Raw genomic sequence first — 72,089 nt, 5'->3', positions numbered from 1 at the left:
GATTGGTGTTGGGAAGAAAGGAGGGGAATACAGAATAGTGGAAGTAATCTAGGGAGCGGGTCCCAACCAGTGTGTCCTGGTTGACGTGCAGGTGGGCCGTGGGCTGCGGATTCATCTTCTATTGCCCTCCTGACCTGCTGGATGTGCTGCCACCAGCAGGGGGTGTGGGAGAGCAGCACTTGAAGGTGATAATGATGCAAGGGGGGGGGGGGGGAAGAGATGGTGGGAGAGGGTCATGAGGTCATGGTTACTGCAGTCAGCTTTACTGTTCCATACCTGGACCCAGCTTCCAACATATTTAAAACCTTCTTCTTTTCATCAGGTACTGAGACAAGTATGGAGGTTGTTTTTATTGTGTAACCTTTTCTCTCTTTTTCCATAAACAGATACAACTTCTGAAAAGCTCAAGCTGCTTCCCCAGAATATGGAAATCTCTCTGCACTGCTAAAATCCTCTTTCTACTGGGCTTGTTGGTTCTCAAATGGATTATAATACAAATGTTATAGCACTTACTTTTTTCTTTAACTATATTAACAATCGGATCTGCACTTATATAGAAACATAGAAACATAGAAGTTACGGCAGAAGAAGACCAAACGGCCCATCCAGTCTGCCTAGCAAGCTTTCACACCTATTTGTTTTCATAATCTGTTACTCTGACCGCTGAGGTCAGGGCCCTTATTGGTAACTTTTTGGTTCCAATTCCCTTCCACCCCCACCATCGATGCAGACAGCAGTGCTGGAGCTGCATCTAAGTGAAGTATCTAGCTAATTGATTTGGGGTAGTAACCGCCGTAATAAGCAAGCTACTCCCGTTTGTTTACCTTGCATGTGCAATTCAACCATTGTTGGTTGTCTGAATAAAAATCCTCTTTACTTAATTCCCTCTGTTGCTGAAGCAGTGAGCTGCGCTGGATACTTATTCCAAGTCAAGTATCATGCTTAATTGATTCGGGGTAGTAGCTACCATAACAAGCAAGCTACACCCATGCTTATTTATTTACCCAGACTATGTAATTCATTCCTTGTTGGTTGATGCTGATATAAATCATCTTTTCTTCATTCTCTCTGCCGTTGAAGCAGAGAGCTATGTTGGATGTGCATTGCAAATGAAGTATCAGGCTTAATTGATTCGGGGGTAGTAAGTGCCGTAACAAGCCAGCTACTCCTATGCTTATCTGTTTACCCAGACTATGTAATTCAGTCCTTGTTGGTTGTTGTCTGAATATAAATCATCTTTTCTTCATTTTCCCTGCTGTTGAAGGAGAGAGCTATGCTGGATATGCATTGAAAGTGAAGTATCAGGCTTATTTGATTTGGGGTAGTAACCGCCGTAACAAGCCAGCTACCTTGCTTATTTGTTTACCCAGATTATGTAATTCATTCCTTGTTGGTTGATGCTGAATATAAATCTTTTCTTCATTTTCCCTGCCGTTGAAGGAGAGAGCACTTCTACTAATTGAGGATCCTGGAAGGCATTTATCCATTCTGCACCCCTCAAAATGTGTCCCCAAGCCAGATTCTTTCATTACATTGCCTCCCAGCAGAAACAGGTTTCTATTTTGCTGTTTTTGATAGTATTTGGGGGTTTGTGTCTATTTTGGATGTCATTTTTTATATTTCTGTTACGACTGCAGGTCCCATTTCTGGAGCATCATCATTTTCCAATGAAGTAAAGGGACCACACCCTCAATTTTGAACCCCCCCAAGTCTAAAAGTATTTATTTGCTCTCGCCCTGAATGCCCATCCCCCATCCCATCCTACCCTCCCCCACTGATGAAAATTCACCCCTGCCAGGAGCGAGGGTCCCACTCACCTGCTCCTGGCAGTGTTAGGAAAACAGTGAAGAGGCCAGCATGTTGGGGTGACGTCACATAAAAGACCAGTGGGGTGGGGGGCATTGAATTTAGAGATTGTATATGGGAATGGATGGACTAATTTGGTATTTATTTGTGGTGGGAAATTGGTGTGAGAGAGATAAGAAATGGTATAAAGCTGTGCTCCACAGGAAACATTTGACTGGCATCTTTTTCTGCTACTTTGCAGGCAGCAGGTGGAGACTCGATCCCAGTGCACTTCAGAACTCCTTTTGTACTTTGATTGCTTTTTAACAAAGCTTCTGTAGTTTTTCCTTCTCTCCATCATAAAAAGTTATTTACTTGTAAGAAGACTGCCTGAGTTGTTATTTAAGAAAAACCAGAATAACAAGGAAAGGCAATCCTATAATCTGCTTTACACTGAATGTTTACTCATGCATATATACAGATTTATGCACAATGGGGCGGATTTTAAAAGCCCTGCTCGCGTAAATCCGCCCGGATTTACGCGAGCAGGGCCTTGCGCGCCTGCGCGCGTGGATTTACTTCTCCCTCCGGGAGGCGTAAATCCGTGGCAAAGGTAGGGGGGGGTTTAGATAGGGCCGGAGGTGGGTGGGTTAGGTAGAGGAAGGGAGGGGAAGGTGAGGGGAGGGCGAAAGAGAGTTCCTTCCGAGGCCGCTCCAATTTCGGAGCGGCCTCGGAGGGAATGGAGGCAGGCTGTGCGGCTCGGCACGTGCTGGCTGCCCAAAATCGGCAGCCTTGCGCGCGCCGATCCTGGATTTTAGAATATACGCGCGGCTACGCGCGTATCTACTAAAATCCAGCGTACTTTTGTTTGCGACTGGTGCGCCAACAAAAGTACACGAACGCGCATTTTTTAAAAATCTACCCCAATATGTGAGAAGAATATAACCAGAGGAAGACACAACATTCTGAGGGATGGTATGGGGATATTTTTTATGTTGTTGTTTTTCTTAATGATAATTTTGCTGCTATCATGTATAGACCTATATGTCATTGCATGTTTTTGTTAGATACTTCTTGTTTCTATCAGGTCTCAGTGAAATAATGTAGCATTTGGGGATTAAGATACAGCCCAGCAGTCCCGCACTGGAGACCAGAATACAAATATCTCCACCGCCACCATGTACTTGCCCTTGTGCTCAGGTACGTTGGGATGAAGCTCACCCAAACACTGCAGAACACCAGCATGCTGAAGGTGATGTACTTGGCCTCATTGAAGCTGTCAGGCAGATTTCTTGCTAGGAAAGCTATGAAGAAGCTGAGACCAGCCAGAAATCCAAGGTAACCCAGTAAGATCACATTGTTGACCCTTCATTACATTCAGTTAGTATTGTTCCAGCTTCTGACTGCATGTTCAGATATAGAAATGGGGGAGTAGGAGTCAAACACACAAGGCATATCAGGGCTTGAGGAAGGGAACAGGAAAGCACTATAGAGTTCCAGAAATAGAACCCATCCAGTTCTGGAGCTTGCTTCCAAGTTTGGTAGCATAGAAGGCCATGACTACAATGATGGCTTTTGCAAGTATGGAGAAAAGAGAGATGGAGAAAGTTATTTATTTATTTTATTTTTATTTAGTGTTTTTTTATACCGGCATTCACGATAGGCATCACGTCATGCCGGTTTACATTTAACAAGGGGTGAAAAAATGAGAAAATACAATAAAACTTTAACAAGTGCGGAGCTAAAAAATGTTGCAGTTACAATAAAACAGGAATGTACACAACTGGGAGCAGAAAAAGAAAAAGGCGATAGGAATTTAATAGAAAGAGCAATTATTTACAATGTTATGGAATTTATGATGTACTTGTAATTGTTTACAGTGTAATGGTAAAGTCTGATAGTAAATTGATGGTGAGTTAAGGTTCAGTTGGGGTCTGGAAAGGTTTTCTTAAATAACCATGTTTTGAGCCTTTTCCTGAAAGTTAGTAGGCAGGGTTCCTGTCGCAGGTTCGATGGGATGGAGTTCCATAGTGGTGGTCCTGCTGTGGAGAAGGCTCGGTCTCTAAGGGATTTATGTTGATAGGTTTTGGAGTGTGGTACATGAAGTGATTCTCTATAAGACTCTCTGATGGGTCTGGAGGAGGTATGTTTTCTGAAAGGGATTTGTAGGTTAAGCGGAGCATGGTGATGGATGGCTTTGTAAATGGTAGTAATGGACTTGTAAATGATTCTGTAGTGAATTGGCAACCAATGTAGGTCTTTGAGGATTGGAGAAATGTGGTCTCTTCTCTTTGAGTTAGTCAGAATTCTGGCTGCCGTGTTCTGCACCATCTGCAGAGGTTTGGTATGAGATGCGGGGAGACCTAATAAGATAGAGTTACAATAATCTATCTTAGAGAAGATTTTTGCTTGCAGAACTGTTCTGTAGTCATGAAAGTGGAAGAGTGGTTTTATTCTTTTTAGGACATGTAATCTGTGAAAGCAATCCTTAATGGTTTGGTTGATAAATTATTTTAGGTTTAGACGATTATCAATGATTGCTCCTAAGTCTCTTACTTGAGAAATTTGCAGGTTGGCTGGTGGATTCGTGGTGATGTTATTGTTTTCCGGGGATATGAGAAGGAGTTCGCTTTTTGAAGAATTAAGTATTAAGTTTAGACTGGTGAGGAGGCAGTTGATTTCTAGCAGGCAATTTTCCAAAAATTCTAAGGTTTTTGTAATGGATTCTTTAATGGGGATCATGATCTGTACATCTTCGGCGTATAAGAAGTGTTTCAGGTTCAGTTTGGTTAACAGCTGGCAGAGTGGGAGAAGGTAGATGTTGAAGAGCGTGGGTGAGAGGGAGGAGCCCTGAGGAACCCCTAGTGAGGAAGAATAACAGTGAGATTCTTTATTGTGTATTTTGACCTTGTAGCCTCTGTTACAAAGGAATGTTTTGAACCAGGCCAGTGCTGTACCTGTTATGCCGATGTTCGCCAGCTGATTTAGGAGGGTGGAATGGTTAACAGTATCGAATGCTGCTGAGAGGTCCAGGAGGATCAATAAGTAGGCATGACCTTTATCAAGGCCAGTGAGGAGGTTGTCTGTTAGGGATATGAGTAGTGATTCGGTACTTAATGCTTTACGGAATCATATCGATTAGGGAACAGAATTTGGTGATCTTCAATGTAGTTCGATAATTGTGTGTTAACTAATTTTTCCATGACTTTGGCTATGAATGGGAGGTTGGAGATTGGACGGAAACTGTTGGGATCTTTAGGATTCAAGTTCAGTTTCTTTAGGAGAGGTTTGATGGAGGCCATTTTAGGGTCATCTGGATAGATTCCCTGGGATAAGGAACAATTTATAATGTCAGCCAGAGCTTTGGAGATTGTATCAGGGATTTGCAGAAGCAGTTTGGTTGGGATTTGGTCAAATGGATGTGAGGATGGTTTCATTTTCTTCAGAACTGTTTGGATCTCTGAAGTTGTAATGGGTTCGAAGAATTGGAGAGAAATGTCTTTGTTGGGGTGGAGATATGTGCTGGAAGGTGAGAAGGTATTAGGCGTCAGCTGTGTAAGAAGGTTGGTGACTTTTTTGTTGAAGAAGAGGGCCAACTCATCTGCTTTTGGTTGAGCTTGGTCGAGTGGAATATCGGGAGCATTGATTTGTGTTAGATTAGAAACGTAGGCAAAAAGAGCTTTAGAATCAAAGATGAGGTCATGGATCTTATGAGCATAGAAGTCCCTTTTTGTTTTGTTATCCCAAAGGCAGTCTGTCAGAGAACGCAAGTCACTTTCTCATGATGGCTGATGAATATCAATGAGCAGAGGAAACAGTGCCTGAGGGAAACAAAGAGAATGTAGCTGAGGTCCCGGTTGTTGGCTCTCACTATTGGAGTATCTCGGTAATAAATAAATATCAGCACTATGGCAACATTGATAAGAAATAAGAAAATGCTGAAGAAAGTCAAAGCTATCCCCAGTGGTTCTTCATAGGACAAGAAGATTCTCACTTTTGGGACACAGGCATCTCTTCTGATTGGGCCACTGGTCCTCTGGACACTTCAAACAGTTGTCCATATCTGAGAAGAAAGAATATTGTCTCAGTATCTCATACATGGTATCAGACTAAGGACAAGGGCTAAACATATTTCTTTTCAATTTATGGTTATTTTTTTCTGTATCTTAGATTTCAATAGAATGTGTGCAGTGTTTTGTTATCATAAGAACATAAGAAATTGCCATGCTGGGTCAGACCAAGGGTCCATCAAGCCCAGCATCCTGTTTCCAAAAGAGGCCAAACCAGGCCACAAGAACTTGGCAATTATCCAAACACTAAGAAGATCCCATGCTACTGATGCAATTAATAGCAGTGCTATTCCCTGAGTAAACTTGATTAATAGCCGTTAATGGACTTCTCCTCCAAGAACTTATCCAAACCTTTTTTGAACCCAGCTACACTAACTGCACTAACCACATCCTCTGGCAACAAATTCCAGAGCTTTATTGTGCGTTGAGTGAAAAATAATTTTCTCCGATTAGTCTTAAATGTGCTACTTGCTAACTTCATGGAATGCCCCCTAGTCCTTCTATTATTCGTAACTGTAAATAACCGATTCACATCTACTCGTTCAAGACCTCTCATGATCTTAGAGACCTCTATCATATCCTCCCTCAGCCATCTCTTCTCCAAGCTGAACAGCCCTAACCTCTTCAGCTGTTCCTCATAGGGGAGCTGTTCCATACCCTTTATCATTTTGGTTGCCCTTCTCTGTACCTTCTCCATCGCAACTATATCTTTTTTGAGATGCGGCGAACAGAATTGTACTCAGTATTCCAGCTGTGGTCTCACCATGGAGCGATCTAGAGGCATTATGACATTTTCAATTTTATTAACCATTCCCTTCCTAATAATTCCTAACATTCTGTTTGCTTTTTTGACTGCTGCAGCACACTGAGCTGACGATTTTAAAGTATTATCCTCTATGATGCCTAGACCTTTTTCCTGGGTGGTGGCTCCTAATATGGAACCTAACATTGTGTAACTACAGCAAGGGTTATGTTTCCCTATATGCAACACCTTGCACTTGTCCACATTAAATTTCATCTGCCATTTAGATGCCCAATCTTACAATCTTGCAAGGTCCTCCTGTAATGTATCACAATCCGCTTGTGATTTAACTACTCTGAATAATTTTGTGTCATCCGCAAATTTGATAACCTCACTCATCTTATTCCTTTCCAGATCATTTGTATATATATTGAAAAGCACCGGTCCAGGTACAGATCCCTGAGGCACTCCACTGTTTACCCTTTTCCACTGAGAAAATTGACCATTTAATCCTACTCTCTGTTTCCTGTCTTTTAACCAGCTTGAAATCCACGAAAGGACATCGCCTCCTATCCCATGACTTTTTAGTTTTCGTAGAAGCCTCTCATGAGGGAATTTGTCAAACGCCTTCTGAAAATCCAAATACACTACATCTACCGGTTCACCTTTATCCACATGTTTATTAACCCCTTCAAAAAAATGAAGCAGATTTGTTAGGCAAGACTTCCCTTGGGTAAATCCATGTTGACTGTGTCCCATTAAATCATGTCTTTCTATATGCTCTACGATTTTGATCTTGAGAATAGTTTCCACTATTTTTCCCGGCACTGAAATTAGGCTCACTAGTCTATAGTTACCCGGATCGCCCCTTTTTACTTAGGTATACACTGCTCCTAGCTTATTTCTAGCTTCTGGCTACTTTTTTTTTTTTTTTTTTAAATACAGACACTCAGTTCTGTGTACTAGCTGCCTTACAGACTTTTAAAAATAAGCACACTAACTACTGCTTACTAGCTGCCTTACTGACTGATTATTTAACAATACAAACAGCCTACTATGTTTAATCGCTGCCTTACTGACTATTAAAAGCACAAACACACAAACACACTAAATAATATTCCCAAATAGTTAACTTTGCCCCAATACGTTTAAAAAAGACAATGTTCCAAGCAAAACCTTACTGATTCTTTTCAGCCACCAGCCACTCCATATCTCGCTACTCAAGCCACTAGTACTTTCTGATTTCTCTATGAAACCACCGGAGCCCCAACCTCTGTCGTCGGAAGCGGACATTACTTATCAGGTGCAAGATGTCTTGGACGTCAGGAAGGGTGGAAAGAGATGGGAATATATCCTCTCATGGGAGGGCTTTGGGCCTGAAGAAAACAGCTGGGAGCCTGCAGCCAATATCCTTGACAAGTATTTAATTAGGCAGTTTCACGCCCCACACCCCAGAAAACCCAAACCCCTGGGAGGGAGCCTTAAGAGAGGGGATACTGTTATGACCGGTCGCAGATGGCTGCGACCGCTATTACTCACTTCGTGTGCCACTGCCCTCTCTCCTCTGGGAAGACTCACGGCAGTAGCTAGCCATTTCCGATCCTCATGGCTCTGTTGCAGGACTCTCCAGGGTGTCTCTGGCTATCCGCTCCTCAGAGGGCCCTACGCCTCTTCGCTGTCTGCCTAGTACTCCCGATCCTCGGGGGTTAGTCCAGGGACTTCTCCAGTGACTCTCTACCTTGGTGTACCCCGTGCTGCAGACCATAACCATTCTACCCTTCAGTGAGTCTCTACCTCAGTGCAGCATGCGCTGCGGACCATTGCCATTCCACTCTGCCTGTGGAGACCAACGTGGGTGGACCCCACCCCGGGGCCCACTGCCTCAATGCTCTGCTTCCTGCAACCTTATGCTGGCGTACCCCACTCCGCAGACCATTGCCTGTGCCAGTGAATTAAGACTGTGCCACGCTTCTCCCGCTCCTCGGGACAGCGCCTTATACCCTGCTACTCATCCACTCCCTGCTCCTTGGGGTAGCGCTTGCCTCTCTTCAATACGGTACAGCACCACCCTGCTCCTCGAAATAGCGTGCTCTCGCATTACCAGAGACTCTAAGGCTTCCCCATGTCTCGGGTAGCCTTCGTCTTCCACTTGTGCTGACTCTCCCGGTGGCTCCTCCCCTGGGGTTTGCTCTGACATGCATTCTCCTTACACTGCATGCGTTCCCCCTCCTCGGGGTCTGTCCAGTCCTCCACCACTAGGGGGACCTACTCTGGCTGGCTAATCTTCACGCACACCTTGGTCTCCACTCTTCCTGTGCTATTGGGCTGTGCCACTCCTAGCTAAGATCTCACCTCCCGACGGTGAGGCTCAGTGGGGCTCCTCCCCGTGGGTGGTACCACCTCTCACCTCGGGCCAAGGGCCCATGAACCTACAAATCCTAACACCCACAGCCAATCATAATTAACACAATCAATTCTGTTTAAAATAAAAACATACACAGAAAATGTCTAATATAGTCAACATACAATTAAAAAACCTATGGCCTAGATTTATCAAACTGCACTAAATATCATATGCGATAAGAAAAGGGGCATCTTTTATGGTAATAGCCTACTTATCACAATGTACTTTGTGGTAATACCTGCATAATTGCATTTCCCTACCTGTAAACTGTTTATTTCACCACCATGGGGGAGGGGGGAGAGAGAGCCTACCTACAAGAAGATTTTAGAAGCTAACTATTTATACTACTCTAGAAGGCCTACCTAGTAACTCGAAGTGAAGTATAGGTAGTACTGTAGGGCTTAGGGGCCACTTTTACATGCAGAGTGAGACGTATGAACAGAAAAGTGCACTCTTGTTAAGATTTGATGTCCTTCGGAATGAGGAAACTCACACAAAGTTGACATTTGTACAATATTTATTTATTTATTTAAAATTTTTGTATACTGACATTCGTTAGGAAAACATCACATCGGTTTCCATGTAACATAAAGTGGCCAACGGGGCTTTACAATGAAACTGATAGGAGAACTGGGTAGAGGGGAAGAGGGGGGAAAACAAAGGTAATACTGTACAAATTGATAAGCATAATAAAATGGTTAGATATACGCAATGAAACGTTATATACAAGTGAATTATTTACAATAAAAAATTAGGGGAAGGGAGTTAGGAAAGGAGGGAGATCGGTAGTATGCTTGGGGGGCAGTGGGAAGGGAGGGGGGTGAGGGGGAAAGAAGTGACAAGCTGGGGGTTCATGTGTAGGCTCGAGTAAAGAGCCTGGTCTTGAGATTTTGTCTGAATTTTTTGGCGCAGGTCTCAAGGCGTAGGTGGGTGGGGATAGAGTTCCATAGGGAAGGTCCAGCTAGGGATAGCGAACGTTGTTTGGTGGTAGTAAGGTGGAAAAGTTTGGGAGATGGAGTGTGAATATTTGCTGTGTAGGGTGTTCTGGTAGGTCTGGAAGAGAAATGGATGTGTAAACTGTCTGAGAACCAGAGCATGTCAGGATTGTGGATGGCTTTATGTATGAGGGTGAGAGTTTTAAACTGAATTCTGGCAGTGATGGGAAGCCAATGAAGTTGTTTAAGAACTGGTGTAATGTGTTCTTTTCTACGGGAGCCAGTTAATATACGTGCAGCTGCGTTTTGAAGTAGCTGAAGGGGGGCAAGGCTGTTCTTCGGGAGACCTAGGAGTAAAGCGTTTGAGTAATCTATTTTGGATAGTATAAGGGCTTGTAGGGCGGTTCTAAAGTCGTTGAAATGCAGGATGGGTTTAAGTTTTTTGAGAGTGTGTAGTTTGTAGTAACAGTCTTTGATGGTGGAGGAGATAAATTTCTGAAGGTTGAATTGGGGGTCAAGTGTGACACTTAGGTCTCTTATGGTTTGGGAAAAGGTAGGGAGGGGGGGTGAATTGGCTGAAAGAGTAGGTAAAGAATTGATAGATTGAGGTGAGATGATCATGAGTTCAGTTTTATTAGGGTTTAGGGCTAGGTTGAGTTGAGTAAGGAGATGGTTGATGGATGTGAGGGCATTATCCCATCTTTTTAGGGCATTAGAGATGGAATCTGTTATAGGTATAAGAACCTGTACGTCGTCTGCGTAGACAAAGTGTGGGAGACTGAGATTTGAGAGAAGCTGGCAAAGGGGGAGGAGGTATCTGTTAAAGAGGGTGGATGATAGTGAGGAGCCTTGAGGTACGCCCCTTGTGATGTCGATTGGTTCGGATTCATGGTTTTCAATTTTTACCTTGAAGTGTCTATCACTTATGTAAGATTTGAACCAGTGGAGTGGAGTCCCAGAAATGCCTATGTCAGCTAGCCTGTCGAGTAGAATAGAGTGGTTGATAGTATCGAAGGCTGCTGAGATGTCTAACAAGGCTAGGATGAATGTGTGACCTTTGTCAAAGCCTTTGATGACGTCGGTGAGGGAGAGAAGAAGAATTTCAGTGCCGAAACGCTTTCTAAAGCCGTGTTGTGATGGGTATAGTATTTGGTGTTGGTCTAAGTAGTTTGAGAGTTGGGTGTTGACAGTTTTTTCAAGGATTTTAGCGACAAATGGAAGGTTGGAGATCGGGCGGTAGTTGGACAAGTCGGAAGGATCCAGTTTCGGTTTCTTAAGAATGGGTTTGACTATGGCTAGTTTGAGCTGTGTAGGAACATCTCCAGTGGAAATGGAGGTGTTGATAATATCTGCTAGCGGTTGGGAAATGCTGTCAGGAATGGTCAAGAGCAATGTTCTCTCAACCTAGCTTGATGGACTCTCTACCTGGGTAACCACTCAAGAGCTCTGCGGCTCTTGGAGGACCAGTTGCGGGACTGGTCTCACACCCCTTCAGGGGTTGTCCTCGCTGCTGAGGATATGTCCTGCCTCCTTACATAGCTAGCACCGGTCCTCCAGGGTGGTGTAATATATTTTATAAGAGCGGTCCCCATCCCACACAGGGAACCATCCCACGACGCCATCTTTCCCCCTGGGAAGCACTATCCAGGCCTGACTCCTATGAGACTCCACATTCCTCACTGCCCTTGACTTAAAACCTAGGGGAAGGACTGAGGTAGAGAATCTCGCTTCCCCTAGGGAACTGAGCTGCTGCCTCAGTATAGCCTCTGTCAGGAATGGTGGCACGTTCGATAGTACGATTCGTACCCCTTGTGCATCCAGGGGCTCCGGAGAATGGAAAATATCTCCTACAGTTAGCCCAGTGATCAAGGCTTTATGGACAGCAGCTAGGGAGCGTAAAAAAATCACCGCTCTGCCGCTTTCCCTGCTTGCAGAGTGGACATTCTCTGTCCCTACGATTTGTGCTGCCGCCAGCGTGTATTCATGGATATCATCCATGCCAGCATTTCACACCGGATCGCATGCTTGTGGCTCAGGCCACAATGCCCCCCTGTGATGACATGTGAGGGGGGGGGGGGGGGGGGGAATTGGCCTGCTCCTGTCATTTCCGGTGGGAGGGGTGGGGAGGATTCTAGCCACAATGTCTGCATAAGACTGTACAGCCTTAGGTGGTGGGTTTGGGCTCAGTTCCTCCTGTCTCGACTTTTTCCTTTTCTTTTTCCCTCCCTGGGCTTCTCCTCCGGGACCCCTGATGTCCTAGCTGTCTGCACACTGAGTGGTGGGATGGATAGACCTGCCTTCAGACTTGATGCTGCGTGCTAGAGTTCTGACCTCCAGTGTAGTAACAAGATCAGGAACTCATGCAGTGGACGCTCCATGGGGGTTACTCATGGGGTCTTTGCTGGTGCTGGCTGGGGGGGGGGTGTCCATCCATTAAACCACTCTTGAGGTTCTTACCGATGTCAGTCTTGGTTTGCTGCTCACCCTGGGGGTCACCCATGGGTTTTACAGGTGCAGCCTTGAGTCTTCCCCGGGGTTTATCCACCTTTTTGAAGACTTCCTTCAAGGGAAGAGGGTTCCTCCACAATAGGTGCCTCACTTAGGTGAGGCACGGAGAGGATTCCCTCCACCCCGGTTTGTCCATGGTAATGGGCCCACTGCACCCGCTGGACCAGCTGGGCAATGCAGATCTCTGAAGGTCTCTGGAAATTTCCAGAGGTTCCCTCTCCTGGAATCTCTGGCCCCAGCTCTTGACAGGGCACCTGGGGCAGTTTCCCTGGCTCCTACTTCTTCCTGAGCTTAGGTTGTGCACCGGAGTGCTTTCGCCTCCACTTGGCCGGGCCCTTCTGGGGCATGGCGACCTTAAGTGTGGTCCCAAGGTATCTGTGGCGCTGCCGCTGATGACCAGGGGAGGGGCCTCTCCGCAATACAGGGGCCATAATTATGTCACAATTGGTGAAACCTCTTCTGGAACACTCAGCCCTCCTGGTCCTCAATGTGCTAGGGTGAGGCAGTAATAGCAGCAGTAAATCCAACTTCTCTGAAAGACAAAAAAACAGAAGAAAAAAAAGAAAAAAGAAGATTCTCCCCTTCTCAGAGGGGAGAAAGAACCAGGGGGAAAAAAAATAAATTTCGTCTGAAAAGAAACAGAAAAACAGCTCCTCTCTGCTCAGAGAGAGAGAGAGCTCAATCCAGCAGCCCCCAGAGAGCAGAAGCTGCCTGCAAGCCAAAAAAGACCACCCTTCCCAGGTTCTTTGAGCAGCAGCTGAACCAATGGGTCAGGAGGAGCTTGATTATGCAGCTGAGCAGGGCACCAGGGAAAGGCACACACCTGTCCCAGTGATTACGGACGAGGAGGAGCTGGAAGAGAAGCTCAGCTCTTCAGACGAGGAGGAGGCCATGGAGTTGGAGGTCTCTGCAGAGGAAGCTCAGGACACAGACATGGAGACAGAGTAAGTGAAGGATTACTCTGGAGTTTCTGACTGTTTTTTGTTTAAGCTGTGCTCAGGTGGTGGTTTTGTGTTTAAGGACTGGGAAGACCATGACCTGCAGCACAGCAGAGGGGAGTTGGGGAGAGTTGTGTTACTGCAGGGCAGGGCGGTGTTTTGCTGGGTGAGGAAGCCAGGCAGAGGTGTTTTCCCAGTTGGAGTTATAAAAAGGACGGTTTGGTGATACAAACTGTGCTTTGCGTTTTTCTTTGCTGAGAGCTGGTATGGACCTGCTGCAGGGGACTTTGGAGCACTCGTGCAAGCCCTGTAAAGGTACCGGTGGCCCATGTCGGGGTCCGAGGAGCTAATTGCTTCTGAGTTTACAGAAGGGATCCACCGGGAAAAGAAGCATTGGTGTCCGGAGCAGCTGTGGATCTTTCTGGGAGTAGAGAAACTTCACAACATGTACAAGATATAAAATTGATGCTTATTTATTTATTTATTTATTTATTTAAAGAGTCTTTTATACCGAAGTTAGTTGAAACATCACATCGGTTTTCATCAAACAATAGGACGGAAATTACAAAAAACAGGAGAAGGGTGGGGGGTACAAAGAACCAAAAGGACAGCAAGGAAGCATAGGAACAAGTAATCAAGTGAACTATCAAGTCTTAAGAATAAAATCAGAGTCAAGTTCAGATCGGTATAACATCACAAATCAATAGTCGCCAAGGATTTTGGGGAAAGGCTTGTTTGAATAGCCAAGTCTTGAGTTGATGAATACACCCCAAAGAGAGCCCCATGTCATTTTGAAAGTTACCTTATTATTGAGAAACACAGGTCCAAATCACCTAATGATTTCAATAAATGATATAAAAGACAAGACCTAACATTCTTCCTGCCTTCTAAATAATCTAACTCAAGATTAAAGTCAAATGTAAGTGAGTTATACTACAGTGATGCTTGATGACTAAAAGTGGTTTGTTGAGTGGTCTCTAAAGAAATCTTAATAAGTGAAAATTGATTTAAACCCTGTTTGGAAGAAGAATAATGCATTTTCAGATCAGAAAGATATGTTGGCTAACCTGTGTACAATACTCACAGGGGTAGATTTTTAAAAACTGCGCGATTGCGTACTTTTGTTGGCGCAGCAGGTGCCAACAAAAGTACGCTGGATTTTATAAGATACGCGCGTAGCCGCACGTATCTTCTAAAATCCTGGATCGGCGCGCGCAAGGCTGCCGATTTTGGGCAACCGGCGCTCGCCGAGCCGCGCAGCCTGCCTCCGTTCCCTCCGAGGCCGCTCCGAAATCGGAGCGGCCTTGGAGGGAACTCTCTTTCGCCCTCCCCTCACCTTCCCCTCCCTTCCTCTACCTAACCCACCCCCCCCAGCCCTATCTACCCCCCCCCCCCTTCATCCATGGATTTACGCCTCCCGGAGGGAGACGTAAATCCACGCGCGCCGAGACCCGACCCGGGGGCGGTTCCGGAGGGCACAGCCACGCCCCCGGAATGCCCCCGGGCCGGCGCCACGCCCCAGACTCACCCCCAAATGCCGGGCCATGCCCCCCAAACGCGGTGTCACTTGGTGACGCCCCTGACACGCCCCGACACGCCCCTTTTCAGAAACCCCGGGACTTACGCAAGTCCCAGGTTCTGCGCGTGCCGGCGGCCTATGGAAAATAGGCGCGCTGGTGCGCAAGGCCCTGCTCGCGTAAATCCGGGCGGATTTACGCGAGCAGGGCTTTTAAAATCCGCCCGACAATGAATGTAAATTTACATACTTTGCAGACCCAGCATATATAAATTTGTCTCATGCATATTCATTGTGGATATCTTGAAACGCCAATGGGCTGTATGGTCACCATGTCAGGTTTGGTAAACTCTGGTTTTCAGGATCAGGGAGTGAACTGGCTGTGAAGATGGATGAAATGAACATCAGGATGTAATCCACTCACACAGAGTTTGGATAAGATTTATCTTTCAGAGATGCCACCAAGCTTTGTACATTTTTAGTGAAGAGTTTCCAATCTCTGGCAGCACTAGATTGGAAGAGATATTAATTGTAAGTTCTAATGTTCAACTTTACGAGGGGTGATTTTTTTAGATCTGCTGTCAACCAAGTTCTTTTCTTATTTTCTAGGGCTACTGCTTCAAGCAAAAGTATTTTCAGAAAGGATTACATCATGTAAACTCAGATATTTATTAACCGATATGTTACAAGGCAATTACATTATTTTCTTGAGGCTCCCTGTGGCTTTCCCCATTAGGAATTCCTTGGTGTTCATGTCTGGTCTGATTAGGATGATATAACATTTGGGGAAGAATATACAACCCAGCAACCCAGCACTGGAGGACAAAATTGCAAATATTTCCACAGCCACTGTGTATTTCCCTGTTGTGCTAAGATAAGCAGGAATGAAAGAGATCCAGACAGCAATAAATATAAGCATGCTGAAGGTGATGAACTTAGCCTCATTAAAGCTGTCAGGCAACTTTCTAGCTAAAAAGGCTACAATGAAGCTGATAGTAGACAACAAGCCCATGTATCCCAGCATGAGGCAGAATGCAACCAATGACCCTTCATTGCATTCAAGGATTATCTTTCCCATCTGGGATTTCATGTTCATTTGGTAAAATGGGGGAGCTATGACCTGCCAAGAAACACAGATGAGGACCTGGACCAGACTGCAGGCTAATACTAGGATGTTGGGCAGTCGTGGTCCCACCCATAACTTTAGGTTGCTGGTTGGCTTGGTGGCATTGAAGGCTATGACAACCATGATGGTCTTCGCCAGCAGGCAAGAGATGCAGATGGCGAATGCAATGCCAAATGTCATGTGTCGAACTATGCAGGTCAGTGTTGTGGGGCGGCCTATGAACACTAATGAGCACCCAAAGGACAGAATGAGGGCTAATAACAGGAGGTAGCTGAGTTCACGGTTGTTTGCTTTCACAACTGGGGTGTGGCGGTTTTGGATGAAAACAACAAGGATAGCAGATGGCATCAGGGCACCAAGCCCAGAGGTAACAGCCAGAACCATACCCAAGGGTTCTTGATAGGACAGAAATTCGATGGACTTCTTCTGGCATCCATCTTGTCTCTTAGTGGGCCATTGGTCATCGGGGCACTTCATGCACTCTGTGGCATCTGCAGGAAGAAGAAATTCCAGATGTGGCTTTGATGAGGGAAATCAGAAAGGGATTATCATTCACCTTTAGAGATTCTTTATCTTCTCCCATTCTCTTTGTATCTAACATCTTGTTGAAATACAAGACATGTCTATGTACCCTGATTGTGGAGGCATTAATGGTTTCTGTATAATTTCTTATGATTGTACTGATGTTGTATTGTAATGTTTTCAATGTAACTTGCTTGTGGAGGCTTTGCTGTTTTGAATCCTGCCTTCAGTAGTCATTTACAAATTGAAAAAGAGTTTGTAAATCAATAAATTAAATAAACCTTTGGCAAGTTAATAAAGGCTTATTGTCCAGCCTGGTGACATCCATACGATAAAGTCTAAATGAACACATTATCCCTTGATCATGAGACTTTTACCATAGCATTTCACATAAATATGGCTTGCAATATTTCTTCCCTCACCAGTCTTATGAAAGGCAGAATACTTTCAAAATTGTGTTATGTTCTATTCAACCATCTAAAGAAACTGTTATAGTTACCTGCTGACACCCTTTGAAAATTCAACAGGTAATAATTATGATTGAACCCAGCACTCTTGTCCACCCCCCTATCTGACCCTGAGCAGGCTCTGAGCCTCAGACTCATTCTCTATCTCTCCACATTATTGCAAGTCTGGTGACGTACTCTCTCATGTACCCTTCCAGGCAAGTTAAATGTAAAACATTGATAAGACAGGCTAAGAGAGAATTTGAAAAGAAGTTGGCAGTAGAGGCAAAAACTCACAGTAAAAACTTTTTAAAATATATCCGAAGCAGAAAGCCTGTGAGGGAGTCAGTTGGACCGTTAGATGAGCGAGGGGTTAAAGGGGCACTTAGAGAAGATAAGGCCATCGCGGAAAGATTAAATGATTTCTTTGCTTCGGTGTTTACTGAAGAGGATGTTGGGGAGGTACCTGTAATGGAGAAGGTTTTCATGGGTAAAGATTCAGATGGACTGAATCAAATCACGGTGAACCTAGAAGATGTGGTAGGCCTGATTGACAAACTGAAGAGTAGTAAATCACCTGGACCGGATGGTATACACCCCAGTGTTCTGAAGGAACTAAAAAATGAAATTTCAGACCTATTAGTAAAAATTTGTAACTTATCATTAAAATCATCCATTGTACCTGAAGCCTGGAGGATAGCAAATGTAACCCCAATATTTAAAAAGGGCTCCAGGGGTGATCCGGGAAACTACAGACCGGTTAGCCTCACTTCAGTGCCAGGAAAAATAGTGGAAAGTGTTCTAAACATCAAAATCATAGAACATATAGAAAGACATGGTTTAATGGAACAAAGTCAGCATGGCTTTACCCAAGGCAAGTCTTGCCTCACAAATTTGCTTCACTTTTTTGAAGGAGTTAATAAACATGTGGATAAAGGTGAACCGGTAGATATAGTATACTTGGATTTTCAGAAGGCGTTTGACAAAGTTCCTCATGAGAGGCTTCTTAGAAAAGTAAAAAGTCATGGGATAGGTGGCGATGTCCTTTCGTGGATTGCAAACTGGCTAAAAGACAGGAAACAGAGAGTAGGATTAAATGGACAATTTTCTCAGTGGAAGGGAGTGGACAGTGGAGTGCCTCAGGGATCTGTATTGGGACCCTTACTTTTCAATATATTTATAAATGATCTGGAAAGAAATACGACGAGTGAGATAATCAAATTTGCAGATGACACAAAATTGTTCAGAGTAGTTAAAGCACAAGCAGATTGTGATAAATTGCAGGAAGACCTTGTGAGGCTGGAAAATTGGGCATCCAAATGGCAGATGAAATTTAATGTGGATAAGTGCAAGGTAATGCATATAGGGAAAAATAACCCATGCTACAATTACACAATGTTAGGTTCCATATTAGGTGCTACAACCCAAGAAAGAGATCTAGGTGTCATAGTGGATACCACATTGAAATCGTCAGTTCAGTGTGCTGCGGCAGTCAAAAAAGCAAACAGAATGTTGGGAATTATTAGAAAGGGAATGGTGAATAAAACGGAAAATGTCATAATGCCTCTGTATCGCTCCATGGTGAGACCGCACCTTGAATACTGTGTACAGTTCTGGTCGCCACATCTCAAAAAAGATATAATTGCGATGGAGAAGGTACAGAGAAGGGCTACCAAAATGATAAGGGAAATGGAACAGCTTCCCTACGAGGAAAGACTAAAGAGGTTAGGACTTTTCAGCTTGGAGAAGAGACGACTGAGGGGGGATATGATAGAGGTGTTTAAAATCATGAGAGGTCTAGAACGGGTAGATGTGAATCGGTTATTTACTCTTTCGGATAGTAGAAAGACTAGGGGGCACTCCATGAAGTTAGCATGGGGCACATTTAAAACTAATCGGAGAAAGTTCTTTTTTACTCAACACACAATTAAACTCTGGAATTTGTTACCAGGGGATGTGGTCAGTACAGTTAGTATAGCTGTGTTTAAAAAAGGATTGGATAAGTTCTTGGAGGAGAAGTCCATTACCTGCTATTAAGTTCACTTAGAGAATAGCCACTGCCATTAGCAATGGTTACATGGAATAGACTTAGTTTTTGGGTACTTGCCAGGTTCCTATGACCTGGATTGGCCACTGTTGGAAACAGGATGCTGGGCTTGATGGACCCTTGGTCTGACCCAGTATGGCATTTTCTTATGTTCTTATGTTCTTATGGTCATTGCCACTGTGTTTCCTAGGGATGTTCTGTCTTGCATAGTTTGTGTGTCTGATGATGGACATTGCTCCCTGGTGGCTACTTGTATATCCATGCACACCAGTCAACACTCCCTACCAACAGACAGATAACCCCATGCATATGATAGATATAGATTGTTAGCTTCCAGGTCATCATAGGTCTCTTCTTGAAAATTTCACATCATAAATTACTTAAGATCTACGAACCATTGAGGGACTTGAACTCAGGAAAACATCATCAGGGATATAAGTATGATTTAATGCTTTCAAACTCACAGAAAGATGGTATAAACTTTATTTTTCAGGCAAGCTTTAGGCGATGAAGAGGGATAATTTCCGGTTAGTAATAAAGGAATAACACCTTCCTTCAGTCTTCCTTTTACCATCAGGGTTTGTTGGCATGGATTCTTTTGATAATGTTGTCAGTGCTTCTCCTAAATTAGTGTTGCGGTCACCAGCCGCAAACCTCCGCAGCTGGCTTTCCTCACCCTTTGCAGCAAGACACTTGCTCCCATGCTGGCCAGGCATGCTCCATCCCGCCAACAGCTCCACGCTCCAGTCACGTGGCAGGGAGCAGCCACCTCCTCCTCTGATGCTGCCACTGCTGTCTCCCTCCCTCGCTGGCCTAACTATGCACGCACGCGTGCCTCTCTCCCCAATTTAAAGGGCCAGCAGTGGGAAAGCTCCCCATGGCCCCAACTGATGACGTCTGGCTGGGGGACTATTTAAGCCCAGTTGTGCCACTCATTCCTTGCCTCAGCAACAGGTCTCACTCTTAGAGAGTAGCTGGTTGCTTCCTGACTTTGTGCTCCTTATTCCAGGATCCTGATTCCATGCTCCTGCTTCCATGTTCCAGGTTCCTGTTCCAGTGCTCCAGCTCCTGGTCCCGTGTTCCCGCAGCTATGCATCAGATTCCTCAGATTGCTTTTCTGGCTCTGACGTAGGTACGTTTTCCGGATCCTGTGTTGTCTGATTCCTGCCTTGGCCATCTGTCTGTTCATTGGATCTCGTCTTGATGCCTGCCTTGACCTGTGGCCTCCAACCGGCCTTGACCTCTGGTACGTCTGACCACACCTTGCCTTCTGACTCTGATGGACTCTTCACTGACCGGAGACCCACGCCTAAGTCCAGCCAGCCCTGGTGCACAAGGGCTCAACCTGCAGGGAATGAGGGCTGGTATTGGTGAAAGTCCTGTTGGTGAAAGTCCTGTTGGCACCAATAATTTCCGCCTCCCAATTATGAGGACCTGCAGGGGGGTTCCTGCCTGCAGGTAGCATCAACCTTATCTCGGCACAGGGGTTCATCGACCAACAGTTTTCTGAGGCCATGGACCAGCGGATCTTTCCTGATTGCAGGCTATCCCGGGCCTAGCCCAAAAGATACAGCAGCAGCAACAGTGCCTGGAGATGCCAGCCCATACAATATGCTCCATTGTACGGGCTATCACAAATCACTACCCGCAATGAGTAGGGAGTGGGACAACTGTATAAGTTACCACAAATATCTAGTCCCCACTCTTCAAACATTCAATATTTTATGTTGTTTTATATTTTTTATTTTTTTATTTATATATTCTCATTTGAAAAAATGTTGAAAGTAGGGAAAGGAAGGTTTCATACGTAAACTGCAACCTGCTGTCACCAGCCTTGTATGCAGAGAATTTGTCAATTGTAATCATAAACCAACCTTCCTCCTACCTCTATTTTATTTTTACAGTAATTTAATCAAACAAGAATCTTTGTTTTGATTATTAAAAAGTCTTTGTGGTGAATCGTGTGAAATTTCACGGAAAAATGTTTAAAAGTCCATTATTTAGCACTCAATAAACATGTTTTATCACTGCTTACCCGCATACTATAAGATTTGAAAAATGACTTGTTGACAAATCACTTGCTGATGGACTAGCCCAGATTGTTCACAATTTGTATACATTTGTAAATTTCGGTATAATGGTTTTTGACATACAAATGGACCATCATTTGAAATTTGAATTAATTTATTAGGTTTCCCAATCAAATGGTTCCCCTGTGTCTTCCAATTTTATTCCACCTGATGTACCATAAGCAAGATGGAGGAAGTTCTCTTCTCTGCCCTGAAACTAAAGAAAACTGTTTTATTTAAGGATCCATGCTATGAAGGATTATTAGTTTTAATTGCCAGAGACTGAGGTTTCCCTTTGCAACAAGGGTTCAGCCGTTAGGACTGGACATAAGGCCTGGACGAACAGACACAGCAATCGAGGACAGAGGTCAAACACTTGTAGGGACATAAGGCCTGGACAAACAGGCACAGCAGTCAAGGACACAGGTCAATCCCGCGTAGGGACATAAGGCCTGGACGGACAGGCACAGCAACTGAGGATAGAGGTCAAGCCCATGTAGAGACATAAGGCCTGGTTGGACAGGCAAAGCAGTCGAGGACAGAGGTCAAGCCCATCTAGGGAAATAAGGTCTGGACAGACAGGCACAGCATACAAGGTCAAACACTTGTAGGGACATAAGGCCTGGATGGACAGGCACAGCAACTGAGGTCAAACACTTATAGGAACATAAGGCCGGGATAGACAGGCACAGCAATTGAGGTCAAACTCTTGTAGGGACATAAGGCCTGGATGGAGAGGCACACAGTCGAGGACAGAGGTCAAGCCCACCTGGGGACATAAGGCCTTGACGAACAGGCACAGCAATACAAGACAGAGGTCAAGCCCACCTAGGGACATAAGGCCTGGACGGACAGGTACAGCACTCAAGGTCAAACATTTCTAGGAACAAAAGGCCTGGACAGATAGGCAAAGCAATGGAGGTCAAACCCTGGTAGGAACATAAGGCCTGAATGGACAGGCACAGCATTCTAGGACAGAGGTCAAACCCACCTAAGGACATAAGGCCTGGATGGACAGGCACAGCAATATAGGACAGAAGTCAAGCCCACCTAGGGACATAAGGCACAGACGAACAGGCAAAGCAGTCAAGGACAGAGGTCAATCCCACCTACGGACATAAGGCCTGGATGGACAGGCACAGCAACTGAGGTCAAACACTTATAGGAACATAAGGCCGGGACAGACAGGCACAGCAGTCGAGGACAAAGGTCAATCCCACGAAGGGACATGAGGCCTGGACGAACTGGCACAGCATTCGAGGTCAAACACTTGTAGGAACATAAGGCCTGGACAGACAGGAAGAGCATTCTAGGACAGAGGTCAATCCCACCTAGGGACAGAAGGCTTGGATGGACAGGCAAAGCAGTTGAGGACAGAGGTCACTCCCACGTAGGGACATAAGGCCTGAACGGACAGGCAAAGCAGTCAAGGACAGAGTCAATCCAACCTAGGGACATAATGCCTTGACGAACAGGCACAGCAATACAAGACAGAAGTCAAGCCCACCTAGGAACATAAGGCCTGGACGGACAGGCAAAGCAGTAGAGGACAGAGGTCAAGCCCACCTAGGGACATAAGGTCTGGACGGACAGGTACAGCACTCAAGGTCAAACATTTCTAGGAACAAAAGGCCTGGACAGATAGGCAAAGCAATGGAGGTCAAACCCTGGTAGGAACATAAGGCCTGAATGGACAGCCACAGCATTCTAGGACAGAGGTCAAACCCACCTAAGGACATAAGGCCTGGATGGACAGGCACAGCAATATAGGACAGAAGTCAAGCCCACCTAGGGACATAAGGCACAGACAAACAGGCAAAGCAGTCAAGGACAGAGGTCAATCCCACCTACGGACATAAGGCCTGGATGGACAGGCACAGCAACTGAGGTCAAACACTTATAGGAACATAAGGCCGGGACAGACAGGCACAGCAGTCGAGGACAAAGGTCAATCCCATGTAGGGACATGAGGCCTGGACGAACTGGCACAGCATTCGAGGTCAAACACTTGTAGGAACATAAGGCCTGGACAGACAGGAAGAGCATTCTAGGACAGAGGTCAATCCCACCTAGGGACAGAAGGCTTGGATGGACAGGCAAAGCAGTTGAGGACAGAGGTCACTCCCACGTAGGGACATAAGGCCTGAACGGACAGGCAAAGCAGTCGAGGACAGAGTCAATCCAACCTAGGGACATAATGCCTTGACGAACAGGCACAGCAATAGAAGACAGAAGTCAAGCCCACCTAGGAACATAAGGCCTGGACGGACAGGCAAAGCAGTAGATGACAGAGGTCAAGCCCACCTAGGGACATAAGGCCTGGACAGACAGGTACAGCACTCAAGGTCAAACATTTCTAGGAACAAAAGGCCTGGACAGATAGGCAAAGCAATGGAGGTCAAACCCTGGTAGGAACATAAGGCCTGAATGGACAGGCACAGCATTCTAGGACAGAGGTCAAACCCACCTAAGGACATAAGGCCTGGATGGACAGGCACAGCAATATAGGACAGAAGTCAAGCCCACCTAGGGACATAAGGCACAGACGAACAGGCAAAGCAGTCAAGGACAGAGGTCAATCCCACCTACGGACATAAGGCCTGGATGGACAGGCACAGCAACTGAGGTCAAACACTTATAGGAACATAAGGCCAGGACAGACAGGCACAGCAATTGAGGTCAAACACTTGTAAGGACATAAGGCCTGGATGGAGAGGCACACAGTCGCGGACAGAGGTCAAGCCCACCTGGGGACATAATACCTAGACGGACAGGCACAGCAATCGAGGTCAAACACTTGTAGGAACATAAGGCCTGGACAGACTGGCACAGCAATCGAGGAGAGAGGTCAAACCATAGTAGGGCATAAGGCCTGGACGAACAGGCACAGCAGTTGAGGACACAGGTCAATCCAACACAAGGACATAAGGCCTGGAAGGACATTCAGAGCAATCGAAGTCAAACCTTTGTAGGGACATAAGGTCTGGACGAACAGGCACAGCAATACAAGACAGAGGTCAATCCAACCCAGTGACATAAGGCGAGGATGAAAAGGCACAGCATTCGAGGTCAAAACCTTGTAGTAACATAAGGCCTGGACATACAGGTACAGCACTCTAGGACAGAGGTCAATCCCACCTAGGCACATAAGACATGGATGGACAGGCACAGCAATCGCGGTCAAACACTTGTAGGAATATAAGGCATGGATGGAGAGGCACAGCATTCTAGGACAGAGGTCAATCCCACCTAGGGACATAGGGCCTGGATGGACAGGCACAGCAATCAAGGTCAAACCCTTATTGGGACATAAGGCCTGGACGAACAGGCACAGCAATACAGGACAGTGGTCAATCCCACCGAGGGACACAAGACCTGGACGAACAGGCACAGCATATGAGTTCAAACACTTGTAGGAACATAAGGCCTGGATGGACAGGCACAGCATTCTAGGAAAGAGATCAATCCCACCTAGGGACAGAAGGCCTGGACGGACAGGCAAAGCAGTCGAGGACAGAGGTCAAGCCCACCTAGGGACATAAGGCCTGGATGGAGAGGCACAGCAATCAAGGTCAAACACTTTCAGGAACATAAGGCCTGGATAGTCAGGCACAGCAATTGAGGTCACACCCTGATAGGGACAGAAGGCCTGGACGGACAGGCAAAGCAGTCGAGGACAAAGGTCAAGCCCACCTAGGGACATAGACCTGGACAGAAAGGCAATCGATGTCAAACACTTGTAGGAACACAAGGCCTGGACAAACAGGCACAGCAGTTGAGGACACAGGTCAATCCCACGTAGGGACATAAGGCCTGGACAAACAGGCACAGCATTCAAGGTCAAAGCCTTGTAGGGACATATGGCCTGGATGAACAGGCACAGCATTTGAGGTCAAACACTTGTAGGAGCATAAGGCCTGGACGGACAGGCACGGCATTCTAGGACAGAGGTCAATCCCACCTAGGGATATAAGGCCTGGATGGACAGGCACAGCAATCGAGGTCAAACCCTTATAAGGACATAAGGCCTGGACGAACATGCACAGCAATACAGGACAGAGGTCAATCCCACCTACGAACATAAGGCCTGGACGGACAGGCAAAGCAGTCGAGGTCAAACACTTGTAGGAACATAAGGCCTGGACAGACAGACACAGCAATCGATGTCAAACCCTGGTAGGGACATAAGGCCTAGACGGACAGGTACAGCAATCGAGGACAGAGGTCAAGCCCACGTAGGGACATAAGGCCTGGACAGACAGGCAAAGCAGTCGAGGAAGGAGTCAATCCTACCTAGGGATATAAGGCTGGACGAACAGGCACAGCAATACAGGACAAAGGTCAAGCCCACCTAAGGACATAAGGCCTGGACGGACAGGCAAAGCAATCGAGGACAGAGGTCAATACCACATAGGGACATAAGGCCTTGATGGACATGCAAAGCAGTCGAGGACAGAGTCAATCCCACCTAGGGACATATGTCCTGGATGAACAGGCATAGTATTTGAGGACACAGGTCAATCCCACGTAGGGACATAAGGCCTGGGCGGTCAGGCACAGCAATTGAGGACCTAGGTCAAGCCCATGTAGGGACATATGGCCTGGACGGACAGGGAAAGCAGTCGAGGACAGAGGTCAAGCCCACCTAGGGACATAAGACCAGGATGGACAGGCACAGCATTCGAGGTCAAGCACTTGTAGGAACATAAGGCCTGGACGAACAGGCACAGCATTCTAGGACAGAGGTCAATCCCTTGTAGGGATATAAGGCCTGGACAAACAGGCACAGCAGTCGAGGACAGAGTCAATCCCACCTAGGGACATAAATACAGAACGGACAGGCACAGCAAACGAGGTCAAACAGTTGTAGGAACATAAGGCCTGGAGAGACAGGCACAGCAATCGAGGACATAGGTCAAACCCTTGTAGGGATATAAGGCCTGGACGAACAGGCACAGCAGTCGAGGACAGAGTCAATACCACCTAGGGACATAAGGCCTGGTCGAGCAGGCACAGCAATACAGGACAGAGGTCAATCCCACCTAGGGACATAAGGCCTGGTCGAACAGGCACAGCAATACAGGACAGAGGTCAAGCACACCTAGGGACATAAGGCCTGGATGGACAGGCAAAGCAGTCAAGGTCAAACACTTGTAGGAACATAAGGCCAGGACAGACAGACACAGCAATCGAAGTCAAACCCTGGTAGGGACATAAGGCCTAGATGGACAGGTACAGCAATTGAGGACGGAGGTCAAGCCCACGTAGGGACATAAGGCCTGGACAGACAGGCAAAGCAGTCAAGGAAGGAGTCAATCCCACCTAGGGACATATGTCCTGGATGAATAGGCATAGTATTTGAGGACACAGGTCAATCCCACATAGGGACATAAGGCCTGGGCGGTCAGGCACAGCAATTGAGGACAAAGGTCAAGCCCACCTAGGGACATAAGGCCTGGATGGACAGGCAAAGCAATTGAGGACAGAGGTCAATACCACGTAGGGACATAAGGCCTTGATGGACATGCAAAGCAGTCGAGGACAGAGTCAATCCCACCTAGGGACATATGTCCTGGATAAACAAGCATAGTATTTGAGGACACAGGTCAATCCCACGTAGGGACATAAGGCCTGGGCGGTCAGGCACAGCAATTGAGGACCGAGGTCAAGCATTTGTAGGAACATAAGGCCTGGACGAACAGGCACAGCATTCTAGGACAGAGGTCAATCCCACCTAGGGACAGAAGGCCTGGACAGACAGTCAAAGCAGTCGAGGACAGAGTCAATCCCACCTACGGATATAAATACAGGACGGACAGGCACAGCAAACGAGGTCAAACAGTTGTAGGAACATAAGGCTTGGAGAGACAGGCACAGCAATCGAGGACATAGGTCAAACCCTTGTAGGGACATAAGGCCTGGACGGAGAGGCACAGCATTCTAGGACAGAGGTCAGTCCCACCTAGGGACATAGAGCCTGGATGACAGGCACAGCAATCAAGGTTAAACCCTGCTAGGGACATAAGGCCTGGATGAACAGGCACAGCAATCAAAGTCAAAACCTTGTAGCGACATAAGGCCTGGTCGAACAGGGACAGCAATACAGGACAGAGGTCAATCCTACCTAGGGACATAAGACCTGGATGAACAGGCTCAGCATTCAAGTTCAAACACTGGTAGGAACATAAGGCCTGGACAGACAGGCACAGCAATCGAGGTCATACCCTGGTAGGGACATAAGCCATGGATGGAGAGACACAGCAGTTAAGGACAGAGGTCAAGCCCACCTAGAGACATAATACCTGGACGTACTGGCACAGCAATCGAGGTCAAACACTTGTAGGAACATAGGGCCCGGACAGACAGGCACAGCAATCGAGGACAGAGGTCAAACCCTTCTAGGGACATAAGGCCTGGACAAACAGGCACAACAGTCGAGGACAAAGGTCAATCCCACGTAGGGACATGAGGTCTGGACGAACAGGCACAGCATTCGAGGTCAAAGACTTGTAGGAACAGACCTATGCCCTAGAATGCTGTGCCTGTCCTGGACGGACAGGCACAGCATTCTAGGGCATAGGTCAATCCCACCTAGGGACATAAGGCCTGGATGGACAGGCACAGCAATAGAGGATTCCCTTTGTGCAGGTATGTTGTGGTTTGACCTGTCTCTTCTTCCTGAACTGGTTCACTGCCAGAAGAAAATGGCATCTTTTTCATTTCTGAAAGATAATTCAACAGAGGATGCTTTTAGAGCAATAGAGGCTGCCATTTGTGGAGCAAGAACTGAGCTGGAGATTATTTTTGAATACCCAGAAGCTATTAACTGTACTTATACACTTCAGCTGATGACAAAGGAACATGAAGAGCTCTCAGAAATAAGTAAACCGCTACTCAATTCAAAATCTACAATATCAACCTATGTTGACTTTGTGGTTTACACAGTGCCTCTGTAAACAATGGGAACACAGAGGATGAACTAGTGTGCAACTACCACCCGTTTTCAATAGTACTTGAAACATTACTGTTGGCAAGGTCATGAAAAATATTGAGCTTATGAAATATGTAAGGTCCAAATATCTTAAGTCAGCTTTTTATGTGCTTATATTCCAAATGTGGACGGACAGGCACATCATTAGAGATCAGGGCCTTGTAGGGATATACGGCCTGGACAGTGGACAGTCAGGCACAGCATTTGAGGTCAGGCCCTTGTACGGACATACGGCCTGGACAGTGGATGGACAGGCACAGCATTTCAGGTCAGGTACATGCGCTGCACTGCTTATATTATCTGGAGCAGGAGCATAGGAGCCAGTTGGAGCTACTGCAAGGCTTTCAATCGCTTTAATTCATCTTGCCATTCACAGGGAAAATTTGGAAACCCAAGCAAAGGCAGGTTTACTTTCAAAAGCACTAGCATTTCCATCAACTCTGGTGCCAGCCTTGAGCGGTGAGGACTCATGGTATCCCCTGTCATTGAAAAGACACATTCACTGAGCACACTGGTTGGTGGACATAACAGATATCGCTGAGCCACTTTAGCTAGGTGTGGTCAGATAGTGGACCTGTGTGCCCAATATGCCAGCGGATCTGTCTGCATGTTCTCTGTCGGCTCTGAGAGATACCATGCCACTGACAACTGTGCTGGTGTCTCCTTTGCTTGGGTGGGCTGAGAGGCACTCATGCCAGCTGCCTTCTCTCTCGCCCGTCGCACAACAGATGAATCTTTATGGGCAACATGCCTTTGGAGTTCTGAAGTGGAGGAGGAGGAGGAAGTACTATCTGTCGCTGACAGAGTGCTGCTCCTGCTTAGGTTAGCAGCACAACTCTCTTGCGTGCCCACTGTTTCCACCTCTGCTTCACACCTAATCTGTCTCTGCCTATGGCGTTCCCCTTCACGGACTTTTGCTAACAGCAGGTTCTTCACCAATAAGAGACAATCGTACTGTAGGGCGAGTTTTCCTTTCACATGGGGATCACGGACTGTGACGAGCATGTATGTGTTCTATTCTGTTAAAGGCCTTAATCTCTCTTCCACCTGCTGCTGCAAAACGTCCAGACAATGCAGCACCTCAACTGTCATTCCCTTTTCCTGTTTAAAAGCCTCCAAATGTTCATCCAGGAAATTAACTATAGGGATGATGTCAGCCAAAGTGGCACTTCTGGAACTCATCTCTTCTGTGACATCCTTGAAGGGCTGCAGGATTTTTACCAGCTGACTCATGACTAACCAATCATGATGCTCTAGGGGATTCTGCATACCTATGTCCATTGTACCAGAAAGTTCATGAAGGGTTGTCTGCAGCTCCACTAACCTCTTGAGCATCATAAAGGTGGAATTCCACTGGTGGCAATGTCTTGAATGAGACGCTTGTGAGGTATCCCCAAATCAGTCTGCTTTTGTCAGAGAACCTGCCCCACCTTCACACTTCTGTGGAAGTGCACTGCTATGTTCCTGCACTTCTGTATTAACCTTAACTTCTGTATTAACCTTCTGTATTAACACTTCTGTATTAATCTATGACCGGCTCCCAGGGAACAGCCAATCACAGCCGCAGCCCCAGCAACCAATCAGAAAGGGCCCAGAGGCTCTTTAAATTTTCTGATGCACCCGGCGATCCTCCTCTTCTCTGCAGCATCCGTCTCGAGGGAAGGCCTGCGCAATCGGCGCCACAGACCCATCAGGGTAAGGCCATTAAATTTCTCTCTTACTCTCGGTGGGTCCGCATCTGACCGCGTGGCTTCCAGTGCCGCCCGCCGTCTGGGAGTCCCTCCTTCTGACCGGCTCCCAGGGAACAGCCAATCACAGCCGCAGCCCCAGCAACCAATCAGAAAGGGCCCAGAGGCTCTTTAAATTTTCTGACGCACCCGGCGCCGCGCGCCAAAGGCTGCGACAAAGGGGCAGGCCCCTTTGTGCGCACCACAAGCACCAGACCATAGAAGTTGCAGCCACTCCTTACATTCCATTTAGAGAGTCCTGCACACACCTAGCTCAATTTATCCCCAGTATTTCTTCCAGCCACCTCAAAATCCTTCGAGGCCTCTTAGCATTCATCCAGTTATCTCAGCATTCAACCATCTACCTCAGCATTCATCCAGTTATCTCAGCATTCAACCAGCTACCTCAGCATTCATCCAGCCACTTCAGCATTCAACCAGGCTCCTCGGCATCCTACCAGGATCCTCAATATTCAACCAGCTACCTCAGCATTCATCCAGCCACTCCAGCATCCATCCAGCCACTCTAGCATCCATCCAACTACTCAAGCTCTCAATCAGCCACCTCAAGCTTTCAATCAGCCAACTCAGCATTCATCCAGCCTCTCCACCACTCATTCAGCTAAGGATTGGCACAGCCAAGCACATTAATCATATCCCCTCAAAGAATACTTCCACAATCCTCCACTTCCATTACCCCATAGGACACCATCTGCTGACAAATCCTGTCAAAACGATCTCTCTAGTCCTATCATGATGCTAGGATACCCAATACACATATTACATCACAACACCTGCCTCAAGATTAAGCCAACGTTACGATACCAACCCATAACTCGTAGAAATCTAACTCCGGTGACGATCTCCCCCTTTATGACACTACTTGGGCTGGCACTATTCACTTTAACACTATTCAATGCCCAGTCAATTACCAAAAAAACCCACATCCTTCACGATTATCTGCTTGATGCCAGGCCAGACATCTGTGCCATCACGGAGACCTGGCCAAATCCCTCAGACACAGTTTTAATAAATCAACTGCCTACACAGATATATGATGTCTTCTCCTTACCCAGAAAAAAGAAAAAAGGGGGAGGTCTCCTCATAGCTGCCAAAACATTTCTTAACCTCACTCTACAACCTATCAATACAATACCTAAACTGGAGGTAGGCTTATTCAAATCTAAGTCGCTCCAAATTCTCCTCACTTACGCTCCCCCTGGACTTTTAGATCAAGATGATTCTCCTATGGTAGAAGTCATAGCCAAATACTTAAAACTAGATTCTCCAGCCATAATCCTTGGAGATTTTAATCTCCACATCGATGCCAATCCTCGATCTTCTAACTGCGAAGCCTTCCTATTAGCCCTCTCGGACATGGGCTTCAAACAATACATCAACCAACCCACACATAAAACAGGTCACACCCTTGACCTTATCTTCACAAATTCCAACCTCACTCCACTTTCACCCCCCTATGCCTCCCAGTTCCATGGTCAGACCACTTCATGATCACCTCTACCATTAGGTCATTGACAGGATCTTCTGCTCCCCATCAGGCAACCACTCCGTACTACAGGAAACCATGTCCTTCAGAAGACCTCGGCAACTCTCTGATCAAAGAACTTTCTAACCTGGATTTATCTAACCCCAATTCTGCTATTATCTCATGGCAAAATATCACTGAAATGATAGCCAATAACTTATGCCCACTGTCAAAAAAAACCATAAATCCTTCTCAAAAAACAAGCAGCCATGATTCTCAAATGAGCTCCGCACCCAGAAGCAAAACCTAAGATGGAAAGAAAAAGAATGGAGGAAGAATCCCAAATCCCTTTCTCTATCCATATACAAAGCTGCTCTCCACCATTACAGAACGGCAACACTTCGAACAAAAAGAGATTTCTATGCCCACCGTATCCACAATATGATGTATGACGCGAAGGCTCTTTTCTCGTATGTATCGGAGCTCACCAAAACTGCTCCCCCTACAATCCTAGACGATACAGCCCAATCGAAGGCCAATGATCTGGCCTTATTCTTTCAGAACAAAATCTCCAACACCCTGGCCAAATTACCTACCAGCCCAAATTCACTGCTTCCGGATACCATCCACCTACCGAACACAGACATAAGATTGGAATCCTTTGATCCTACTCACACTATAGAGGTGGAAACCCTGATAAAAAGAATGAAATCTTCGACCCACACTCTGGACCAAATACCTTCCAAATATATGATTCTCATACCAGAATACATCTCCAAATATCTAGCTGATATTATCAATTGTTCTCTCTGACAAGGAACAATTCCGGATGCTCTCAAATTGGCCACCCTCAAACCCATACTCAAAAAATCGAACCTGGACCCGGACGACCTTAACAACTACCGCCCCATATCAAATCTCCCGTTTGTAGCTAAGATCATGGAGAAAATCGTAAATAAGCAACTTTCAAATTACCTGGAAGACCACAATATTCTACACCCGTCACAATATGGTTTCCGAAAAGAACACAATACCGAAACCCTCCTCACCTCACTCCTTGATCAAGTATACATTGGCTTTGATAAAGGACAGTCGTTCCTCTTAGCTCTTCTCGACATCTCTGTAGCTTTCGATACTGTAAATCATAATACCCTTCTAAACCGGCTTTCAGACATAGGAATTGCAGGTTCAGCTCTTAGATGGTTCGACTCCTTCCTCAGCAATAGAGGCTATAAGGTTATAATCAATAACAAGGAATCCTCTCACACTAACGCACCATTCGGAGTCCCCCAGGGCTCCTCCTTATCGCCCACCCTGTTTAACATTTACATTCTCCCTCTCTGCCACCTACTCTCAAACCTAAAACTTAAAATTCTATATATATGCAGATGATGTTCAAATTTTAATCCCCATATCCAACTTACTGGACTCAACACTCAGGTTATGGAACTCTCACCTGCAAACGATCAACCATCACCTTTCAAGCCTCAACCTGATGCTCAACACTTCCAAGACAGAACTTTTGCTAATCACTCCAGAAGGCAGTCCCTTCCATCACCAATCGCAAGCTAACTTACAAATATCCCACGCTAGAGATCTTGGAGTCATAATTGACAGTCACTTGAACCTAAAGCATTTTATAAAACACACTACAAAGGAGTGCTTCTACAAGTTACAAGTACTCAAAAAACTCAAACCGCTCCTATTCCATTACGATTTCAGATCCGTCCTCCAAGCCATTCTGTTCCCCAAGATCGACTACTGCAATTCCATCTTGCAAGGTCTCCCGGCTTCTACTATAAAACCTCTCCAGTTGCTCCAAAATGCAGCGGCGAGAATTTTGACGAATACCAATCGGAGAGAGCATATCTCTCCCATTCTAAAAGATCTTCACTGGCTCCCAGTAAACTTCATGATTCTTCATAAATCACTCACAATTATCCATAAAAATATTCACCATCAGACCCCTCTTGATCTACTACACCCTCTCAAATTGCACTCGACGGCCAGACCCTTAAGGGATGCCTACAAGGGATCCTTACATGTTCCTCCAATGAAAGTTGTACACCACTCAAACATCAGAGACCGGACATTCTCTATCGCAGGCCCCTCCATCTGGAACGCCATGCCTCCGGACATTAGGCAGGAAACTTGCATACAAACTTTTAAAAAGAAACTAAAGACAGGGCTGTTCTGCCGAGCCTTCTCCACTACAAGCCCCACATCCTGACTTAGAACTGTTCCATCACTTATGTAAATAAACAAATGCTAAATCACACTTACAAGCTATCATGAGGTCGGCTCCTTGCCTCCCTCCCATGCATATAGTACTTTATCTTCGTTCTCCCTTTCTTTATTTCCTACTCCCAGTTAAGGCATCCTTGTTATAATGTAACTTTATGCTCCTTTAAATTGTCTCTTGTTGATTGGTTAGTTATAGTTACAGCTTAGTTCGATGTAAACCGAGTTGATTTGATTTGTATCAAGAAAGTCGGTATATAAAAGCCTTTAATAAATAAATAAAATATGCAGGTATTCATTCTCTTTGTCATTGGACTGAACCCCAGAGCTGACTTCAATACCAGGTGCAGAGTGTGTGCAAAACATCAGATGTTCTTAAAGTGCCCGTTGTTTATTGCCTTAACCATGTTTGCATCATTGTCTGTGACAAAGAACCCTGCCTGAGGATTCCTGTCTCACTGGTGTAGTTGCCAGCCCTCCAGCATCTGTCTGATGCATGCTAGAATATCGGCTGAGGTATGGGCCTGGTCTGTCAGGTGGGTATGCAGTAAAGCCCACCTCCACCCTGATACTTGTTCAGTAATAGAGCTGCTGCCTACCCCTGCCTTACCCAGGTCCCACCGGTGTGCTGTCAGGGAGAGGTAAGAGTGTGCAGCATTCATGGTGGTTCAGATATCGCAGGTGAAATGCACTCTCCCCTCTGCCTTAGCTAGCAGCGCTTGCATGCGACTGCGACACTGCTTGTACAGGCTGGGGATGACCTTTCTGCTAAATGTGGTTCTGGAGGGGACTTTGTAATTTGGAACTACGACCTTCAGAAAACGCATGAAACCCACAATCTCCACTAACTGCAAGGGCTGGTCATCAAGGGCAATCATTTCCCCAATGCTTCTCCATCAGACCCAGCTAACTTCCGACCTATTGCAAACTTACCACTCATCGCCAAACTGATGGAAAAAATTGTCAACAAGCAACTGTCAGAATATCTGGAAGATCATAACATTCTATCCCCAGCTCAATATGGCTTCCGAAAACGACTAAACACCGAATCTCTCTTATTATCGCTCACTGATACCATCCTCGTGAACCTGGAGAAAAAACAATCTTACCTGCTGGTTCTACTTGATCTTTCAGCGGCGTTTGATACGGTAAAACATACTACACTTATAGACCAACTAGCTAATATAGGGATCAAAGGCACAGCTCTCAAATGGTTTCACTCCTTCCTAAGCAACAGATTCTACAAAGTAAGGATAAACAACAAAGAATCGCATCCAATCCTTACAGAGCAAGGAGTCCCGCAAGGATCCTCACTTTCTCCCACCCTATTCAATATCTACCTCCTCCCTCTCTGCCACCTACTCTCAAACCTCAAGCTTACCCATTACCTCTATGCAGACGACATTCAAATCCTTCTCCCGATTACAGAATCCCTTCAAAAAACCATCACTTACTGGAACGAATGCCTACAGCCCATTAAGGAATTACTCTCAAGCCTCAACCTAGTATTGAATGCCAATAAAACCGAAATGCTCATTGTCTCTCAGGATCCCCTCACAATCTCTTCTAGCCTCTCTCTACCAAACGCTAATAACATGTTCTCACCAGATGTCAGAGACCTTGGAGCATGGCTTGACAATCATCTTAACCTAAAAATGTTCGTAAACAATACCACGAAGGACTGCTTTTACAAACTGCAAGTCCTCAAAAAACTTAAACCCCTCCTTTACTTCTCCGACTTCAGGCTAGTACTTCAATCCATTATATTATCTAAGCTCGACTATTGCAACTCCCTGCTACTAGGTCTACCCAACAACACGATCAAACCATTACAGATGGTACAGAATTCTGCTGCCAGAATTCTAACAAGCACTAACAAAAAAGATCACATCACCCCAATCCTTAGTAACCTACATTGGCTTCCCATTAAACAAAGGATACTCTATAAGGTACTCACAATCATCCACAAAGCGACAAACAAAATAGCTCCCATCACGTTAAGCTTTCAACTCCAACCGCACACATCTTCTAGACCAATCAGAAGCGCTTACAAAGGAACACTGCATGCCCAACAAGTAAAATCATCTCTGAGCAAAAGAGCGCTATCCTTAGCAGGCCCCCACCAGTGGAACATGCTCCCCCCAAATCTAAGACTTGAACCCAATCATCAAGAGTTCAAAAAAAGACTAAAGACTCTTCTTTTCCAACAAGCCTTCCCAGACTCACAATCCTACCAAGACGGAAAGTCTTCCCAAATAAGAAGTATCCCCTAATTATGGTCACCATCAGGTCTCTGCAACTGGACAACAATCTTTGAGTTCTAAAAATTAATCTTATTATTTATATTTTCCTCTGCAACTGGACTACAATTTCTAAGTTCAAAAATTCATTTTATCTTATTATTTATATTCGGCATGGTTAATATGTCACTATATCCAAGTTAAATAGTTAAATTATACAGATTATATTACATAATTTTATTAATTACAATGTTAAACTATACTATATTATTTATTATCATTATGTTAAATTGTCATCCAGTTATATTGTTCCATATGTGCCACTGTTCTATGTAAAGCCCCTTATCTCTGTTGGGCAGTTTATCGTTATATGTAAACCGGAGTGATTTGTAGTCTCTATAAGAACCTCGGTATATAAAAATAAAAAATAAATAAATAAATAAAATGCTCCTGGTTACAACTTTTGAGACTGCCTGCCTCCTACCCCGGGATAGCGTTACCGCTCCACCCCATTTCCTCCATGGTGGGTTGTTGCTTCTGCCACATGTCAGGGGGGTACTGGCCTGCCACCTGACTGCTAGAAGGTGATGAGGGCGTGGGCTGACTCTGCTGCTTTTGAACCACTTTATGCTGCTTGGAAGGGGTCCCCCTTACTGGTACTGCCACCATCCCCAGATGGCAGTACTCTTGTTGGGTGTTGCCTCTTCATATGATGCGTCATGCTAAAATTAGATAGATGTCCCATTTGCTTGCCTCTGCTAATAGCCCTGCCACAGTAATTACAGTGAGCAAAATGCGGGTCATCCGTCACTTTAAAGTGGCTCCAGATTGCAGATGTCTTTCGTGATCCTCCCTTCTCTAAAGCCTTGGGGGTGGATCTGGCACTGGAGCTGAAGTAGTGGGTGCACCCTGAGAAGCAATGCCAGGGGCCTCAGTCACCCTCTGTGTCTGCGCTGACTGCTCTTCCTCTTCCTCATCAGTTTCATCTCTCCCCTGCTGCACTGAAGTGGAGGCTAAGACAGGACTAACTGATACTCCTAAAGCTTCGTCAGCTATTACTTCTTCTCTTTCTGATGAGAATCCCAGACAAGATGATTCTTCATCTGAATCAGAAGCAAATAGTGACTGCACTACACTGCCGATGCTAAGTCTAATTTGAGACTTCTGTCCCCCTGCTGCTTTTGTGTGTCAACATTTTGTCTGGCATGACTCAGCCTCCCCTTCCCTCACCTCCAAAACTACAGGGTCAGAAACAGGTGGTGGCGATGGGGATGCATCATGATCAGATTTCATTTTTTTCTGGATGGAACTGCCTGCCCCTCCAAAGAGTTTAGATTGCAACAGGTTCCTTTTTAACTTTAATGGGGGACTGGTACTTGTGCCTTTTGAAGTGCCTCTTCTACCAGTCCCAATCACTCGACCACATCTAGCTTTCCCTGACATTATGGATTTAATGTCACTGCCTAGTATCTACTGGCTGCCCACTGTCACAGTGCCTTGCTATGCACTAATGTAATGTGTCTGGTGTGCACACACACACAGCTTGCTTGTAAGCACAAAAGAGGCAGACTGGGATTTCACTGCACAGACTGTCTCAATAACATACATGAGTCTGCTAAACTGCCGGTCCACTAGTACAGTGCATTGATATGCACTAATGTAATGTGTGTGCACACACAGAGCTTGTAAATACAAAAGAGGCAGACTGGGGATTTCACTGCACAGACTGTCCCAATAACATACTTGAGTCTGCTAAATTGCCGGCCCACTGGTACAGTGCATTGATATGCACTAATGTAATGTGTGTGCACACACATAGCTTGTAAATACAAAAGAGGCAGACTGGGGACTTCACTGCACAGACTGTCCCAATAATAAAGTTCAGTCTGTTAAACTACCCACTGCTCACTGTCACAGTGCCTTGCTATGCACTAATCTAATGTGTGTGGTGTGCACACACACACACAGTTTGCTTGTAAGCACAAAAGAGGTAGACTGGGGATTTCACTGCACAGACTGTCCCAATAATAAAGTTCAGTCTGCTAAACTGCCAGCCCACTGAAGCCCAATGCACAGAGAGACTGAGTGAGTTGAATTAAACAAACTCGGTTTAGAAAGCTGGAATTGTTGGCACAGCAGGAAAATCGATGAAATATATTTTCCAATGGAAATTCTATCAAACTAGCTAAAAATTGAATATATCTCTCCCAGCCACAACACCCAAATGGGTGAATTAAACCCAAATGGGTGAATTAAACAAAATTGCACTGCTAGCAGCTTCTCTCCCTGGCACAGAGAGACCGTCTCAGATCACCTAAATAAACTGCTTATAAAACAAACAGTACTAGCTGGCACAGGCACTGCAGCCAAATAAAGAATAAATATCTTTTTTTCTCTACTAACTAGCCTAGCTAGCAATTCAATACAGATTTCTGAACTCAGACTAGCTTTGAGTGCAGCCTCCTTCCACAGAGACCACCTCCTCACACCACCCCTGCAAAGAAAGTGCGTGGCATGCCGTGTGCTTAAGTATATGTAGTATCACCGAGCACTGAATGACAGCGCGATTGGCTGCATTCAGTGCATTTCACAAAATATTATCGTTGATATGCTGCATTCCAGTATCCATGCCAACCTGTCTGACCCACTCTGACAGGGCTGTGAGGTCACTAATGACTCACAGGAAAGGGCTGGTTTTTGCCTCTGGATACACCCAAATGGTGTCCTCCAATTGCAAATGGCGGCGAAGAAAAGCACGCGCTGCCAAACAGATGAAATGGATGATACGTTATATTCATGGGGAGTCGCAATATGTTTTGCTTCCTCACGAATATAACGAATAGGGACATATACGTTGCGGATTGCCAATACGTCAAAATCAAATGCACACCCCTAAGGCATGGGGGTGGCTTAATTATTTTATTTATTTATTTAACAGCTTTTAATATACTGGTGTTCGTGTGGGCACATCACGCCGGTTTACAATAAAACTTGAGAAAGGAGGAAAGTTACAAAAAACAGGGAGCGGGTGAGGGAGCAGGTGAGAAAGGGGGGCGGGAGTGAGGGGGATAGATAGAGGAGGAAGGGATAGTAGCTGAGAAAGTAGAGGAGAGTAGCCATAATTGAGGTGGAGGTATTTACAGCAGGAGGACTGCAGAGGTGTGATAATTTAAAAACTATAACTTATTTACATTGTACATTCTATACCTTATAACTTATTTACAGCAGTGAGTGATACAATTAACTTATGTCGAGTGTGAATGACGGCTACTACCTGGAGATTAATATCCTTATTCAATAAACATACACACGGTTAATGCGACTCCAACATTGCTCTATGCCCCAACGGCAAGAAGGAATGTGGAAAAAAGGATTTGCATCCACAAAAAAGCAGGGGAGTAGCTTGCTTGTAACAGCGGTTACTACCCCAAACCAAATAAGCCTGATACTTCACTTTCAATGCATATCCAGTATATCTCTCTGCTTCAGCGGCAGGGGGAATGAAGAAAAGATAATTTATATTCAGCCAACAACAAACAAGGACTGAAATAAACAAACATGGGTGTAGATTGCCTGTTACGGTGGTTACTACCCCGAATCAATTAAGCCTGATACTTCACTTGGAATACATATCCAGTGCAGCTCACTGCTTCAACGGCAGGGGGAATGAAGAAAAGAGGATTTATATTCAGGCAACCAACAAGGACTGAATTGCACAGGCTGGGTAAACAAGCATGGGAGTAGATTGCTTATTACGGTGGTTACTACCCCTAACCAATTAGCTAGATACTTCACTTAGATGCAGCTCCAGCACTACTATCTACATCGATGGCAGGGGTGGAAGGGAAATAGAACCAAAAAGTTACTTATAAGGGCCAAGAGTAACAGATAAGTATGAAAAAAATAAGTGAAAGCTTGCTGGGCAGAATGGATGGGCCGTTTGGTCTTCTTCTGCCGACATTTCTATGTTTCTATGCTTTCTATGCTTTATGCATTTCTCCCTCCAGCTGGCCCAATTCCCCAGAGACACGGTCACGGATATGATAGAGGTCTTTAAGATCATGAGAGGTCTTGAATGAGTAGATGTGAATCGGTTATTTACACTTTCAAATAGTAGAAGGACTAGGGGGCATTCCATGAAGTTAGCAAGTAGCACATTTAAGACTAATTGGAGAAAATTCTTTTTCACTCAACGCACAATAAAACTCTGGAATTTGTTGCCAGAGGATGTGGTTAGTGCAGTTAGTGTACCTGGGTTCAAAAAAGGTTTGGATTAGTTCTTGGAGAAAAAGTCCATTAATGGCTATTAATCAAGTTTACTTAGGGGCGGATTTTAAGAGCCCTGCTCGCCTAAATCCGCCCAAAACTGGGCGGATTTAGGCGAGCAGGGCCCTGCGCGCCGGGAAGCCTATTTTACATAGGCCTACCGGCGCGCGCAGAGCCCCGGGACTCGCGTAAGTCCCGGGGTTCTCCGAGGGGGGCGTGTCGGGGGCGGGCCCGGTCGTCGCGGTGTTTCGGGGGCGTGTCGGCAGCGTTTTGGGGGCGGGTACGGGGGCGTGGCTACGGCCCGGGGCGGTCCGGGGGCGTGGCCGCGCCCTCCGTACCCGCCCCCAGGTCGCTACCCGGCGCGCAGGAGGCCCGCTCGCGCGCGGGGATTTACGCCTCCCTCCGGGAGGCGTAAATCCCCGGAGAAAGGTAAGGGGGAGGTGTAGACAGGGCCGGGCGGGTGGGTTAGGTAGAGGAAGGGAGGGGAAGGTGAGGGGAGGGCGTTAGAGGATTCCCTCCAAGGCCGCTCCGATTTCGGAGCGGCCTTGGAGGGAACGGGGGTAGGCTGCACGGCTCGGCGCGCGCCGGCTATACAAAATCCATAGCCTTGCGCGCGCCGATCCAGGTTTTTAGCAGATACGCGCGGCTCCGCGCGTATCTACTAAAATCCAGCGTACTTTTGTTTGCGCCTGGAGCGCAAACAAAAGTAGGCTATTCGCGCGCCTTTTAAAATCCGCCCCTTAGGGAATAGCCACTGCTATTAATTGCATCAGTAGCGTGGGATCTTCTTAGTGCTTGGGTAATTGCCAGGTTCTTGTGGCCTGGTTTGGCCTCTGTTGGAAACAGGATGCTGAGCTTGATGGACCCTTGGTCTGACCCAGCATGGCAATGTCTTATCTTCCCTCTGCTGGATGGGAAGGCCTTGCCCTCTCCTCTGTGGGAGCGAGGAGACCCATTGTTGCAGGATCTGCAATGCTTCATGCAGACCTTCAAACAGGTATTGGATGAGCCTGGACACCAAACCACTGCAGGTTTCGACATACTCTATCTATGGCAGGGCTTGAGGACCCTAGTGCAATATGCCATAGTTTAATTAGTATATTCTCTGTGATGGATCTTCTTTTTGAAATATGAAGTAGGATAAATGTTAAAAGTTTGACTTTAATGGTGTAAAAAAATGTGTTTTTTTCTACCGAGCTTCAATGTTTTAATGTGAAGAACATTATCTTGATATGTAAAATTTAAAAAAGCATAATAAAAATAAAATTAAAAAAAAAAAAGAATTCCGCACACTGGGTCCTCTCTATTTCTTTTAATGTACGGGAAAAATCCCGCACCACCACTTCCTATACTGCTCTCAGAACCTTCCCCAGTGGCTCATTTGACACTTCAGGAACTTTGGATTTGAACCAAAAATATGATCCAAGAAGCAGCCCTGAAAGCAAAGAAGACAACACCGGCGAGTGGCAACCCAATTCAACCCAGGAGACAGGGTCTGGCTCAGGAGAGCAGGGTTCAAGTCCCACTGTCACTCTATTGCCTCCATTGCCTCAGGTATAAACTTAACCTACCGTACCTGAATGTAATCTGGACATAAAAGTCCTGGATGTGAGGCGATGCCATAAGAGATGGGAATACCTGATTTCCTCTGAGGGCTTTGGGCCAAAAGAGAACTCCTAGGAGCCTGCCTAGACAAACACCTGCTCAGACACTTGCACAGAGAAGGGGGCATAGAGGTCGCCGGCTGCAAACCTCCATCGCTGGCTTCTCTCTCCCTTGCTGGTACTCCTGTCCACGTGCCTCGCTCCCCAACTGATGATGTCTGGTTGGGGGACTATTTAAGCCCAACTGTGCCGCTCCTTCCTTGCCTCAGCAACAGGTCCCACTCTTAGGGTGCTGGCTGTTTCCTGTCTCCTGGATTCTGTTTCCAAATTACTGGTTCCTTGGTGGGTCTCCACAGAGACCCAACAAGTTTCCACCTCCTGATGACGAGGACCTGCTGGGGATTACCACCTGCAGGTAGTGCCAACCTCGTCTCAGCACAAGGGTCCACCGACCAACAGCTATGGTTTCAATTAAGTTTGTCTTTTCAGTTATTGATATCAATTGGAAGATATCGTTCGTTTTAGTTATGTATGTTTCTTGAACCGTGCCAAGAATAAATAAAACACAAGGCAATTCTTCACTAGGAAATCTACTTTTTAAGATTTTAATATATATGCTGGTATTTGATTGTCTGTGAACATTTGCTCAGAACTGTAGCTGCATACCATAAGAACATAAGAACATAAGAACATGCCATACTGGGTCAGACCAAGGGTCCATCAAGCTCAGCATCCTGTTTCCAACAGTGGCCAATCCAGGCCATAAGAACCTGGCAAGTACCGAAAAACTAAGTCTATTCCATGTTACCGTTGCTAGTAATAGCAGAGGCTATTTTCTGTCAACTTAATTAATAGCAGGTAATGGACTTCTCCTCCAAGAACTTATCCAATCCTTTTTTAAACACAGCTATACTAACTGCACTAACCACATCCTCTGGCAACAAATTCCAGAGTTTAATTGTGCGTTGAGTAAAAAAGAACTTTCTCCGATTAGTTTTAAATGTGCCCCATGCTAACTTCATGGAGTGCCCCCTAGTCTTTCTATTATCCGAAAGAGTAAATAACCGATTCACATCTACCCGTTCTAGACCTGTCATGATTTTAAACACCTCTATCATATCCCCCCTCAGTCGTCTCTTCTCCAATTGAGACGGCTGAGGGGGGGATGTAATGCTTTTGTCCATTAAACTGATCTAGAAGGAATCATTGTACCCTCTAATACCAACCCCCCAATGTACTAAATATGCTCACTCACCGGTTTGGTTACTAAACTCTTCTTTGGAGCAGGGGACGCAGTCAAAGCAGCAGGCAGGTTGCCCTTCCAGAATGGCCTTCCGGAACCCAGGACCACAGCTCTCACTGCAGACAGAGACGGGAGCCTTAACGGAGAGAAATGTGGAGGGGAACAGAGCAAATTTATCTATTAATAAACAACCAAGAGTCTCTCTGTTTCAGGCAAGAGAGGTGCATAAGGTAAGACACACTGGGAAAGGTTTAAACAAATGAAAACTGGAAAAGAGATCTGAGGGGATGGAAGCAGCTGAGATGGAAGCAGTTTTGACAAAAAAAAACCTTGTTTTGAAAAACGGTATATAAATACCTTTAAATAAATAGATAAATACTAAAATGATAAAAGGCCCGAAACAGAAACTGTACAAAGAGGGGCTTAAGACATGCAAAATGAATAAGCTGGAGGAAAGAGGGCTTATGCTAGAAACATCAAATATTTGTCAGGCTTCAATAGTACAGGATGGTGAAATGTTGCATAGAAAAAAAGCTTCAAGATTAATCTCCCTCCTTTGTGTGTGGCAACCCTCCTGCTTTCATTGGCTGAGTATTGCAATCTGATGTTTTAGGATGTTTATACTCGGGTACCATGGAATGTTTCACACAAGGGAGGGGGGCAGTAAAGAGGAACACCCTCCTTCCATTTGGGGCACCTACCCAGGACTAAAGTATGAAAACCCACCCGAACATCCCTCAGGGATAGAGGGGGAAGGCAGAGGTTTAGAAATAATTGATCAGATGATAACACAAGTATCGCTCGTAAGTCCAAGCGGTGCGGGTCCTCACGGGCTCCTCCTGGAGGGACCTCGGGTCTCCAGTGGTGAAGATTCTCCTAGTCTCCTGCCTGTGCCACCTCCCGGCTTTGAAACCCACTGTGTGCCTTTCACAATGTGTCATCATCTGTCCTAGTCGGTTCAAGGGTCCACGAACTCAACAACCCCACAGCCAGTCGGGTTTTCAGGATATCCACAATGAATATGCATGAGATAAATTTGCATATACTTAGTATCCATGGTATGCAAATGTATCTCTTGCATATTCATTGTGGATATCCTGAAAACCTGACTGGCTGTGGGGTCCCCAGGACAGGTTTGGGAAGCCCTGATTTAGTGGATATTCATCTTTAGCCATTCACAATGATGGCTTCAAATATATATTAATGGTCATAGACATTCTGTTGAAATAAATGTTGGCCACAAATCTAAAATAACTCCTCAGAAAAAAGGAAAACAAATGGCGCAAAACTCCTTGTCCTAACACACTTTCTGCCTACAAATCTGCCCTCCATCTTTACAGGAACTCAACCATAAAGGCAAAAAGGGATTTCTACGCTCACAAGATTCACGACCTTACCTTTGACGCAAAAGCACTCTTCTCTTTCGTGGCCGAGTTAACTCAACATAACACACCACCTATCCCTAATGAACAAGCACAAGCCAAAGCTGATGAACTAGCCCTATTCTTCCAAAGCAAAATCTCCAATCTCCTAACCCTCCTACCTCCTAGCCCTACATCGCCTACTACCTCCTACCACCTCCTCAGCAAAAGAACCTCGCTGGATGCATTCGAACCTACCACCGCTTCAGAGATCCAGTCTCTATTAAAGAAAATGAAGCCTTCCTCCCATCCCCTCGACCTTATACCGTCAAAACTCCTTCTGCTAATACCTGAAACCATCTCCAAACCACTAGCAGACATCATAAACTGTTCCTTAACACAGGGAATCTTATTTATTTATTTATTTATTTATTTAACACTTTTCTATACCGACCTTCATAGTAGAGACCATATCAGGTCGGTTCACATCGAATAGGGGAACTGAACCAAGAACAGTAACCAAAAACAAAAGGCTGAACATGAAAAAGCAAAGTTACATTTAACAGGGAAATTAAACTTGGAGGCATAGACTGCTGGAAGGAAGGAAAGGCTAGAGATAGCGGAGAAATTATTAGTATAAACAGAGCAGTCAGGAGGCTCTTATTCTGGGCTTAGGGGTAATATGGAAATCCATTGCTCCTAAAGGAAGTTCTGTCGACTATTGTGTGTCATGGGTATCTGAGAAGGCTTGGCGGAAAAGCCAGGTCTTAAGTTTTTTCTTGAATGTTGGTAGGCAGGGTTCCATTCTGAGGTCAGCTGGGATGTTGTTCCAGATAGTTGGGCCTGCTATTGAAAAGGATCGGTCTTTAGTTGAGGCGTGTGGCTTTTGTAGGTGGGGTCTGTAGGGTTCCTTTATATATTTCTCTAGTCGGTCTGTTGGTGAGGTGGAGATTGAGGGGGAATTCGAGGTCCAGATGCAAGTGATTATTTATTTAGGGTTTTTCTATACCGGCATTCGTGGTTAGAAACCACATCAGAATAGGGCGTCAGAATCTTCCCTGACGCCCTAAAAATTGCTTCTCTTAAACCACTACTGAAGAAATCAGACTTGGATCCCAAGAATCCCAACAACTTCCGCCCAATTTTCAACCTGCCTTTCGTAGCAAAGATTTTGGAAAAACTGGTCAATTCACAACTCTCAGACTACCTTGAAGATCACGAAATACTATACCCCTCACAATATGGGTTTCGCAAGGCTTTAAGCACTGAAACCCTACTCTTATCGCTAACAGACCACCTCACCATGGGTTTGGACAAAGGACAATCTTTTTTATAATTCTCTTAGACCTGTCGGCGGCATTCGACACTGTAAACCATACCATCCTCCTCAATCGCCTATCAGGAGGGGGATTAGGAGGAATAGCCTAGTGGTTAGAGCAGTGGACTATGAACCAGGAGACCAGGGTTTGAGTCCTGCTGCCGTTGAACCGGTGTGATATCTCGATTGAGATCGAATGTTGGTATATAAAAATAATAAATACAATAAATAAATACATCATCCAGACCCATCAGAGAAGCCTACAGAGGGTCCCTGCTCATCCCCCCTACCAAATCCACACACCATCTACAACTCAGAAATCGGGCCTTTTCCACGGCAGGCCCCTCTCTCTGGAACACATTACCACCGGACCTCAGACTAGAGCCATGCTTATTAACATTCAGAAAAAGGCTTAAGACTTGGCTATTTAAACAAGCCTTTCCCGAGCCTAACATCCATTAACAGACCATTGATGCATAATGTAATTACTGCTCATTGTAAATATTTTACTTCAGTATAATTTATTTAACTACTGTCTCCTTTCTCCCCCAGTTCTAGCAACCCTGTTATATTGTAACTTTATTGTTTCTTATGCACTTGTTATATGTACCAAGTTACTTCACCCCTTGTTATCTGTAAACCGGCATGATATGATTGTATCATGAATGCCGGCATAAAAAAAAGCTCTAAATAAATAAACAAATAAATAAATAAATAAAATCAAAGACTGGGCATGCGTTGATGAATATATTTATAAAGATATTTAGCCTTGGACATACACCGCAAAAGATACAGACTGACAGGGGCAAAGTGTTTTTAAACAGCTTGCTGAAAGATTAGTTAAAAATCAAAAGGGTGTATCATTTTGTGACCAACAGCAATGTTAAAGTGGCTGTGGTAGAGAGGTTTAACAAAACTTAAAAGACTAAAATGTGGAAATACTTTACGCACACAATACTTTTCACTATAGGGATGTAATGCAGACATTTGTGAGCGACTGTAACCATAGTTACCACAGATGTTTGCGGGGCAGGCAAGTTGATGTGATGCCTTTGAACTCTCTTTGGAGCCAAACTGGAGTTTGAACCCAATAAGAATCTTTTTAAAAAGAGATCCCACGTAAGACTGTCCATAATAAAAGGGAATTTTGAAAAGGTCTATGAGCAAAAATGAGCCGATGAGATATTTATAATAATGGTTGTTTTGAACTTTGAACAGGGTTCATTGCATTGTATACAAGATTCAATATTATGATGGAGAAAGCATGCAAGCATCCATTTATCCTGAAAAAAACTATTTAAAGTCAATCATGATCAAGAAAGGGTGTACTATATAAATAAGAATTTGGAAGTAAAAGAAAGGGATATGAACAAGCAGTGCTTAGTGAAATGGCAGGGGTGGCCCAATAAATTCAACAATTTTGTCAAAGCCTCAGAGGTGGAAGACATTTAAAGGTTCATGATGAAAAAATTAATGAAGTGGGTTTTTACATTACTTTGCCGAGCAACACCTCTGCAAAAATGTTTCCAGATAATACCAGCTACCATTTTATGATACAACTGGCTAGATCTATGGATCTGCAGGGGCTATGAGAAGTAGGGCTGGTGGAAATACAACATCCACAACACATGTAGGATAAAATTAAACAAAACCAAATATAATTTGTGTTGGGAATTTGGACCCTTGAGCCAAGATGAGGTTGGCACTACCACTAGGAGTGAATCCCTGTTGGTTCTCATCGTTGTGAAGTGGTACTGGAGGAGAAGACCCTACGGGAACGTCACCTATACCATCCTTCATTCCCTGCAGGTTGAGCCTGTGGGTACCAGGGCTGGCAAGACTTAGGCGGGGGTCTCTCAAGGTGTGGAATCAGAGGGAGAGGCTGAAGCAGCATCGGACAGGCAGAAGTTGAAGCAGGCGGCAGACAGGCCGAGCCAGGAACAGGCCAGAGGTCAGAGGTCACCGGGCTTGATGCGTATGAGGTTGTAGGCCCCTCAGAGGTTCAACTTTGTGAACACTTTAGCCGCCTGCAGGTGGTCTAGCAATTCTGGGATAAGTAGAAGCGGATACCTATCCCTCCTGGTGATGGCGTTTAGTCTGTGGTAGTCGATACAGGGCCTGAGGGTACCGTCCTGCTTAGCTACGAAGAAGCCGGCACCAGCCAGTGAGGAGGAAGTGTGGATGAATCCCCTGTTGAGGTTTTCCTGGATATACTTGGACATGGCTTGGGTTTCTGGTAGCGACAGGGGGTATACTTGTCCCCATAGAAGCATGGAGTTCGGAAGGAGAGCAATGGCACAGTCAAATGGATGATGCTCAGGAAGTGTCTCAGCTTTCTCCATAGAGAAAACAACCACAAAATCAGTGTATTGCGGAGGCAGGGCGAGTGGTGTGGTAGCCAGAAGAAGTCTGCTGGTGAATCATGTCATGGAGGCAGGATATGCGGGCAATAGGTCCCCAGGAAGCCAGTTATAAGGTCTCCCAGTCAATGCGGGGGGAGTACTTTTGTAGCCAGGGAAAGCACAAGACCACTGGATGTATGGCCTTCTCCAGGATGAAGAAGGAGATCTCCTCCTCATGGAGAATCCCGGTGCGTAGCTTCACGGGGGTGGTCACATGGGTAATCTGACCTGGTAGTGGATCCCCACTGATGGAGAAAATCACCAGGTGTGGTGTTCTGGGTACTACGGAGAGGCCCAACTGACTAACCAAATTTGATAGGATAAAGTTCCCTCCATTAGCACCTGGGTGGAGAAGGTACCATCGGATATGGGTAATAGTCACGGGTAGCTGTGCATTGGGAGCAGAGTTAGTGTAGCCCAGGATCATCTCCCCACTGATGCTTAGGCTCTGGAGTTTCCTGGCCTCTCAGGAAATTTGTGCTAGCATGTGCCCCTTGCCAGTGCAGTAGAGGCACAACCCTAAGGTCCACCGCCATTGTTTTTCTTCCGGAGTAAGATGACTCTGGCCCAAGCTGCGGTTGTGACGAGACTGGTGGACCCCCTTGTCCAAGGAGGAGTTGGCACTACCTGCGAGGGCGAACCCCGTAGGTCCCCACTGTCGGGAAGACGAGCCGGGCTGGGTGCAGAGGGCCGGATGGAGCTTCGGCAATTCCAACCCCGTTCCCCGCAGGTTGAGCCCTTGGGTTCGGGGCCGGCTGGTCTTAGGTGGGCCCCGTGTGAAGAGAGTGGAAGCATCAGTGGAATCGTCCAAGGTCAGTTCAGAAGCCCAAGGGTCACTGATAGCCTGTCCGAAGTCAGAAGCTGGAGATTTGTCGATAGTCAGAAGCCAGAGTCACCGATATCCAAAGCCAGAGAGACGCCAATAGCCAAGTCCGAGGTCGTGTTCCGGAAGACAGATAACAGAACTATGGGAGAGTAGCAGCGATCCTCTGCAGAGGAACCATAAAACAGAGCCAGAGCTTGCCTTAAGTAGTAAAAGGCTGGGCAGGGCACTGGGGAGGAGCCACAGCAATTTTCTGCCAAGGTCCCTTTAAATTATAAGCAGGAACGTACACACGGGCCTAGGAAGGCCCAGAGGGGCGGGGCCTGTGTCAGGGATGGCAGTGAATTGGGAGGATTGGAGCGGACAGGCCTGCCAACCCAGAATGAGAGAGGAGCGAGAGGCAGCGCCCCAAGCGTGGCTAGCCACTGCAGCAGGTGCCCTGGAGGTGGAGGATGCCGCGCCAGTAAGGAGGGGTGACAGGATGCGGGCGACCACGACCAGCGGCCCCTAACAGTACCCCCCTTTTAGGCCTTCCCCTTGAAGGTCTTGGCTTTCCGAGGTGGTCAGTATGGAATCGTTTAATGAGATCCTTGTCGAGAATATTAGTGGAGGGTTCCCATGAGTTTTCCTCAGGGCCAAAACCCTCCCAGGCTAGGAGGTATTCCCATTTACAACCTCGTCTTCTTATGTCAAGAACCCCTCGGACTTGATAAGTAGTCTCATCTTCGGCAGTCAAGGGAGGAGCTTCAGGAATTTTACAAGAAGGACGGAGAGAACCAGTGGGTGTTTTTATTTTTATTATTTTATTTTTCGATTTTCCAAGATACATCAAGGAAAACAATCTTGTGTAGAAAGCAGTACCAACAAACCAACATTTTACAACTATAAACACAATATATATTTCCCTAAACCATCTGCTTTAAAGTCCTCATCAACAGGGAGAGATCCATTACTCTACCTCAGGAATATAAGCTTTACAATTAACGAAATTAACAGGAGATTTCTAATATACGGATCCAGCTGTAGGGCTAATGGTACTTAGCCTTCCAAACAGGAGAGGACGTTATTATAATCTAATGAATACTTTTTTAGGAATTCTCCAATTGCTCAGGTTGGAAAAAGATATAGGAAACATTTTTAATATTTTATTTAACATTTACATGGCTATTTGAGACTGTACATACGCTCCCATTTTTTTGTACTTGAGTGGCTCTTCAATTTTCAGGAAACTAATTTTTCTTCTTAACTGGGTTGCTTCTTGCACATCTGGAAATATTCCAACTTTTAAACCAAGAAAAGACTCAGTCCTATTATTGAAAATATAATCTCAAAATCCAAATCACGATCTGATTCAAGCAAACAACGTCACAATAAGAGTGGGCACAATAAGAACACAATAAGAGTGTTCTCTCTTGGGTCGTTTCTAGTAAGTTTTGTTACTTTCAAGGCTGGGAATTTTCAGTTGTATTCACCGGAGTTAGAAGTTGAAAATCTTTTTCTCCTTCCTTCTCTATTTTTTTAAAAGCTGGTATATAATACAACTTAGATGTAGGTGGTATCAATTCCTCTGAAATCTTTAATGTCTGAATCAAATATTGCCTCCACATATCTCGTGGGGGTCACCATGGGGTCTCTGGGAAAATTTATTAAACGCAAGTTTCTCCCTTTTATTTGATTCTCCATATTTTCTAAACGATTCATTAGTATGGAATTTTCTTTTATAATGTTATATTGAAGATTTCTCATTTCTTTCACTTCATTCTCAACCTTTTCACATTTTTCCATTTGTTTATTCATATCTTCCTCTAGTTTTCCCATTCTCACCGTGGTATTATTTAACACAGAAACCAGAGGGTTTATCTGGTTAAAGAGATTATCATTAACTGTTTGTATTGCTTCCCATATCTTCTCTAAAGAGAAAGCTTCTGGTTTTATTAATTCTTTTTTTTTTAGGTAATGTTAAGAGTACTTTCCTTTCTGTTGGAGGCTGTATCGTACAGCCTACAGCGTCTCCCAGGCCAGTCTCTTCCACGAGGTGTGGCCTCTGCTGTTCCTCCCTGCCGCCTTCATCGCACAGACACGATTCTCCGGCGGTTTCATTCTCACTTTCGTGGTTGGGATCCTTCCCGTTTGCTCCTCGCAGAGCTGCAGGGTTTCCTGGGGGCATCCACGGTACCGGGGATAAAGCTGTCTGGAGCTCATGTGAGGAGGCGGTTTCCTCTTCCACCCGCTCTCCTCGCTGCGAGCTATCCTCCGGCTTCTGCTCCCGTATTACGTGGGAATCCATAGGTCCATGAATCCGGCCCTCAGAATGTTCACCCTGACTTTCTCTTTCTTTTGCACGTCTTTTCCTGCTGGTGTGAGGCATTTTACACAAAAGTATACGTTACTCCTCGGAGCCCTGGTTACCCACGTCCGGACCTGTCGGCCATCTTGGATCTCCAGTATCAGAACCAGTGGTTTTAACAAGGAGATGTGGAAAGAAATATGTATCTTCAGGGAGGTAGGCAAGTGATAAATCACAGGACCCAGTTGCCGAAGAACTTAGAAGGGACCAATATAGTGAGGAGCCAGGCACATGGATGGTACCCTCAAGCAAATGTGCCGAGTGCTGAGCCACACACTCTCTCCCTGTCGAAATTGAGGAGCCAGTTATCGATGATGATCCACTAATCTTTTAGCAGACTGAGCCACCGTAGCATCTGTTGAGTCTGCAACCATAACCTCTTAAGCTTCGCTGCTGTCAGCTGTAACGCAGGTGATGAAATGGATAGTGGAAGGGGTAGGGGAGGGGAGGGGAGGGGGTGGGCTGTTTCTCATAAACAATTTGAAAGGGAGAAGCCCCCATGGCAGTACAGAAATGAGAGTTATGCGAAAACCCAGCCCAGAGAAGGAGACAGGCCCAGTTGTCCTGATGAGCGTTGACATACGATCTCAAAAATTGCTTTAAGGTGTGGTTGGTTCTTTCAGCCTGACCGTTGGCTTGCGGGAGATAAGCAGTAGTAAAGTCTAAGGAAATACGAAATTTCTTGCAGAGATACTACCAGTATTTGGCAGTAAACTGGGAGCCTCGGTCAGAGGTGATGTGTTGCGGTAAACCGTGGAAACGAAAAATGTGTCATATGAATAACTGGGCCAGTTGAGGAGCAGATGGAAGACTAGGTAGGGGCATAAAGTGTGCCATTTTTGAAAAGTGGTTGACCACCACCCAGACCACCATGTATACCTCAGAGGCAGGAAGGTCTACTATGAAATCCGTGGAGATGTGAGTCCAGGGTTCCATGGGAGCCTGTAATGGTTGCAGTAACCCCCAGGGTTTCCCAACCGGGGTTTTTTGTTGGGCACAGGTGGGGCAAGAGTCAGTGTAGGCACGGATATCCTTGCTCATCTCGGGCCACCTGTAGAATTGTTGCAAAAGGTTCTGAGTTCTTGCCCAACCAGGATGGCCGGCGACACGGGAGCCATGTGCCCAGGCTAGTACCTTACTGTGGAGTCTCTTAGGGACTACGGTCTTGCCCAGAGGAATGGTCTGGGTGACCTAAAGGATGATGCAGGCTGGGTCCAGAAGGGTTTGCAGAGATTCCTCTTGATCTACAGCGGAAAAAGAGTGAGAGAGGGCATCTGCTTTTACATTCTTACTGGCGGGTCGGTAGCGGAGTTCAAAATCAAACTGAGTGAAAAAGAGCACCCACCGAGCTTGGCATGGGTTCAATTGTTGATCTTGTTGCAAGTGTACTAAATTCTTGTGGTCTGTGTACACAGAAATGCGGTGCTTGGACCCCCTCCAGCCACTGCCACCATTCTTCAAACGCTAGCTTGATAGCTAGTAGCTCATCATCCCCAATCGAATAGTTTTGCTCCGCAGGAGAGGATTTCTTTGAAAAGAAGGAGCAGGGGTGTAGTGTTCCTCCAGAGTCATGTTGACTAAGAACAGCACCTACTCCCTCGGAGGAGGCATCCACCTCCACAGTGAACGGAAGCCAAGGGTCCGGGTGTCGGAAGCAAGGTTTCTGCAGGAAGGACCTCTTGAGGGATTGGAAGGCCTCCTTTGCTTTGACGGACCATGTCTTAACATTAGACCCCTTGTCAGAGCTGTGAGAGGTGTGGCTAGTTTGGAGAAATTTCGGATGAAGCTGCGATAGTAGATCACAAATTCGAGGAAGCGTTAAAGTGCTCGCAGTCCCCTTGGTTGAGGCCAATCTTGAATACTCCTTAACTTATGAGGGTCCATCTGGAAGCCTCGACTGGAAATAATGTATCCCAGGAAGGGCAGAGATTCTTTTTCAAAGATGCATTTTTTGAGTTTCACATACAAATGATGCTCCCTCAAACATTGGAGGACCTTAGAGACATGCTGGCAATGGGAATGCAAGTTGCTAGAATAAATCAGACTATTGTCAAGGTAGACGACCACACACTTATATAGGAGGTCTTAGAATACCTCGTTCATTAGGTTCTGAAAGACTGCGGGGGTGTTGGTAAGGCCAAACAGCATGACTAGATATTCATAATGGCCATCCTGTGTGTTAAAGCCCATCTTCCATTCATCTCCGTGTCGAATTCGGATCAGGTTATAGGCCCCTCGGAGATCCAACTTTGAAAAAACCCTGGCCCCTTGCAGACGGTCAAAGAGTTTGGATATCAGCGGGAGGGGGAACCAATCCTTGATGGTAATGACGTTCAGACCCCGGTAGTTGATGCAAGGGTGCAGGGTCCCGTCTTTTTTGCTGACGAAGAAGAAACCAGCCCCGACTGGAGAAGTGGACTGTCTAATGAAGCCCTTCTGGAAGTTCTCTCGGATATAATCTGACATGGCGCGGGTATCTGGGATGGATAGTGGCTAAACCCTCCTGAAAGGGGGAGTAGAGCCGGGGATCAAGTTAATAGCGCAGTCGAAGTCTCTGTGCGGCGGCAGGCTATCAGCAGCCTTCTTGGAAAACACATCAGTGACATGATTGTACTGAGGAGGGAGTCCTTCCAAGAGTGGAGTGTTGAAGCAGCAAAGAAAATGGGTATTTCCTTTCCAACAGGTCTTTTCGCTAGTGGATTCCCATCGGGACAACCGGAGGAAAGCCCAGTCAAACTGGGGGTTGTGCAACTGGAGCCAAGGTATGCCAAGAACCACCGGGTGTATGGCTTTTGGAATTACATAGAAGGCAAGAAACTCCAAGTGGCTTGGATTGACATGGCACTCCAGCAGGATTGTGATGTGCGTGATCGTACCTGGAAGTGGATCTCCGCAGATGAAAGAGAGAGACAAGGATTTAGGGCATGGACGAGTAGGGATGCACAACTGTTCCACAATCTCTCTCATGATAAAGTTTCCTCCCGCCCCGGAGTCCACCAAGGCTAGTGTAGAGAATTTGCATTCCTCCTGAAAGAGGGTCACCTGCAGTGTGAGTGGGGGAACTGGGGAAGTCGAGCCTAGGGTCATTCCTCTAATGAAGCCTAGGACCTGGAGTTTACCAAACGGGTAGGACAGAGGGCGATGAGGTGACCTGATCCTCCGCAACAGAGACAAAGTCTGGCCCTGTGGCGCCTCTGTCATTCTTCTGGAGACAAAGGTCCTCATCCGAGTTGCATGGGCTCTTCCGCTGCTCCTTCAGTAATAGGTGCCACTCGGGATACAGAGGAAGTAGGTCGCAGTAGACTAGGAGCCATGGTGCATCCCTTTTGGCCTTGCAGCTCCAGGGCCCTTTCTTGCAGGCGCCGATCTATCCGGCTCGATAGTTCGATGAGAGAGTCTAGCGAGAGAGCTGCCAATTTGTCTTTGACTTTCGTGAACAATAGAAAAATAGACTGGAGGCAGTTCTTCTTCCAGTGGAGTTCCGAGACTAAAGTCCTGAATTCAATCGTGTAATCCGAGAGGGAGCGACCTCCTTGACGGATGTGCAGAAGTTGGGAACCGGCAGCCATTTGTCACCCCGGGTCTTCAAATACCGTCTGGAACAACTCTAAGAAGTGGGTAAGATGCTGCAGTACCGGTTCAGCGCGTTCCCAAATGGGGGAGGCCCAGGCCAGGGTCTTACCCTCCAACAGGTACAAAATGTATGTCATCTTGCTAACATTGTCTGGAAATAGTGAGGACTGGAGACAGAAGTGCATATTGAACCAATTAAGGAACCCCCTTCATTGGTGTGGATCGCCAGCGTAACGTGGAGGAGCAGGAAGAGAGATCGCCTGGTGAGAGGGTAGCTGCGCCATGGGGTGTCCACTGCGAGGAAAGAAGCAGCGCTCGAAGCGGTCACTGAGTCCAGGCGAGCATTGAGACATTTGATGGAGGAAGCCAGCGTCTCCAGTGCCCGTTGTTGTTCCACAATTTTCTGAGCTAACCCTGGAATGGCTTGCAGGGCGGAGGCCTCCACCGAGTCCATGGCCTTGGCTTACTGTTGCGACAAGACTGGTGGACCCCTTGCCCGAGATGGAGTTGGCACTACCTTTGAGGGCAACCCCCGTAGGTCCCCACCGTTGGAACGCGAGGCCGGGCTGGTACAGAGGGCCAGCTGGAGCTTCACCAATACCAACCCCCGCAGGTTGAGCCCTTGGGTTCGGGGGCCAGCTGGTCTTAGGTGGGCTCCTGTGAAGAGAGTGGAAGAGTCAGCGGAATCATCCAAGATCAGTTCAGAAGCCCAAGGGTTGCTGATAGCCCCGGAAAGCTAAGGGTTTTTAGCATGGTCATGTGTAAAGACTACGGAGACCCTGTGGACAACAGAAAGTATTATGCTGGCCAGGAAGGATGCAGGCTTTTGGGGTATCAAGGGGTGCATGTCATGTATGGTGTAGGAATAGGCAGTATATTTCATAGTCTCTTTAGAAAAGCAATGCCACTTTCGATAAGGCGATTTGAGATTGTTAAGCCACACGTGAAAAGCATTGCCAAAAACGTACCCTAAGATATAATGTGGCATGTGACCACATCTGTTCTGAAAAAAGCAGATAATGATGCCAACCAGACAGGGTCAGGGTTGGCTGTAATTCAATGAGCATCAAAAAGAAAAAGAACCAATCGACAGATGCTTCTTCAGAGGCCTCCCAAACCTTGTAAAACATAGAAGCAAGAGGGCATCATGTCTCAGAAGCATAAATGCTAGGCTAAGAAGAGAATGGATGTCACCAAGGAGAAAGATATGTTTTAACAAAGCGTCTTGACATTGGTGCACCAAGGGTGAGAAGTATTTGTGAAATCAGAGTTGGACTTGTTTCAATTGACACCCACCCAAGCAGTATTGAAAAAAGCATTTATGAATGATTGAAGCTTCTCTGTTTACTTTTGCTCATCTTTTATTTCTCCTTGCTTTTATTTCTTTTATTTACGAAGTGTATTATTGTTTTATTGTAAGTATTATGTTTTTTATCTCTCTTATTACAACACACTTGATGATTTTAATGTAATTTTGCAATTCTATTTATTTTATCTCTTTTTATGTTATTTTTGTAAACCGTTATGATTGGTCACAGTATGATGGTATATAAATATAAAAAATAATTAATTGATTAAATGTAGGAATACCCCTGGTATCGGCTCTATCGGTAACCGCATCTTTGAACTTTTATATCACCAGCCATGGTGATGATTACTTGGATTTAAAGAATACGCTGCTGTACCTGACCTGTAAAATTGTGAAAGAGGATGGCTCTGACCTCAACACATGAGCCAAAGTAACTTTGGTGGACTACCTCATAGCCTCTCTTTTCAGTCAGTTTCATGTCACCATTAGAGACCATCTCATCAAGCAAAGCAATAACTGTTACCCCTACAGAGCCCTCATAGAATTGCTTCTGAATTATAGTGATAGCCCCCTCAAAACACAATTTACCAGGGGCCTGTTCTATAAAGACACCAAGGAGGTGTCTTTTTGAGGTGACAGAACTAGGAAGGCATAACACTGGTTTTAATGAAAGGTGTTATTATACAAATAGTAGCTGGAAGGTGGTGCTCCTGGGACATCTGCACAGTATCCTGACTTTTCAAGAGAAACTGATGATCAACAGAGTGAATGTGAAAATTAAACTCACATGCACAAGATACTTTCTGCTTAATGAGTGGTGACGCTGGTGAGCATTATAAACTCCAGATTTTATGCATGGTGTGTTACACGTGCCGACTGCGGCAGACCCGCGGCCCAGCCCCCTCACCTCTCTCTGATGAATCCAGTGCTTGGTTCATCATCCCTGGCGGCAGTAGGCCGCCGTCTCTGTCCTCAGGCCACCCCCCCGGTGCCTCAGCTTCAGCTACAGATTCCTCTGCTCCGTGTCGGACCTCTCTGCATGGCCCGTGGAGAGACGCTGCCGTCCAGCACCGTGCCCCTCCCTAGGCATGCGCACACACATCATTGACTTATGAAGGGCCCATGGCAGGAACTTGGCCGCGGCCCGGGATGATGACATCACCGGAGCTCTGGTACTTAAGGCCGGGCTCCGCTTCCAATGATTGCCTTTGGAACATGTCTCCATGCTGATTGTGTACTCGTTGCCTCCTGGTGATTCTCCTACATTCCTGGTTCCTGATCCTCGCTGTTTCCTGTTCCTGTACTCCTTTGTTCCTGCGTTTCTGATTCCTAACCTTTCATCAGATTGCCTTCTCGGACACAACTTCTGCATTGCCTAACTACGCCATTGACTTTCCAAGCCCGGACCTCTGCATTGCCTGACTATGCCATTGACTCTCTCCAAACCCGGACCTATGCATTGTCTGACCACACTATTGACTCTCTCCAAGCCCGACCTCTGCATTGCCTGACTACGCCATTGACTCTCTCCAAGTCCAGACCTCTGCATAACCTTGACTCTCTCCAAGTCCAGACCTCTGCATAGCCTGATTAAGCCATTGATTCTCTCCAAGCCCGGACCTCTGCATTGTCTGACTACGCTACCAACTCTCTCCTCGTCCAGAACCTCAGCCTGTCTTGCCACCCGCTTCTTGATTGCCGCCGGCCCTGATTCCTACGGGTAGCGACAATCCCAACCTCGATCCAAGGGAGCCTATTTTGATTATACGATTGAATTTTGGACTTTAGCTACGGATTTCTCCTGGCAGGAAGACTGCCTGCGTGCTATCTACCTGGATGGACTATCCTCGCAGCTTAAGGATGAATTGGAAGCTTGGGAACTCCCTCCCTCACTTGAGGATCTCATCAATTTAACTGGCCGAATTGATAATCGACTCCAAGAGTACCTCCAGGAGAATTGGATACCCAGAAGGCCCTCTCTGGTTCGCTAATATTCACCACCGGCCACTAGCCCTGCCTCTGCTAGGGTCTCCATCGAGGCCAAGATGAAAGAACCCATGCAGTTGAGCCATGGGCGGCTGTCTCTGAAGAGCGCCTCCGGCGGAGACAAACAGGCCTGTGTCTGTACTGTGGACCACCTGGCTATCACATACAGGCCTGCCCAGTCCATCTGGGGAAACTGCCCAGCCTAAAGTTCAGTTGGGGTCTGAACTTGGGTGCAACGTCACTGGCCCCTCAACTGTCCTTGCCAGTTACTCTGATTTGGGACTCCCTATCCTTTCCAGTCCTTGTCTGATGGATTCCGGAGCAGGAGGAGATTTTATTCTCAAGGAACTAGTTCAACTTTTGGGTATAAATACCCGTCTTTGGAGACCTACCTGTGCGAATTGCTTCGATTTACAGAGAACCATTACCCAGTCGAATTTCCCTGACCACTGAGCCAGTATGGCGGTCTTCATATGGAAGAAATTGAATTATTGGTTTTAGAGAAGTCCATTCACCCAGTAGTCCTAGGGCTACCCTGGCTCCAAAGTCACTCTCCCCAATTTGATTGGGGGTTGCTCCAGCTGGTGGAATGGGGTTCCACCTGCCATCAGACTTGTTTACTAAAGGTGGTGCCACCCCCAGTGATTCCTTTGGCGACCACCTCTTCAGGCATACCAGCTCCTTATGCAGACTTTTAAGATGTCTTTTCAAAGCAGAAGGCAGATCTTCTACCCCCCCTTCAGAGGTTCGACTGCCCTATTGAACTTCTGCCTGGGACCACGCCTCCCTGAGGGCGTACTTATCCTCTGTCTCTTCCGAGAAAAAGGCTATGAATGAGTACATGCAGGAGAACCTTGCTAAAGGGTTCATTCATCCCTCAACATCCCCTGCCGGTGCAGGATTTTACTTCGTGGTGAAGAAAGATGGATCCCTAAGATCGTGTATTGATTACAGTAGCTTAAATGCCATCACCCGTAAAGACAAATATCCATTGCCCTTGATCTCTATGTTATTTGATCGATTACATGGAGCATCCATCTTCACCAAATTGGATTTGCGCGGAGCTTACAACTTGGTGCGTATCCGCCCCGATGACATCTGGAAAACAGCTTTCAACACCAGAGATGGGCATTACGAATATCTGATGATGCCCTTTTGCCTCTGTAACTCTCCCGCAGTATTTCAACGAATGATTAATGAAATCTTCAGACTTATTGTATGTTAAGGTTGTGGCATACCTTGATGACATCCTTGTCTTTTCCAAGGATCTGGCTATACAACGCACCGATATCCACACGGTTCTTCAACTTCTCCACAAAAACCATCTTTTCGCAAAAATTGGATAAATGCCTGTTTGAAAAGTCCAGTGTTACCCCTTTCTTTGGTATATAGTTTTGCAACGAGGATTCTCTATGGCCACCTGAAAAACTCAAAGGAATCCAAGATTGGGCTCAACCCATGCATCTTAAAGCACTACGATTTCTAGGATTCATGAATTATTACCGCTATTTCATCCCTCATTACTCAACCCACTGGCAGCTCCTCTTACCGAATTGACCCGTAAGGGCCAAAGATACCCGGAACTGGACCCCGGAAGCCATTACAACATTTCACCACCTCAAAGAGGCCTTCCTAGCTGGACCTTGTCTTCACCATCCAGACCCAAACCGCCCCTTCCAGGTCAAGGTAGATGCCTCCTCTATTGGGGACGGGGCAGTCTTGAGCCAACGTTGCACTTCTGGATCCCTAATTCCATGCTCATTCTTCTCACGCAAATTGTCTTCTGTGGAACAAAACTATAGCATTGGAGATCGCGAATTGCTTGCTATCAAATTAGCTCTAGAAGAATGGCGCCCGTGGCTAGAGGGTGCTCAACATAAATTCACCATATTCACAGATCAGAAGAATCTGGAACACTTGAGTCATACCCAGCGCCTCACCCCCCGTCAAGCTCGATGGGCTCTGTTCTTTTCTAGGTTCAACTTTGAACTTCGCTACCGTCCAGCTGGAAAAAATCTTCAGGCAGATGCCCTGTCACATTCCTTCGAACCAAAAGATACTCCTGAAGAATCCGGTCACATTATTGACCCAGCTTGTACTTGTTTGTTTGCATCTCACCCAGTTCCGACTAGGAAGACCATTGTGTCCCATCGCCTCCATGAAAATATCCTCCGGTAGGCATATAATTCTAAGTTTGCTGGTCACCCAGGGTGAGCGCAAACCCTAGCGATGCTCCAGCAGTTCTTCTGGTGGCCCACTATGGTCTCTGACGCTAAAGCCTTCTTCGATTCCTGCAATACTTGTGCTCAACCGAAAGCCCTGTTTGGTCAACCATGGGGTTTGCTCCAGCCACTTCCAACTCCAGAGGAACCATGGACGCATCTCTCCACGGATTTCATTGTGGACTTACCGCCATCCAAGGGTCACACGGTTATATGGGTTACCATAGATAGATTCTCTAAAATGGCCCATTTTGTTCCACTACCGGGCCTATCATCTGCTCCTGAATTGGCATGCCTGCTCTTTCTCCATATATTTCGGCTACACGGCTTGCCCAAGGACATTGTGTCCGATAGGGGTCCACAATTTGTTGCCCGATACTGGTGCGCTCTTTGCAATAAATTTGACATCAACATCAGTTTAACAACAGCGTATCATCCGAGGCCAATGGACAAGCTGAGCGTATGAATCGCTCCTTAAAATCCTTCCTCCGTGCCTACATAAATGACCGTCAAGACAACTGGTCTGAACTCCTTCCTTGGGCGAAGTTCTCCCACAAATCCCATATTGCCGCTGCCACAGGTAAGTCGCCCTTTTCTATCATTTATGGGAAGCAACCATGACCACCTCTACCCATACGATTATCGGTGCCCTCTCCTGCCATGCAAGCTACTGCTGATGCTCTCAAGGCACTCTGGAATCAGACGAATCTTCACTTACACCAAGCTGCATCCCGAGCCAAGAAGTCTACAGACATCCAGAGATGCTGGGCTCCTGAGTTTCTTCCTGGCCAGAAAGTCTGGTTAAGCACTCGGTATGTTTGACTTAAAATACCTTCCCAAAGGTTTGCCCTAAGGTACATTGGACCTTTTCCAATCATTCGTGTTGGACCAGTTATATAACAGCTTCGGTTGCCACCAACATTAGAAATTCATAATACGTTCCACGTATCACTTCTGAAGCCAGTAGTCCTATCTTGGACTTCACTTCTCAAGGGCCTAACCTATCCTATCCTGCACCAGGAACCTTCGGTCCTACCAATCTACCATTCCGTCTCTCCGTGAGTACCTCTACGAACTGGCACTCCAACTCCACCCACCAGCCGTGGCATAACCCGCTCTGCGGGCTCCTGCTTATCGTGAACATCTGGGTGAGACTACACTATTGAGCCTGTTGAGTGTATTGGCACCTCGTGGATCAGTGCCTACCTTCCTGCATTACCATCTACTACAGCAGTACAATAAAGACTCTATCCATTCTGTGTCTGCTGTGTCAGCCATTCACTGTGGTTCCCCACTGGGCCCCTCCCCATGGGCGGATTCATCTCCATTGTGACCAAGAGTCCACAATGCCTCAAACACAACAGATTGCTAACTCCATGGACTCGGCTCAGCTTGCATCCCTGCAGGCCATACCTGGCCTAGCCCAGCAGATTACAGAACAACAAAAGTCTTTGGAGAATCTTGCTACTGCCTTCAATCAGTTACACGCTCAACTGAACTCCTCAGCTCCTCCTGTAAAGGAGCTGCTGGCACCGGTGGTAACCCTCAGGTCCACTGTGCCTTTATCTACACCAACCCGCTTCATGGGTGAAGCCAAGATGTGCAGAGGATACATCAATCAATCAGTGCAGCATGCATTTTGCTTTACAGGCTACCCTCTTTCCCACTGAGGCTTCAAAGACCACCTACATCCTGTCATTCCTCGAAGGACGATCCCTGGCCTGGGCTTCACCGCTATGGGAACGTAAGGATCCTATCCTGAATGACCTGTCAGGATTTCTACAACTGTTTAAGTCTATATTTGATGACCTGACTCGCCAGACCATCACTGGATCCACCTTGCTTAACCTTCAGAAAGATAACAATCCACTTACAGACTCTGCCATTGAATTTAAGACTCTAGCATCTGAACTGCATTAGGACACTGGATGCTTACGTGCCATATTCATCGAGGGTCTCAACTACCGCATAAAGGACAAACTAGTGGCTCGTGAGTTGCCTGAACCCCTTGAGGCCATGATGGAACTAGCAGGGAGAATTGACCGCCAGATCCGCGAGCATACTCAAGAGGCTAAGAGTCCACAAAGGTCTACAGTGGGGGCTACCCATCCAAAACCTGTACCTACTGCTTCCAGCTTACCGTCTAAACCCCAAGAGGAGGAAGAGCCTATGCAACTAAGTCGAAGCCACTTGACCTCTAAGGAAAGACGTTACCGCAAGCTTATGGGCCTGTGCATGTACTGTGGCCAATCTGGTCACGCAATCCAAACCTGTCCCATTTGTCCGGGAAATTGACGGGCCTGGGATCTGCAGGTGGACTTCTCCTGGGCCTTACCTCTCCTATTCCTCTGTTATCTTTACCTGTATCCCTGCTCTGCGGAGGCCTCGAGATCCAGACTCTCGCTCTCATTGACTCCAGTGCCGGAGGTAATTTTATTCTGAAGTGCTTGGTCAAACATCTGAGGATTCCTACCCCACCTATAGACAAGCCTTTACTATTGTCATCCATTCATGGAGAATCACTTCCTGGCAAAGTTTCGCTGATCACCCAGGCCATTGGCCTGTGCACTGGAGCCCTTCACTCAGAATCAATTCCCTTTCTAGTGTTGGACAAAGCCATGCATCCGGTGGTGTTGGGGTTGCGTCGGTGTTTTGCTGAAGTTTGACCGCTCATTTGCATGCCTACCACTCCATCATTACCTGGCTTACCTCCATAGTATGCCTCCTTTCAGGATGTTTTCTATAAACAAGCAGCTGATGTGCTTCCTCCATACAGAGAGTTCGATTGTGCCATCAATCTGAAGCCAAACTCAGAACCTCCCAAAGGAAGAGTCTATTCTCTTTATGTAGCTGAAACCAAAGCTATGTCTACCTACATACAGGAAAATCTACAAAAGGGCTTTATCAGGCCTTCCATATCCCCTGCTGGTGCATGATTCTTTTTTGTAGGAAAAAAATGGCACCTTACGCCCCTGCATTGACTACAGGGGTCTGAACGAAATTACCATCAAGGACAGGTACCCCCTGCCCTTAATATGTGAACTGTTTGATAGACTCTAAGGGGCCAAAATATTTTCCAAATTGGACCTAAAAGGAGCTTACAAATTGGTGCGTATTCAAGAAGGGGGCAAATGGAAGACTGCTTTTAACACATGAGATGGTCACTTTGAATACCTCGTCATGCCGTTCGGCTTAAGTAACACACCTGCAGTCTTTCAAAATATGATGAATGATATCTTACGGAACTTACTGTATCAATGCATAGTACTATAGCTTGATGATATAGTACTCAAGGATCTGCAAATTCATCAGGAAGATGTTAAGAAAGTCCTAAGAAGCCTGTGTGAGTACCATCTTTACGCTAAGCTTGAGAAATGCGAATTTCACAAAGAAGCTGTACCCTTCCTGGGATATATCATTTTGAAGAACGGTTTTCAAATGGACCCTAAGAAACTTGAGAGTATCCGGGACTGGCCTCAACCCATAGGCCTGAAGGCATTACGTTGCTTCTTAGGATTTACCAACTACTACCGATCCTTCATTAAAAACTACTCTTCATTGACAGTCCCTCTAACTGCTATGACCAAGAAGGGAGCCAGCCCTGCCAATTGGTCTCCTGAAGCCATCTCAGCCTTCATGATGCTCAGAGTCTTTTCAAAGAAGCCGTGTCTCCGCCACCCTGACCCACACCGTCCTTTTATCATGGAGGTTGACACTTCCGACGTAGGTGTGGAGGCAGTTCTAAGCCAATACAGCGAATCCAATGTACTCCATCCATGCTCCTTCTTTTCTAGGCAGTTCTCGCCTGGTGAGAGAAACTATGGGATAAGAGACAAGGAGCTTCTCGCAATCAAACTGGCTTTTGAAGAGTGGCGTCCCTGGTTAGAAGGCGCTCAACACCAAATAGTAGCATACACCAATTACAAGAATCTAGAGTACATGCAACATGCTCAACAACTCAACCATCGTCAGGCAAGATGGTCCCTGTTTTTCAACAGGTTCGACTTCCTTCTAAAATATTGCCCTGGAGAAAATAACACTTGGGCTGATGCCCTATCACACGCTTTCTCACCACAGGACTTGCCAGATGAACCCCGTCACATAATCGATCCCGCAAGAGTGGTTCCAGCAGCCACTCACACGGTACCTGCTGGGAAGACGGTGGTGGCCAGAAATTTGAGGAAAAGATTGTTGAAATGGGGACACGATTCTTGCCTGGCAGGCCATCCTGGACAGAGTCACACCTTAGCAATGTTGCAAAGATACTATTCGTGGCCCACCATGAAGAAGGACGTGCAAGCGTACGTGGGTTCCTGCGCTGTCTATGCCAAGCAAAAGCCACCACCCGGGCGACCTTGGGGTTTATAACAACCTCTACCATCAACGGATGAACCTTGGACCCATATCGCTGATTTCATAGTGGACCTGCCATCATCCAGCAGCAACAACACCATATGGATTACAGTTGACCGGTTCTCTAAAATGGCACACTTTGTAGCATTACAAGGATTACCCTCTGCTACTGAATTAGCTAAGCTCTTCATCAGACACATCTTCCGTCTTCATGGGATGCCCAAACATATCCTATCCGACAGAGGAGTGCAATTTACTGCAAAGTTTTGGAGAGCATTATGTCAGATGTTTGACATTGCTTTAGATCTAACCTCTGCCTCAGTCTAACGGTCAGACTGAGAGGATGAATAGGACACTGAAACAATTTCTGCGATCTTATGTCAACTCTAGACAGAACGATTAGGCTGAACTACTGCCTTGGGCAGAATTTGCCATTAATTCTCATCCTGCTTCTTCAACGGGGGTCTTCCCCTTTCTAACTTGTCTACTGGAGACAACCTTTACCTCTGCTGCCTATTCCATTGACAGTAGCCTCTCCTGCTGCCCAGGCTACCGCAACAGAATTATCCAAGCTCTGGAGACAGACGAAGGAACTCCATAAGAAAGCAGGACAAAAGGCAAAAAGGACCTATGATGCCCATCATCAAGAGGCACCCCAGTTCTAGCCAGGGGACAAGGTCTGGTTAAGCACAAAATATCTCCGACTCAAGCGGCCATCTGCAAGATTTGCTCCTTGCTTTGTGGGACCTTTCGCCATCCTGCGGCGATTAGGGAATTTAACATACAGTCTCAAACTGCCTCCATCAATGAAGATATACAATGCATTTCATGTATCTCTACTAAAGCCAGTGATACTCTCTGCGTTCTCCAGAAAGGAACCAGAGCCCACCAGCCTGGACACAGATGGTGACATTGAATACGCCGTAGATGACATCCTTGATGTATGTAAAAAAGGCAACACACAACAAACAACAAGGTAACTGGTATTTCTTCTATCACCAATAAGAATACGGAACCTTAAACACAATTATTATTCCCTATTTTTTATGTATCTGTAGGACCTCTAAACTGAATGGGCCTGTCAGACATACAGACTCATTTTTTAGTGTATAGGTCCAAATTACTTATTAATCAAAAGGTCTAATTTTTTAAAATTTTTTGTTATTAGTTTCTCTTAAAATTTCTAGACCCAAACCTATAATTGTCATTGAATTACACAAACTAGTGACTCCATATGCTGAACGAGACCGGAGGTAATAAACAAGTTGTAACAATTTTGTAAACTCAAAGTACTCATCTGTTATAAATGTCCCGAAAAGATACTCGTCTGTTGTAAGTGTCCCGACATGATTTTTATTTTAAGTCTTTTCTATACCGTCGTTTGGTGGGGACCGTCACAATGGTTTACATTAAGGCACATAAAAGTAATGATACTACAATTTGTACGTGCTCCAGTCTTGCCTCCTGATCCAGCATTCCAGTCCTGACTCCTGTTTCTGCGTTCCTGCTTTGCCCCCTTCTTCCTGCTCCTAGCCCTTTGGACTGACTTCCTGGTTTTGGACTTGCTTGGTTCACCAACTCTGCCTGACCCCTGCCTGCCTAACCTCTGCCTGGTAACCCGATTCTACTTGACCTCTGCTTGCCCTGACCTCCAGCCTGTTTCTCCGTATTTGCCTCGCCGCTGACCGTCCTGATCTTTGGCCTACTCCTGGTTCCGTCTGTCTGCCTCCTGCCCTGACTTCTGCCTGCCTGATGCCGCTTCAGCCTCCTCCTCTGGTTTCATGCTGTGAGAGACCCGAACCTAAGTCCTGCCGGCCCCGGTACCCAAGGGCTCAACCTGCTGGGAACGTGGGCTGGTAAAGCTGAAACTCCAGTTGGGTCTTCTCAGCTTGCACCACCTCCCAATGATGAGGACCACCAGGGGCCCTCTCCTTGTGGTAGCGCCAACCTCATCTCGGCTCAAGTGTCCACATTTGTCACACTATCATTTTCATGATTTTTAATCTGTACAGGATCCAGGCCTGATGCAAAATGTACACATCCTGTTGGCAATAATAGGCCAATTCTTTCTGAAAGTCGAACATTTTATCCTTGTTCTTGCTATACCATTTTGAAAAGGCCTCTTTCTCATCTGGTAGCATGCTCTTAATCCCGTAATATTTTTCCTCAAGCATCATGACCATGTAATATCGTTTTTTCTCGGTTTTAAATTAATCAGGGAAATAACCCTTGCTCAGTTTCATGGGGAGGAAATTCAAAGAATCTATAAATCAAATTCCCAGGGCCACAGAGGCATTCACGGAGCGGGATGCCAGTGGCCAGTAGTTGGTGTTCCACCTTCACGGAGCGGAAGGATGGAGGGCTGCTATTTCAAAAAAAATAAAAACAGGGGTGGGTAAGAGTATGGGGCAAGGGGGTGGCCTGCTTGTTGCAGCGGTTGCTACCCCCAATTGAGCTGGATGTCACTTGGATGCAGATTCAAAGCTGCTCTCTAAATTGGGTGGAGGGGAATTAGGGCTGGAGGGTACTGGAAGCCAATAGTAACAGGTGGGAGAGAGAAAAAGGGAAAAAAAAATGAATAAAGTGCGTAGCTTGCTGGGCAGACTTGATGGGCCATTTGGTCTTCTTCTGCCGTCATTTCTATGTTTCTATGTAGACAAGATTTGTAAAAGTTTACTGCTCTGAGCTAGGAAATCCATCTCTATCTTTTACTTTATCAACTAGCTTTCTATAAAGTACCCATTGTAACGTTTGGAATTTTAAGCTATTAAGGTGTACTCTGAAATTCTTGGCAATAAAAGTCCTAATAAAGCCAAACAGCCTATCCGCACCCGTAAAGTCCCAATTCTTTTCTTGGTAAAGATCCGAGGCAAAGATGAAATTGGGATTATACACCCCCGTTTCTTGTATACAGTAGCAGTCGTAAAATATGTACTTTTCTGAATTTTTTGAATTGCCTATCATTGTCATGAAGCACAGATGTCTCTTGCCTTTCAACAACTGTTTGCTATGCTGCTTACAGTAATTGCCCTTACATTGGTGTCTCTTTTCCATGTACAATTCACATTTGTTGCTCAGTATTTTAGCTAAGCAATCAATCTGTTTCTTGGGCAGCCTGGGCCGTGTGATTGTCTAAATATTATTTAGAGTGACAGTACAACTTGCAGAGAAGACATTGTTGTTGCACACCCATGTTATCTACACATAATTCTTTCAAACAAAGGTTGAATCGCCGCTTACAATTATGATCATAACTGTACGGTGTCAGGCAATAGTTACAAACGTTTTGTGCCACTAACAACGTCTTGATCTCTAACACACCATACTGATGGTCATCATGGAGTAAATGAAACACGGTTTTGGCATATTTATTTATTTATTTATTTATTTATTTAGAACTTTTTATATACCGACAACCGTTTGCACATCGTATTGTTTTACAAGTAACTCAACTTTCCGGCAATGCCTTTACTGGGAACAATAACTATGTATACAAGAACTTGCAACTAATATAGAAATGGGGTAACTATTTACAGGTACGATGGTAATTTACAGCAGCAATTTACAGTTTCCCAGGTACGGTAGCATATAAACAATAAACTGAGTATAGAGCTGGAAAGACAATAGGAAGTGATGGGAAGTATAAGGGAAAACAAAAGGGTGGAGAAGTGGATTTCAGAGAGGGGTGTTAACAGGAAGGGGAGAGTAGGGTGGGGTAGGCAGCAAAATGAAGGGTTTGCATTTTGGGGAAGTAGCTGGGGAAAGTACGAGGTTCTTCAAGGGAAGGTATTATATACAGCTCAGGGAGTCATCCGGAGGTAGGTTAATGAGTGAAGGGTATGCCTGTAGGAACAGCTAAGTTTTTAGTTTTTTTTTAATTTGGGGGTAGAAGTTTCGGTGCGTAAGTCTGGGGGCATGGAGTTCCACAGGGTCGGACCGGCTAGGGAAAAGGCTCTGTTCATTGTGGAGGTAAGTTTAGTGGATTTGATGGAGGGGGTCCGGAGTGTTCCTTGGAGGGCAGGGCGAGTAGGTCTAGCAGAGGTACGAGGCAGCAGGGGAGGGTTGATCCAATGGGTATTTTCATTGTTGATGCTTTTGTGTATGATGGAGAGAACCTTATACAGGATTCGGTAATGTATTGGTAGCCAGTGGAGCTCGATAAGAGTTGGAGTGATATGGTCACGTTTTCTGGAGTTAGTAAGAATGCGTGCTGAGGCATTCTGTAAGAGTTGTAATGGTTTGGTATATGTGACGGGGAGGCCAAGGAGGAGTGCATTACAGTAGTCTATTTTGGAGAAAATAATAGACTGTAATACTGTGCGAAAGTCTGTGAAGTAAAGAAGGGGTCTGAGTTTTTTTATAGTTTGTAATTTAAAATAGCAGTCGCTTAGGATGGATTTAATGAATGGTTTGAACGAGAGCTGGTCGTCGATAAGGACACCCAGGCTGCGATTGTGGACGGGGAATGACTTGGTGGCATAAGTGGGGGGAATGGATGGTGGAGAATGTTTGGTGGAAATGATGAGGAGTTATTTTATATTTGTCCATCTTCCCTTTTTCAGCGTAAAGCTATTCATGGACAAAAAACAGACTGGCTGAATTTTTCAATCCGTCTTCATACTCCACAAAGATCATTAAAATCAGCTAATAAAGGACTATTATTCCATCAGTAAATACAGCCCATCTCATACTAGTACGTGATAGGACTATTTCTATTGCTGGTCCCTGTATCTGGAACACAATGCCTGCTGAATTACGTCTTGAAACAGTGTTCAAAACTTTTAAAAAAGCCCTGAAGACATGGCTCTTTGAACAGGCCTATGCGGACTACTTAGAGAAAGGAGATAGAATGAAAAAAAAAAAAAAAAGAAAAAGCTATTTTTATGATTTTATTTCCCGTCCTTTTATTAATAATTTTTATTTCCTGTCGATAGCAGGGCTGAATTAGCCATGCTGTCATGGGATCTGTCAATCAGGCCCGGGAGACGGAGCTTGTCAAAGCAGAGAACAGAGCTTTGCTCTCTGCGGCTGCGCGTGTGTTCCCGCGCAGGAAAGTAACGGTATCTCCTCAGTCTGTTTTTTCCGCGAGCGGGATCGCACGCGGAGCTATTTTTCTCCTCAGTTAAAAACAGAAATAAAATGTCAAAACCGGGGTTCAAACCCTGTCTCTGTGGAAAACGGATGTCGGTCACGGACGGACATGACCGATGTTATCAATGTCTTGGACCACAACATCATACAGAGAATTGTGAGTTTTGCTCAAAAATGTCACCAAGAGCATTAAAACAAAGGGCCTATAGGCTGCAGTAACTTTTTGCCTCTCGCGATCCGTCAGAGGCTCATTCATTGCCTGGCCCGTTCACTTCATCGGCTCTATCGAAAAAGAAATCTTTGCAGTCTGATCCTAAGTCCTCCACTCTAGGAGGTAAAAGGAAAGCAAAAAATCAAAGGCCAGTGGGTTCTCATAAATCCCCAGTGCCTATAGAGCCGCAACATACCTCATCGGAGGAGGAACCCTCGGCGCCAAAGACTTCTGCGCCTATGGCGCCAAATGCGCATATACTGGCGCCGAAGACAGAGTCTGCGCACAACTTACTGATTCCGGCGCGCATGGCGCAGAAGAGATCACCACGCCGACCAGTTATGCGCACGGCGCCGGAAACACCTATGCGCATGGTGCCGGAAACACTTACGCGCATGGCGCCGGAAACACCTGCGTGCACGGCGCCGACTGTAAGGAAACTTATGCGCATGGTGCCGAAAAATCCTGTGCGCTTGAGATAAGAACATAAGAACATAAGAACATAAGAAATTGCCATGCTGGGTCAGACCAAGGGTCCATCAAGCCCAGCATCCTGTTTCCAACAGAGGCCAAACCAGGCCACAAGAACCTGGCAATTACCCAAACACCTAGAAGATCCCATGCTACTGATGCAAAGAAATATGCGCATAAAACTACAACCGCGCACAATTCTACTTCCGCGCACAGATGTTCAAGTGCGCATGAGTCTACAGTCGCGCATACGCGCATACCTACGCATACCTCTACATCTGCGCGTAAATGCATATCCGCGCATAAATCAAGATCTGCGCGTACAAACCAAAATTACTCGCCTCAAAAATTAAAGAGAGAGTTGAAGCGAAAATGATACCCTTCACACAGCTCTTCTTCCGAGGCTGAAGTCACAGATACTGAGTCTTCATCTGAGGACTATCATAAGTACTCACATCACTCCCATTCTAAAAGATTAAAAAAGAGGAGTGCTACATGGGAGATGAGTCCTTCGACTTCTAAATCATCTCATAAAGTTCCGTCTACTACCGGCTCATTAAGAAAACTGGTACAAATTCTTTCCTCTACCACTTCTTCAGATTCGGAAGACTTAAGAAATACTCCAGTCAATAAGACACGCAGAGATAGGGAAGTTCCTGCAACTTCACCTCCAACAACTATCTCACAACAACAAGACAATCGTATGATAATGCCCTCTCATACAAGAGAGGCGTTTTTTCAATTGTCGCAGTCTCTAGCAGGGTTTTACGAGATGCTTCAATCATCATTTAAAATGACTAATATTTCTGAGGACAATGCTGCGAAACATAAAGCAAAGTCTAATGAAGAGCAGTCGGCAGAACCACCGACATCTCCCAGGACAAACCAACCAACCTCGCCTACTCACATACAGGATACATATTTTGATTCTCCTTCAATACAAACATCCCCATCATCATCGGTGGGATGTCTGTCAGATACACAGGACCAACTACAGGAGCCATATTCCCCTCCTGAAGACCTTACATACCCAAAATTCATAGAAAAAATGGGTACCATTCTATACCTAGAGGTCCAAAAAGAAACAGACCCTAGAGCGGAAACTCTTGGACTTCTAAAGATATTTGATACTCAGGTGGAACCAACATCTCTTCCACCACAAGAAATCCTGCACTCCGTCTTACAAAAATCCTGGGAAACGCCTTATACAACTGCAGCTGTTTCCAAGAAAACAGACATGAAATTTCGTATGAAGAAAGCATCACTATACACTCTACCACAATTGCCTCACGCATCAATCGTAGTAGAGTCGGCGATGCAAAGGTTCAGGAAAACAAAGTTGCACACTACTTTCCCACCAGGGAAAGACAATAAATATTTGGATGAATTTGGTAGGAAAATATACCATAACTCTATGCTAACCACAAGAATTATGCAACATCAGTTCTACATGGTACAATATCTGTATGAGTGTATGCAAGCTATGAAAGGTATACATTCCTCAGTAGCTGAACAGATACCTCAGCCTCTTCATGACATGGAAGAATGTTCTCGACACCTCTTGAGGTCAATCTATGAGGCACATGAGACATCATCCAGAGCATCTGCAGCAGCTATTGCAGCCCGCAGACTAGCATGGTTACGTTCAAGTTCCATAAGAGATGACTTGCATGTGAAACTAACAAACCTCCCATGCACAGGAGATAACTTGTTCGG

General features: G+C 45.9%; 1 protein-coding gene across 1 annotated transcript; it reads right to left on the bottom strand.

Annotated features, from left to right (window-relative positions):
• Nucleotides 1-15,592: 15,592 nt before the first annotated feature.
• Nucleotides 15,593-51,097, bottom strand: LOC115080265 (vomeronasal type-2 receptor 26-like). Its single transcript, XM_029584419.1, has 3 exons — nt 50,816-51,097; nt 42,919-43,042; nt 15,593-16,515 (listed from the first exon to the last, which is right to left on the bottom strand). Exons 1-3 carry the CDS (start codon nt 51,095-51,097, stop codon nt 15,593-15,595), a joined length of 1,329 nt encoding a protein of 442 aa, XP_029440279.1.
• Nucleotides 51,098-72,089: the final 20,992 nt, after the last annotated feature.

This window comes from Rhinatrema bivittatum, chromosome 19 (genome assembly GCF_901001135.1).
Source record: "Rhinatrema bivittatum chromosome 19, aRhiBiv1.1, whole genome shotgun sequence".
NCBI lineage: Eukaryota > Metazoa > Chordata > Amphibia > Gymnophiona > Rhinatrematidae > Rhinatrema > Rhinatrema bivittatum.
The sequence above is the reverse complement of the archived record's forward strand: the minus strand, read 5'-3'. Positions and strand labels throughout refer to the sequence as shown.

Excerpts from the sequence above, each read along its gene's own strand:
- LOC115080265 (XM_029584419.1), bottom strand. The coding sequence starts at position 51,097 with ATGGATTCCCACGTAATACGGGAGCAGAAGCCGGAGGATAGCTCGCAG. Across the intron at positions 43,043-50,815 it reads AGACTGGCCTGGGAGACGCT|GCTCCCGTCTCTGTCTGCAG; the intron begins GTAGGCTGTACG and ends CTCTCCGTTAAG. Across the intron at positions 16,516-42,918 it reads AGAGTTTAGTAACCAAACCG|ATGCCACAGAGTGCATGAAG; the intron begins GTGAGTGAGCAT and ends TTCTTCCTGCAG.